General features: G+C 41.4%; 1 protein-coding gene across 3 annotated transcripts; it reads right to left on the bottom strand.

The window, feature by feature from the left end:
• Positions 1-18,900: 18,900 nt before the first annotated feature.
• NOLC1 (nucleolar and coiled-body phosphoprotein 1) lies at positions 18,901-62,789 on the bottom strand. 3 transcript variants are annotated; one of them, XM_053450931.1, is made up of 19 exons: positions 62,619-62,788; positions 62,115-62,170; positions 60,296-60,420; positions 59,874-59,986; positions 59,472-59,613; positions 59,006-59,085; positions 58,359-58,518; positions 52,445-52,522; positions 52,187-52,270; positions 49,060-49,194; positions 38,740-38,889; positions 33,592-33,720; positions 32,647-32,796; positions 26,945-27,082; positions 26,645-26,794; positions 23,391-23,855; positions 22,565-22,686; positions 20,938-21,027; positions 18,901-19,457 (listed from the first exon to the last, which is right to left on the bottom strand). In XM_053450931.1, the coding sequence occupies exons 1-19, from the start codon at positions 62,736-62,738 to the stop codon at positions 19,299-19,301; spliced, it is 2,646 nt and encodes an 881-aa protein (XP_053306906.1). In that variant the 5' UTR covers positions 62,739-62,788; the 3' UTR covers positions 18,901-19,298. The 3 variants fall into 3 exon arrangements, with proteins under 3 accessions (XP_053306906.1, XP_053306908.1, XP_053306907.1); XM_053450933.1 differs by lacking the exon at positions 26,945-27,082 and having other exon boundaries at positions 62,619-62,789; XM_053450932.1 differs by lacking the exon at positions 52,445-52,522.
• Between the last annotated feature and the right edge of the window lie 5,033 nt (positions 62,790-67,822).

Genomic DNA, 67,822 nt, shown 5'->3' with positions numbered 1-67,822 from the left:
TCAACAAATTCAACAAATTCAATTTACATATTGAATCATATCTGTAAAAAAAAAATCAAAGAAAAAGGGGCGCATGTACAAAGGGCATAATCAAAGAAAAAGGGGCGCATGTACATAGGGCCCCTTTTGTACATGCGCCCCTTTTTCTTTGAATACATAAATAATCTTTCCACCAAAACAGCATGACTGTGGCATCTTTGCCACCAAAACAGCCCGCCTGTGGCATCTTTGCCACCAAAACAGCCCGCCTGTGGCATCTTTGGCCCCATAACAGCCCGCCTGTGGCATCTTTGGCCCCATAACAGCCCGCCTGTGGCATCTTTGGCCCCATAACAGCCCGCCTGTGGCATCTTTGCCACCATAACAGCCCTCCTGTGGCATCTTTGCCACCATAACAGCCCTCCTGTGGCATCTTTGGCCCCATAACAGCCTGCCTGTGGCATCTTTGGCCCCATAACAGCCCGCCTGTGGCATCTTTGCCACCATAACAGCCCTCCTGTGGCATCTTTGCCACCATAACAGCCCGCCTGTGGCATCTTTGGCCCCATAACAGCCCGCCTGTTGCATCTTTGGCCCCATAACAGCCCGCTTTGGCATCTTTGCCACCATAACAGCCCTCCTGTGGCATCTTTGGCCCCAAAACAGCCCTCCTGTGGCATCTTTCCACCAAAACAGCCTGACTGTGGCATCTTTGCCACCAAAACAGCCCGCCTGTGGCATCTTTCCCACCAAAACAGCCCGCCTGTGGCATCTTTGGCCCCATAACAGCCCGCCTGTGGCATCTTTGGCCCCATAACAGCCCGCCTGTGGCATCTTTGGCCCCATAACAGCCCGCCTGTGGCATCTTTGCCACCATAACAGCCCTCCTGTGGCATGTTTGCCACCATAACAGCCCTCCTGTGGCATCTTTGGCCCCATAACAGGCCGCCTGTGGCATCTTTGGCCCCATAACAGCCCGCCTGTGGCATCTTTGGCCCCATAACAGCCCGCCTGTGGCATCTTTGGCCCCATAACAGCCCGCCTGTGGCATCTTTGCCACCATAACAGTCCTCCTGTGGCATCTTTGGCCCCATAACAGCCCGCCTGTGGCATCTTTGCCACCATAACAGCCCTCCTGTGGCATCTTTGGCCCCAAAACAGCCCTCCTGCGGCATCTTTCCACCAAAACAGCCTGACTGTGGTATCTTTGCCCCCCCCCTTACACATCCATGTTCTCTCTCACACACACACACACACACACACATATATTAATTCACAAATATTTACTCACTAATTTACAGATAATCCATTCAATCATTCAGATATTCATACATTGATACTCATTAATTCCCTCATTCAGATACTCATTTACATATACTCATTCACAAACATTCATTCACTCACTCCTTCACAGACACTCATTAATTCTCTCACTCAATCTCAAATACTCCTTCATGCAGCCTCCCCTTACCTGAACAACCGAAGATGTAAAAAGTATGTGCCGCTCGGCGCTCGCAGACCAACCTGTTCAGTGCACAGGGGGAAGCAGATGCGCAGCAGGGTCATGTGACGTACGTCACGTGACTGTTGGATTCCTGCGTCCTCGGCTCGCGCGCGTCTGCCAGTAAGTAGCGGCCCCCCGCGGAATTAATCGTGGGGGTTGCCCGGGCCCCCTAGAGTGGCGGGCCCGGTCGCAGCTGCTACAGGGTTAAGGGGCAAGTGCCCCTTTTGCCCTAAGTTGTAGAGGCCGCATAGGCCCAGTCAGTCCGGTCCTGACTGGGCCTATTTTAAGGTAGGGGGCTGGAGCTTCAGCTCCATCAGCCCCTGCGTGAATCCGGCCCTGGGCTGCCCGGCCCACCGGGCAAATGCCCGGTGTGCCCGATGGCCAGTCCGGGCCTGACTCTGAGCGTGAGGGGGCGGAGCTTTCGCCCCTCACGCTGCATCAATGACTAGGCGGCCGTCGCCAGCTCCGTGGCCCGGCTTGCCTTATTTAAAAAAAACAAAAAAACCCAAAAAAAAACCCCGGAAAAAATATTTCGGGCGGCCCCTTGGCTTGGGCCCCCCTGCCGCCGTGGCCCGATTTCGGGCGGCCCCTTGGCTTGGGCTCCCTTGCCGCCGGGGCCCGATTTCGGGCGGCCCCTTGGCTTGGGCCCCCTGCCACCGGGGCCCGGTCGCAGTCGCGACCCCTGCGACCCCGGTAGTTCCGCCACTGGAAGAGGTTAACTGTTTCTGCTATTTGGTGATAAGAGTCTGATGCACTGGGAGGTAGTATTGTTCTGTTGAGGAACAGGATATGTATAGTAGAGGGCATAGGTCAAATTACACAGCTGGTGAGAAACTGGACCATAAGTGTAGGCTCAGGGTCAACTTCAGGGCACAGGATGTCTGCTTTAATTAACTGAAACCCCACCCATATCATACATATTAATGATATGTAGGTTAGGCTTTTGCCTTTTATGGTAAACCCAGAGATATTACAAGTGTGCCAGCCCTTTTGTAGGAGTTTACTTATTTCTTTTGTTTTCAATGTATATATATTGTGTGAAAATGTAAAGCTGTTAGATTTTGCCTGCTTTTGTGCAGATCTCCCTGCAGCTGCTTGTATCCGGAATAAACTTTTATACATTCAAAGAAGTCTGGTGGTCAGCACAACGTTTGATTTCCACAATAGTTTTGGCGTAGTCGGCAGGATCCCAACATCCAGGAAACCTGATCGAACCTTTCCTTGGGACTCTCTCCAGGACACACAAACCCAGCGCGCTATTCAGAGGTAAGACACCTTTTGAAATGTCTATTGTTTGTGTCTCCTGTGACTGGTATTGTTCCCGTGGAAGGTAAGATATTCCTGGTGACGGGATATTTTTACTTTGAATGTATAAACGTTAATATTAAGGTTGTATACCTAGGTCAGGGATATTGGAACATGTGTGAGTGCTGTGTGACTGAGACCCAGGTGGGTCGGGACTGGGTAATAATCAGACTGCAGCCGCCCCAAGACCCCTGCTAGCCTTTCAGGTGTTGACCAGGGTATCTTGATTGCAAGGGTGGTCTGAGGAAAACCCAGTTGCGTGTTAAATTAAGGGCTGAATGAAGTGGTACACATGAGACCCCTGAGGACGGTTGAAGGACGGTCAGGTTATGTTTGATAGAAGGTCCCGGGTATTAATATAAATACCTTTAAGGGAGGAGACTGGCCGTGGTGACGTTGATGTAGTGGACTCAGAGCAAGCACAAGTAGATAATTGTGTCTAATTGTATCTGGTCCAGGAAAAATAAGTTCTTGGTGTATGATTGTGCAAAATTAGTTCCAAGGAAGTGGTGGTCCCAGGAAAAGGGAACCCCGGTTTGGTATTTAAATACCAGGAATTCACGTGAGGTATATAAAATTATTTATTGGAGCAAATTGGGGAATAAGATAAAACTGCAATTCCCTGAGAAGGTACCTTTGATTAAATGTAATATGAAATTGATTAAATAAAAGTGTTTAGAATTACTGGCATGCCTCTCTAAGAATAAAGGCGCAGAAAACTGAAGAAATGACGTCACCCTTGTATGTGTGTGAATAAGAATGCAATAGTGTAAAGAGTGTATGTATATTTTCCTTTCTAAGATGTGCACAAAACTATTATGAGTGTTTGTGAGTTGTACTGTTATGAAAGTAAAAGGATGTATTTAAAAAAATAAATAAAAGTAGTGGAAGCATGGGGTGGGCTGCTAGTGGTGGTGGTTGTATGAATGATTTGTAACTGGTATGATGTTATCATTGGGTAAAGAAATAGAATTGTTTGATTGCTCTATAATTGTTTTCAGGTATTAATTTGAACATTCTAGGAAGTGGATATGAGATTTGTAGTTATTGTGATTTATGTAAGTGTCAACCTTGCCTATTCTGTGCATAAAGGAACATTGAAAGAGACTGTAGCTTTGTTCCACCATAACGCCCATGCACAATTATACTAGCAAATAACAGCCCAATTATTTGATTATTATTAAAGTGATGTACAGGAAATGCATATTTAAACAAAATAGGCAAAATAATATAATTGTAACTTGATATTAGTTTTTCTTTTTGTATTTTGGGGATTACGTTTTTGAAAATTCCCTGGAGTAATGTTTTTAAGTATGTACAGGATGCCTGACAGTTGCCTCAGCCTGGCCAGCTGGGAAAACTGTGAGGTAAACTTTAAAAAAATAATAAAAATAAATAAATAATAATTCTACTTTGCAGTAAGCAAAGTTGTATGGTAGTGAATACAATGTGCATAAGATAACTGCTATCGTAAAAGTTGTTTCTACTCCAATCTGCTTTACCAGTGTGTGTGTGTGATACGAATGAAGTGTGAATGAATGTTGGATATGAACATAAATATTGTTATAATGCATGTAAAATAGATTAAGCAGATTGGACTTGGAAAATATATAATAGAATACACCCATATCCCTTCATTGGAATAGTTCCCTAACTGTATTTCTATCAGGAATATTTTTTTAGTATTAAATTTGTGAGATTAAAATTGTGTTCGTTAAGAAATATCAGTTTAGGACACAACGACATCCATATGTCAAGTATATTTATGTACGTGCAATGTCAGATTGTATTAGAATATTGATAAACTAACCATTATGATTTGAGTTATATCTCAACAGGGTTCTCAAGCCACCAGAACTCAGATCAGAAAGAAAGTTGAACGCCTGGTGACTGGTTACTTTGTAACAAGAATGTTCACATAAAGTAATGACTTGACTAGTACCTAGGGGATTCATTTAGGTTATGAATTTATAAGGAAATCTCTGTGGCTTCTAAATCCACAGACACAGGTTCACATCTTTCTAGATTTTATCCCATGGAATTAAAATTTCTAACTACTTTCTTTTTCACACTTAAATGAAAATAATTACAAAAATCTTGTGCTTGTATTCATTAAGTATATTTGTACTTTTAGTCTAGGTAATAACTATGTCAATGCGATGTGTATTTAGATGTAATGTAAGGAGGTTTTTCTTTACGGAGTTATGTGGTAGATGTATGGATCTGCCTACCAGTGGAAGTGGTAAATGCGGGTACAGTAAGGAAATGTAAAATACAGGACATGGGCATGTGGCTCTTGAGTCTAGGACAGGACCGTGGGCTGATTGGGATATGAGCCTTATATTGGGAAAATGGACAGTGGATGGGCCGAAAGGTTCTTATTTGCCATCAAAATCATACAAGAGGACAATTTATAAATGTGGATATGCCACTAATTTAAGCATTGGAGTCTCGACATCTACCGGTCAAAGCTGTACAGCCAACAATATATGAAGAAAAATGTGCACCATATCCAGTCTAGAGACTTGGTCCTTATTGACAGTTTCCAAAGGAACTGCACTGGAAAGGAGATTATCAAGTATTATGTACAACACAGATTTGTTTGTTTCTTGGATCCATATCTCCCATTGCAAGCTTGCTCCTCCCCCAAAAGATTTAAAAGACTGAAATTCTCCTAGTAATTTTATGCTTGTATATACTTGATTTTATTTTATGTTGCTTATTTAGATTTAGATTGTATAATTTCCAGAGAAAGCAGGAAATTTTAAAAAAGTCTAATTTTACAAATGTTTGTATTTTCTATCCTTTGTTATATTTCAGTGTTATGAACAGAACTCTTATATTGCTCTTACCAATAGTTATGTTGAGAATGTATGAGATTCTCCGTGTTATGTTTGTATTCATATGCCTCATAGTTCAGACAGGGTTATTTCTTTTTATACCCGACCCATTATATTGCACTGAGTATTGTAGTGATGAAATGGTAGGATTTAGAAATAAGACTCAAGTTTTACTCCCAGGTCTCCCTAAAACTCTTTATCCTCCCTTTCTGATGTCATAAAATGAGTATGGTCAGTGTTATAATTCTTCAAAGAGAAATGAGGAAGAATAACAGTAGGTCAGACCATTGGGGGTTTGTGTTTAGAACGTACAAACATTGAGCGAGGTATTTTTGTAGGAACTAGTAAGTGTCACAAGTAAGTGCAGGAATCCGGTGTCATTGTACATCTTGTTAATATTGCATGGGAAGAAGATGTTAGGTTATAGGTAAAGCACATATTTATGTGACATTAAATGGGTTTTATTAGGTGTGTGGAAATTATGCATTTCCTAGATTACCTGAGAATTGTCAAGGATCATGTTATGTGGCCTACATATTCCCTACAATAAGACATACTAAAGAAAGAGCAATAGTTGTATTTGGGGTTCAAAGAACTAAAAGGCACCAGATGAACCCACGTTTTCAGAAATTGTGGGTAGCTTGGATAATTTCATAAGTATAATAATTCCTTCCACTAGGGTCTAAGATAATTGGGGAAGAATCAGAGCTTTAACCATCATGTTAGAAATGGTGGCCAATTAAACAGAAAACGCTCTCACAAGTATTACAGCAGAAATGCTAGCACTAGGATTGGGTGCCATACAGAAACGTATAGCTCTTCATTTCATTTTAGCTATTATGCTCACTAGTGCGCTCTGAATGTTGCACTTATGTTCCAGACATCTCTAAAAATGTACTCGAAATGCAAAGTTCCCTGAAAATTTCTTCTGGGGATTGGGGAATAAGTAGTTTGGTTTGGGGCGTTAGGATCAAAAATTTTCTATGGTTTGATTATAGGGGCTTTGTTCCTCACAACCATATTTGCCTCCATAGCAGTGTTGAAGATTTTACTCCTTAAATGTTGGAATTCTGCTACCTCATCTATTGCCCATTACCCTGTTCTAATTGATAAGACCCTTCATGAATGTCCCTCTAGTGCTAATGGAGATTCTAATATCAATACCAAGAATTTACACGTTTATTATCTGTTTATGACGCTGACCAAGATTTGGCTGCCCACAATTGGATTAAGCGCAATGGGTGAATGCCTAAGAGTCATGCTTCATGGAATCTTTAAAGCATGAAAGGGGGGACTGTGGAATCTTAGGATGTGGAGAGTGGGTAGGAAGAGGTTAACTGTTTCTGCTATTTGGTGATAAGAGTCTGATGCACTGGGAGGTAGTATTGTTCTGTTGAGGAACAGGATATGTATGGTAGAGGGCATAGGTCAAATTACACAGCTGGTGAGAAACTGGACCATAAGTGTAGGCTCAGGGTCAACTTCAGGGCACAGGATGTCTGCTTTAATTAACTGAAACCCCACCCATATCATACATATTAATGATATGTAGGTTAGGCTTTTGCCTTTTATGGTAAACCCAGAGATATTACAAGTGTGCCAGCCCTTTTGTAGGAGTTTACTTATTTCTTTTGTTTTCAATGTATATATATTGTGTGAAAATGTAAAGCTGTTAGATTTTGCCTGCTTTTGTGCAGATCTCCCTGCAGCTGCTTGTATCCGGAATAAACTTTTATACATTCAAAGAAGTCTGGTGGTCAGCACAACGTTTGATTTCCACAACAGTAGTTACATAGGCAGGTAAATTGTCCAAAGTAACATCCTCAGAGATTCTCTAAATATGTAAATTATTTCGACGTGAATGATCTTCCAAGTCGATCAGCTTAGCGCGAACAGAGTTCAATTCTGATTGCCGCATGTTCCAAGCGTCCACTACTGTGTTCTCCCCAGCACACAACACAGTAGTGGACGCATGTTACAAGCATCCGCTACTGTGTTGTGTGCTGAGGAGAACGCCTACATATTGTCTTCTAGGTGATGTGTGCATTCGCCCAGTTCTTGTAACTACTTTTGAACCGCAGAAAGTGTGTCTGACGTGTCTTGTCTAAACTTCTGCCTCATATCTTCAAGGAGCAGTTTCATCGAGCTAATTGTAATGTTCTGGTTGTCAGAATCCTCCGTGGACGGAGACGGAGAGTGCAGAGTTAAAACGACATCCAAGCCCTGTGAGGCATCAGAATCCTCCTCCTCACGAATAGGCAGAAGAGTGCTCAATTTGGGCTCAAAAAAAGTGGGAATGTTGTTGGATTGTTTTTGGATTCTTGCTTGTAGACATCCTGAAAAGTATTGTCTGATGCAAAATCACAAGTTGAGCTGTGTAAGCGCTATATTTAAGTTGTATACAGAAAAAAGGCTCCACTACCATGCGTCCTACTCCTTTGTCATCCAAGCCACGCCCCCATTTTGTACCCTTTGTAACTGTGACGGCCCCGGGTTAATCGGTACCGTCTGTAATAATTATTGTTTGTGATACCTGCATTTCCCAGTATATGTTGTGATTATGGTGTGTGCTTTTGTTCCCCTTGTTTGCTACCCTGTCCAGGTGCCACATGTCCTGCCCCCTCCCTCCTTACACAGACTACAGTAGAGACCCCCTACTGTGCTGAGTGCTAATGCTCAGTCATATGCAAAGGAGGGCAGGATGTAATTCCCTTGTGTCTATTGGACGCAATTCCCTTGTGTCTATTGGACGCAATTCCCTTGTGTGTCTATTGGACGTAACTCAATCCCTTGTACTGTTTAAATGCCCCTTTGTTCCCAAATAAAGAGAGTTCCTGTTTTACCTCACTACGAGTCCTGTCTTGTAATTGAGGTAAGCCTCGGCGCTGCCCTTATCAGGGCGGTAGGGTGCTGTATTGCTATACTTCGGTATACTACAGTACGGCCGAGGTTCCTGAAGAGCTGTGTTCTCTGCTATGATCGCGTATTGTCCTTTTCAGGACGATAGCCACCCTGTGTAGCTCAGTTTCGGCTAGCCACAGACAGTGAAGGGGTTAATCTCTGGTGCCCCGGTGGCCATGGGGCGAAGGAAGCAACGTTCGGCGGGCGTACCCAGTCGGGGTACAGGTCGGTCCCGTCACAGTAACATTTCTGTGGTGCTTGTGTTTAGCTGTAATTTTCTTCTCTCATTTAGTGTACCCACACAATTTTTTTTCTTCACGACAAAGAGGGCTTTATTTAGATACCATAAAATTCTTTCTTTTTCTGACTTTTATTTGCTAAACGTGCTATATAGATTTTTTTATCCTGAGTTTAGAAATACCAAATGTTTTTATGTTGTTATTTTGCAATAAGTATAATATTGCTATTTCAAAACAATTTTTCTTCAGATCTGGTCATACTATCCCTATGTCCTGTTTGGGACATATTTGAAGCCCCAATCAAACAGTATATGTTTGAAAACTAGACATCTCAGGGTATTTCAAATGCTTTTTAACTCCTTCCATGCACTAACTCTAGTACCAGCCTTTGTCAAAGTTTGTGGTAGTCATTTATTTTGTTGGTTTTTTTTTACACTGTACTGGGCAGACTGGATAGGCTATATGGTTCTTATCTGTCATCACTTTCTATGTTTCTATGTATGCATTTTCAGCTAATGGTAGATATCACTTCAAAACAACACTCCAATGTAAGCTCAGCAACATCTTCTGAGTAAAGTGATACCACCTATGCATAAGTTTGTTGGGTTGTTTAGGGGTTAAAAGGACACAATTCGTACATGCGCAATCCAGTTTTTCAGCTTGGAATTTTGACACCTTGAAATTCTGTCCCGATGTCCTATTTTAACCCTTTCCATGTACTAATTCTACTAACAGCCTTTGTCAAAGCTTGTGGTTGTATTTTTTGATAGCTTCTGGTATATGTCACTGTCAAACAACACCCCAATATGTGTTTAGCAACATCTCCTGAGTATAGTGATGGGTTTGTCATGTTGTTTGGGGGATAAAGGGCCACATTTGGGAGGCGTGCATTCTTCACAATGGAATTTTGACATGGTCATTCTGCCCCCATATCCTATTTGGACATCTTTGAAGCTGGCAAAATCAGTTTAACCCATCAAATCATATATTTTTAAAAGCTAGGCACCCCAGGGTATTTCAAATTCTGGTATGTTACCTCTTTACACGCACACATTTTACCACCACCCTTTGTGAAAATTTGCAGTAGTATTTTGTTTTTTTTCCCCACACACATTTTACTTTAGTTATGTATTTACAACTACTGGTATTTGTAACTGCCATAAATCACCCAGCAACATCCTCTGAGTACAGTGATACCACCCATATATAGATTTGTTGGGTTGTCTGAGTGCTAAAATGCCACATTTTGGTCCGTGCCCATGTTCTGTTTGGGACATCTTTGAACTAGACACCCTATGGGTATTTCAAATGCAAGAATACAATATATTGCTTTCATTTTAGGACTTGCTCATAAAAATAAAAATTTTTTACATACATATATATTTTTTTACTTTTTTTTAAAAAAAACATTTTGTTGAAACAGGATAGCTCCACTGATGATGTGTAAGGACTTATTTTTACATGTTTCAACATTTAAAAAAAATCTATTTTACTAATCACATTGCGGTTAGTAAGATGGGGTCAATTGACTTGCATGGTACAAGGGGGGCCCAGAGTTCTCAGGAGGGTCTATTTTTTAATGGGTGTCGCTATCTTACTACAACATTGAGGCATTAAACCAACACCGTTTGGGGGAAGAAAGATCTTAGATCACTTTTTACAGGCACATCAATTGTCAACAGGTTGTTTCTCTGTTAGGTGAACGGCACGTCAATTGTCGTCAAGTGGTTAAACCTTTTTTTTTTTATTAATCTCTTTCCCTTCTTGTAGCCTTCATGCATCATAACAAACATCCTGCTTACTACCACCTCAAGCGAGGCACTAATCCACCTCTCTGTTTTATTTATACATGCTCTTTTGCATCCTGAAACAAGCTACCTCTAATTACTGCTACAAGACATAATGGAAACGACCTGTACCTCGGCTGGGTACACCCACCAAGCTTTGCTTACTTCCCGAGACCACAGTGATTAACCCACAAAACTAGCATTGAAAAGAAAGAAGGAATGCCACTGCACACGGACCGCAATTGCGGAGTGGCTTGCCGTAGCATAGCGTATACAGTACTTGTACAGTACTTGGGATATTACAGACCTTTACTCCAAGCATCAGGTAAGACCCAATGTTGAGGTAAAAGAGGAACACTTTATTGCAGAAACACACAGCCTTATATACAGTGGCGTCTCCAGCTTTCATATTTAGGGGGGCACATGGGGGGGCCAGGGACCAAAGTAGGGGCTGCCAATATATATAAATATACCCTGCTGCCCAGTGGCATCGCTACAGGGGGGCAATTGCCCCCCCTAGGTTATTCCTTGCCCCCCTGTTGCCCCCCCGCCAAATTTGGAACCACCCAGGACAGTCCTGGCATGGTGCCGTCGCTAGCAGTCCAAGTCAGGTGCTAGCGACGGCATGGTACCCTACCTTGATGGAGGTCTGTGGACCTCCAACACCACCTACCCCGGTGATCTGCCCCTCAAACTGAAGGGCATCACCGGGGCCACCCGATCCGCCTGGTGACGGATCGGGTGTAAAAAAATGTAAAAAAAATGATTTAAACATAAAGTAGTTTAATTAAAAAAAAAAAAAAAAAAAAGTGATCTACACTGCAAAGCTGGGTTTCTGTGTTATTCTGTAGATCCATATCTGCTATGCTATGTTTCCATACATTATTTATGTATACCTGCAAATACAGGGTTTGTATGTCTTGTTCAGTTGATTAATACCTGCAATGCTGTTTCCATGTATTTATTTGATCTATACCTGCAATGCTACGTTTCATATATTATTATTGTATACCTGCAAATACAGGATTTGTATGTCTGATTCTGTTTATTTGATATATACCTTCAGTGCTGAGATCACAAGTGAATTTCAGTTGATCTATACATGCAAAGCTGTCGCTAGCAGTCCAAGTCAGGTGCTAACGACGGCATGGTACCCTATCTTGATGGAGGTCTGTGGACCTCCATCACCACCTACCCCGGTGATCTGCCCCTCAAACTGAAGGGCATCACCGGGGCCACCGGGGCATCACCGTCACCACCCTGGTGACGTCTCGCGCAAAAATGTAAAAAAAAAATGATTTAAACATAAAGTAGTTTAATTTTAAAAAAAAAAAAAAAAAAAAAAAGTATTCTAGCTAAATGATCACTGTGGTAGCCAATGTTACCACAGTGATCATATAGCTATAAAAAGTCACATTCCCTTTTTAAAAATGGTAATTTTTAATCCCATGATCCCTTTGATTTAAATTTAGCCAACGGTAAAGGGAGGCAATTTTTGAAATTCTGATGAACTGCAAATATTATTAAAATCAGCCATTTAGCCTGTGCGGTATGTGAGTAACCATCTCATCCCTGGAGCGCCTTGAATTTTTACTACAAAACTTAGTTTTGCTGTAAAAGTGATTTTTTTCTCCCTTTACCATCATTTCTTTGGGATTGTAAGGGGAAAGAATGGTGTGTGCTTCTGTGAGTGAATGTATGGAAAGTATGGTGTGTGCTTCTGCGAGTGAATGGAGATATGAAAGGCGTGTGAATGGTCAGTAATTCGGGTTGAAGCCTTGACGTGGCATTACTGCTCACGTAGGAAGTTAAATTATGGCACAAAAAGTACACATTTGCAAACACTACACCCCTTGGCGCATCAAATGAGGGGCTGCATGTGTTTCTAGTACAAACCTGGTGTGCGCAAGACACAAATGAACATGTCGCTATGGTTAGAAAAAAACATATTTTCTAGCCAAAGCGACATATTCCATCAGTATATGTGCACTCAACTTTTGTCCTAGAAATACATGTAGCCCCTCATTTGAAGCTCCAAGGGATGTAGTTTCTTAAAATGGATGAATTGTCTGAATGAGGGAGAGCATGAGTTAATGTGTGGATGAATTGTCTGAATGAGGGTGAGCATGAGTTAATGTGTGGATGAATTGTCTAAATGAGGGAGAGCATGAGTTAATGTGTTTGTGTGTATCATTGATGAATAATTGTGGAAGGGCAAAGATTGCACTAGCAGGATGTTTGAGCCTTGGGGACCAAGATGGCAAAGGCAGGGTGTATATGGGACAAAGATGGCAAATCTTATGTGTGTTATCTGGGTGCTGGTCAGGCTCTATGTGGGCAGTGTGGACTCCAGGGCTGGCTTTGGGGTGTGCAACCTGTGATCTATGCCTGTAATTTAGGGGGTTTTAAATATACCTTTAATGCTGTGTTTTTATGTGAATTCCAATTGATCTACACTGCAAAACTGGGTTTCTGTGTTATTCTGTAGATCCATATCTGCAATGCTATGTTTCCATACATTATTTATGTATACCTGCAAATACAGGGTTTGTATGTCTTGTTCAGTTGATTAATACCTGCAATGCTGTTTCCATGTATTTATTTGATCTATACCTGCAATGCTACGTTTCATATATTATTATTGTATACCTGCAAATACAGGATTTGTATGTCTGATTCTGTTTATTTGATATATACCTTCAGTGCTGAGATCACAAGTGAATTTCAGTTGATCTATACATGCAAAGCTGGGTTGTGTGTGTTAATGTGTTGATCTATACCTGCTATCGGCAGCAGGGTCTAAGGTATTGTGTTGTTTACTGTATAATATTTATTTCAAGGATTAGTCGTACTAAATTGTGGCTTCAGGCTTCCCATGTTGAATGATCAAATATTGTATTGTCCAATAACAAAAGTATCATTCCATAGCACATTATATATGTTTTTTCAGTGGTATGATTTAATGGTGGAAATTATTAATGCCCCCCAGTTTGACTGTGGTATCTTGTGTGCCCCCCTATATATTGTTTCTAGAGTCGCCACTGGCTGCCAATATATATATATATATATATATATATATATATATATATATATATACCCTACCCAAGCATTTCCTTGGGCCCCGCTCAATGCTCCCTTGCATGTAATCACTCCCTCCGCTACCACACCAAAAAAATATATTTGCCACACTGACTGCAGATCAGGGGAAGACAGTGAGGGTCAGTCCTTCTGACTGCACCATGACATTGAGAGGTCCTCTCCCCTGTAATCATCCCTTTGTCCCCTCATTCACTAAACCATACTGCTCTTTTACTTACACACTGTAGTTCAGGTATAGATCAAATAAACAACACATGGAAACAGCACATGCATGTATAGATCAACCGAATAAGAAATACAAACCCTGTATTTGCAGGTATACATAAATAATGTATGGAAGCATAGCATAGCAGATACAGATCAACAGAATAACACACAAACCCCGCTATGCAGGTACAGATCAACTGGAAATCACATAACAACTAAGCATTAACGGTATAGATAAAACCCCCTAAATTACAGGCATAGCTCACAGGATGCAGCTCACCAGCACTGGTGTCCACACTGCCCACATAGAACCCGACTAGCACCAAGATAACATTAACAAATTACAGTCGAGAGTGAGCCAACTTTGTCCCCAAACAGCCCAGCGTGAGCCAATTTTGTCCCCAAACAGCCCGCCCTGACACCAGGACAGGCTCTGCCACACAGACACCCAAACAGACACACCAGGACAGGCTCTGCCACACAGATACCAGGACAGGCTCTGCCACACTGACACCCAGATACACACCCCAGGACAGGCTCTGCCACACCGACACCCAAACACACACACCAGGACAGGCTCTGCCACACCGACACCCAGACACACACACCAGTACAGGCTCTGCCACACCGACACCCAAACACACACACACACACACACACACACACCAGGACAGGCCCTGCCACACAGACAGCCAAACACACACACACCAGAACAGGCCCTGCCACATCAACACCCACACACCAGGACAGGCCCTGCCACACTGACACCCAAACACACACACACACACACACACCAGGACAGGCTCTGCCACACCTACCCCCAAACACACACACACACACACCAGGACAGGCTCTGCCACACTGACAAACAGCAAACCAGTGTGGAAAGCATTTCGGATGTGGGTGTTTGTGTATTAATTTATGTGGTGCCCCAACCACCCTGTTGTGTACTTATGCCCCCTAGCCACCCCCATTTTGTATTTAATTGTTGTCCCAATGCAGCCCCCCCCTTTGAATATGGCTCCCCTTCCTCCTATTACCCCAACTTTTTAATTTTTTTAATACTTACGTTTCTGCCGCATCCATCACTGCTGCTGTCCTCCAACGTGCTCGTCTACCTGTCACGAGGAACTGTTCCGTGTGACTCCGCCCCTTGAGCGGCACGTTACATCGTCAATCGGCAGAGTCACACAGAACAGGACACTAGGCGGCACTGTGCAGGCACGCTGGCCGCTTAATGATTTTAAAGCTGCCAGCGGGTCTAACCGCCGCTTTAAGACTCGCAGCCACATCGGCTGCAATGGGTCTCGGTGTGCCGGCCACTTCGGCCGGCCCACCGCGGATGCTGCGGGCATTAAAGACGGCCACTTAAATGGGCGGCAATTGCATCCTGCCCAGCCTGTCTCCGCGTCTATTTAAAAAAAAAAAAAAAAACGTCCTCCAACGCAGGTCCTAGCCGCAGGTCCTAGCCGCTAAACAGCTTGAGGGGGGGGGAAAAAAAAAAAAGGCAGTTAAGACAGGTCAGGCACAGGGCAAGGTAAACCGGGATCCAAGGGGGCAACCAAGGTAAATAGATAATCCAAAAGGATCTGGAATTATACTGCTTTTGGGGCAAGTGCAACAGGGAGAAAACATATCCAAACGGGGGTTAAAAAAACCAAAAACCTCTGCAGTCCTATTAATTTGACACAAGAGAGCTACTACTGCCTCTTTTTGTCTCAATTACTCATATTTCTTTTGATTGTAAGCTCAAGAGCAAGGCCCACATAAACTCACCATTCCTGCCAGTACCATAAGGTAAGCTCACAGGCAGGGTGCTCACCTCCTGATGTGTCTGAATGTACCGTATTTGCTTGATTAAAAGACGACCCTGATTATAAGAAGACCCCCCAAAATCTGAATATTAATTTAGGAAAAAAAGAAAAAGCCTGAATATAAGATATAAAAAAGTTTAACTAGTAAATATTAATTCATGTAAACTATTTTTTCATATTTAATAAAAGCTATGATTGAGAAAAATATTTTTTTTTTGCTTTTATTTCCTTTTATTTGCCAACCTCCCCCCCAGTTATGCCCCCAGGCTTGCCACACTGCCTCTCTGATATGCATTATACCCCCCTATATGCCACTCTGCCTCCTGGTATGCCTTATACCTTCCTATATGCTACTCTGCCTCCCTAGTATGCCTTATACCCTCCTATATGCCACTCTGTGTATCCACACACGTGATATATAGTTTTTTTCAGGACAATCATTATTTTGATCATATCATCTTATTTACTATAAAGAACACACACTATGAAGAAACACCTTTTATGAATTTTATTTGAAAAACATTTTACTCACCTACAAAAGGAAGTAAAAAAAACTAGCTAAATATATTCTAGTATTTGTCCTGAGTTTAGAAATACCCAATGTTTTTATGCCCCCCCTTAAATGCCTTATACCCCTATATGCAACTCTGCCCCCCAGATATACCTTATTCCTCCCTATTTACCAGTCTGTCCCCCTACTTACCAATGAATCCCTAAACTTGCTCCCCGTGCTCCAGACTCCCTGGTGTCAAGTGGGGGCAGCCGGTGGACGTCTGCACAATGCGTGCAGACAAACTCCGCTGTTGCCGGGACTTCTATGACTGAGCACCGGAAGGTCATGTGAAGCCGTGCTCCATCAGAGAAGCCCTGGCGGAAGTGTTTGGTAGCAGCGGAGGTTATCTGCCCGCATCGCAGATGTTCACCAGCTGCAAGAGAGTAGGAACCAGGTCTATAGGAGCGCTGCGGGGAATCCTCCTCTCTGACAGCTGGTAAACGTCTGCAGGATGCGCACAGATAACCTCCGCTGCTGGTACTGCCACCGAGACTTCTATGATGGAGCACTGGAAGGTCATGTGACGCCAGAATAGAATTCCCGGCCGTAGCAGAGGATGTCTGCGCGCATCGTGCAGACGTCCACCGGCTGCCAGAGAAGAGGATCCAGGTCCCCTGCAGTGCTGCGGGGATCTGGATCTTAGTCTTATAGACAGATCTCTATAAGACTACTTTGAATATAAGATGAGGGGTATTTTTCAGAGCAAATACAGTAATTATTGCTCTAGCTATAGTTTTTTTTTCTTTATAAGTTATGTGGCGCACTCCCTGTGAAACAATTGTTGCCATTGTTAAAGAAATTATATAATTCTGGCATTTCGCCTGTATACTATAAGACTTTTTGTTTTTGCTGAGAACAAGAATTATGCTTTTTTGCTTGCATTAGCACAGAGAACCTCAATTAACCAACTGTTCTACAAGACAAGGAGACTTACTCAACATATTCAAATTTGTATCTGCTGACTTTGTGAATTGGGCGTTAACATGTTCAGACTATAAAAAGCCAGTTTAATCTTAAAGGTAGCACGCTCAGTTTACATGAAAGTGTACTGACGTTGTATGTCACTTTATTGTAATCTTCTTTTGAATCAATAATTCTCTCAATTTGGATCAGCTGTTTCACCAGTCAGCGATATTGTGGGGGTCTAACCCCACTCTGTATAAATGCATGGAAAGCCCTACTATTAATAAGCAGCAAATCAGTGGCAAGAATTGCCAGACTACAGAGGTCTGCATATTATTAAATACATTGGGCTGTGCGTTTGAAGTTGTGTGAAGTTGCAGCGATACAAGAGCTCCATTTTTTTTTAAAATCAAAAAATGAATAAAGGAGAAGGTTACAGAAACGAAGTTTACAGATTTAAAGATACCATGGTTAAGGTAATGGAGGTATCCCAAATGTCAGTATTTTTCACCAACAGTGCAAACATGATTTTTTTTTTCCCAGTAATTAGGTTAACCCCTTCCCTTTGGGGGAACTAAATGGCCACACATTTGGTACGTGTGCATTTTTCTAATTGGAAATTAGATGTGTGGCCATCCTCCCCCCCCCCGTGTTAATTGGGACATTGTTGAACCCGGCCAATCCAGTTTACCCCATCAAATCATACATTTTTTTTAAAAGTAGACACCCCATGGGCATTTAATATGCCAGTATTTTAACTCTTACCATGCGAGAATTGTGTCAAGCTAATATGCTAATTTTAGGACTTGCTCACAAAAATATATTTTTTATATTTATATATTTTATTTTTTTTTGCCTTTTTTTTTTGAAAAAGAATTAACATTTTTTTTCAACTTGAAGGTTCCCCTGATAGGTGACATCAGTGGGAAATTATTTTTACATTTTGCAGTTTTTTTACTATTTTTTTCTAATTGTTATTAATTTTATTTAATTTTTTAATTTATTTTTACTAATCACACTGATTAGAAAGCTGGGCTCCATTGACTTGCATGGTTGAATGCAGTACCTGTATTCAACCTGCAAGTGGAGCCAGAGTTCTCTAGAGGGTCTGGCAACAACCTAGCAAACTTTTTCATCTTTATTGTTCACAGCGGTCACAGCCCATCCAGAGGTAAGTGTTTGGTGTCGCTGGATGCCTCCTGATCGAGGCATTCCAGCGACACCATCGTTGATCGCCTCCTAAACGCTTTTAAAACGGATGTTGACGCCCCGGGGAGGGGCCAGAGATGGCCCCTTAGTGCCGATCGTGGCGTTGTTGAATGCCTCGAGGTCATGAAGCGAAGTAGATCGCTTTCTGCACCCGTTTAAAGGCGTGCCGGTCCTGGCACGTCAATTGTCGTAAACGACATGTTTTTCCCGTGACGTGCCCCGATCGGCAATTGTCATCAAGGGGTTAAACCACTATAACAAAAACATTGCACGCTCTACTTTAAAAGGACATCAAATGCTAAAAGGAACAGCCCCTGTTCAGATGGATTTTAGGCTATGAATCAAGGACTGATTAAGATCCTAGTCTTACTTCAGGAAAATAAATGTGCAGATGGGCCGAGTGGTTCTTACCTGCCTTCAAATTCAGCTTCTATAAAATATATGCAAGTCTGCAGCAACAGGCCGCTAGATTAAGTATAACACACATGCTTAGTTTTGTAAATTGCATGCGATTCAACATCCTTGTCTAATAAAAATACCCCCACCAAAAAACTAAAACGTTGTGTTAGAAAGTCCTTTATTTCATTGTCAGTCCTTCAGAAGATAATTATCAAATGCTATGACAGGTATACTTTCTTCCAAAAAGGGAAAAAAGGCATTTAAATTCAATTGCAATACACATTTTTCAACATTTAAACATAAAAATCACAGCTATATTTTCAACTGACAAGTTTAGAACAAAAAAGGAAATCTTAAAAAAATGGTGCATGTTTTTAAAATGAATTTTACCAAATATTAAGATGCCTACTTTATAGATGTTTCTCCGTTGGAACTCACTTCCAAACTGACTAGGTGAATGGCGTTCTTGGAAGTTTTGCTAAGATTTGACCTGCAGTGGCTAAAGCCTAGTAAAAAGTAAACATGATCTTGTGTTTATTTGATCAAATGCCATTCGTTTTTATTCACTGTCAAACTTGATAGAGTTCACAGAAGTGGAAATTGAACCACCACAGTAACTTCCACGCTTTTTCTTTGTTTTCTCATGACGAAAAGATTTTCCTTTTGTGTATTTTAAGACATTGTTGGCTCTTTCGCCCCAATCTCCAGTAGCTCCCTTCTGCAACAAAAAAACCAAAACATTTAAACAAACAAAAATATCCACAAAAGTACCGTATTTGCTCAATTATAAGACGACCTCCCAAAATGTGAATATTAACTTGGGAAAAAAAGAAAGGGTATGAATATAAGACTACCCTATAAGAAAAGTTTTCTAGTACATATTAGTTCACATGTAAACTATTTTCTCATATTTAATAAAAACTATGATTTTTATTTCCTTTTATTTGCTACTCTGCCCCTATTTATGCACATATTCCCCCCCTTATATCCCCCTATATACCACTCTGCCTCCCTGATATGCCTTTTAAACCCCTATATGCCACTGTGCCTCCAGAAACCCATTATACCCCACCCCACCGACTTACCAGTGCATCCATAGGCTTGTCCCCCGTGACTCCCCAGCGTCTAATGGGGGCAGCCGGTGAAGGTCTGTGCGATGCGGAACTTCCTCCGGGGCTTCTATGACGGAGCTGCAGCATCACATGACCTTCGGGCTTCTATGGTGCCGCACCGAAGGTCATGTGATGCTGCAGCTCCGTCATAGAAGCCCCGGAGGAAGTGCCAGCAGCAGCAGTTTGTCTATCCCACAAAAGTATTTTTTTTATACTTATGGCTTAACAGGTTTCGGGGCTGTGAACGGGGGCAGGAGGGTTATACCTTTTGAATGTTGTGTTAGGGCAATGGGATGTAATGGTTTCTTTATCATCTTTTTATAATATTTTTATTTTATTGTATTTTAAATTGCACTGTTATTAGTGAAGTATGGTTAGAGGTCCTCTTAGGGACCTCTTGAACATGTTAATACCAGTGATGTCGCAATTACATCACTTAGCTCGCTTTATTATTTATTGTATTTTAGTGTTTTTTTAATTAAGAAAAATCTAACTTTTATTTCGTTTTGTTTTTCAGCTTGTGAGAAGAGTGAGAAACATGGTTTCTCACTCTCCTCCCTGCAATCCCTCTGCACCAATCACATTGCTCTTCATGCAAGTCCCCATAGGCTTGCCTAGAGATCAGTGCCTCATCGGAGCGATCCTGTCCTCTGATGACCTTCCGGGGGACGTCATCAGCTATGCGATTGGACATTTAAAACTAACAGTTTTAGCCGTGTAGCCGCAGGGATGTGTCCCTGACACTGCAATAAGGTCAGAAGGGTACGTCCATAAGGGTTTCTTGAGATGCGTTTTATTGACTTATCAATACGTCCATAGGGGACTTTTGTCAAATAGATTTATTTGTTCTTTGGAAATTCCCAGTTTATAAAATTATTCAGAATTCTAACACTTACTCTTAGCCTGAAGATGCTCTACATACAGAGTAATGCAATACATAAAGCTTGCCGAGCCCTATATATTTGGTTGCTTGTTAATTATAACCATAAATTTGTTAATGATCCCAAGTTGATTTGGGACTCTCATTGGAGCACCAGGAAAGCATGTTAAATCATTGTAAAAAAAATAAAAATAAAAAAAAATTACCTTTGCCTCAAAAGAGTTATTAGCCACACGGGGATCAACTTCTATTTCCTCTTCTCTTACCCTGCGAAACGGAGTGGGCTTATCAACTTCCTGCATCACATCCAAAAACAAAAATGTATTTTCTTATAACATTTTAAATGTAAAATAAAGTTTTTGTAAACAGTTTAATAAACTCAATATTAAGCTCACGTATACTCAAATTATAAGCGATACTGTGAACTTCATGGAGTCTTTAGTTGAAGATAACCAATATTGACCGAACACAGAAAAATACCGTATTTGCTCCATTATAAGACGACCCCCCAAAATCTGATTTAGGAAAAAAAAACAAAAAAAACCTGAATATAGGACGGCCCTATAGGAAAAAAGTTTACCAGTAAATGTTAATTCATGTAAACTATGTAAACTTTTTTTTTTAATAAAAGCTATGATTGAGAAAAATATTTTGTTTTTATTTCCTTTTTTGTTCCAACCTGCCGCCCCAGTAATGCACATCTGCCCCAGAAATGCCTTATACCCCCTATATGCCACTGTGCCCCATGATATGCCTTTTAACCCTCTAAATGCCACTGTGCCCCATGATATGCCTTTGGGAGGTATAAGGCATTTCTGGAGGCAGAGTGGCGTATAGAGGGTTAAAAAGGCATTTCTGGAGGCAGAGTGGCATTAAGGGGGTTAAAAGGCATTTCATAGAGCACTCACTCTGCCTACAGAAATGCCTTATGCCCCCCATTTAACACCCCCCCCCAACTTACCGGTGCTTCTGACTCCCCGGTGTGTTGTCCAGGCAGCGGGTAGACGTCTACGTGATTCGCGTAGGCAACTTCAGCTGCAGCCAGAAGGAGGTGCGGTTAGCAACGGGGGTTGTCTGCGTCCATCGCGCAGACCTTCCCCGACTGTCAGAGAGAATTCTGATCTCTGACACCGGTGCAGGGAACTCTGATCTCTGACAGTCTGGGAAGATGGACGCAGACAACCCCCGCTGCTAACCGCACCTTCCTTCTGGCTGCGAATCACATAGACATCTACACGCTGCCTCGGCTACAAGTCCGGGGAGTCAGAAGCACCGGTAAGTTTTGGGGGGGGCACAAGACAGGAAGATCCAGGTCCCCTGCAGCGCTGCGGGGGATCTGGATCTTAGTCTCATAGTCAGACCTATTTGAGGTCTGATTACAAGACGACCCCGATTATAACACAAGGGGTATTTTTCAGCCAATTTGCTCTGAAAAAACCTTGTCTTATAATCGAGGAAATACGGTATGTAATCTACAGTAAATAAGAACACCTCTTAAGTCCTGAAAGTTTATGTAACTTTACATTTTTTTATGTATTGGCCCAGCAAAAGGTATTACTGTCAACTAAAGATTTAATATTCTCTTGGTCTAATACAGTTAATTTTTATTTGCCTCCTTCATGTAACTTCTGCTTATTCGAAACATCTCATTCAAATACATTTGAAGAACCTATTCACCATTTCATTTAGCAATTTGGAGAATTGGAGTACTGAACTATTAAGTAAACCTAATAGATATAGTTTAAGTGGTCATCTTTGCATTACTTCCTCTAGCATTTTAAGCTAGTTGAATATTCACAGTTCATGCTGCCATACTTGTGGATGTGCCCTCACCTTCTTGTTAACCTTGGGAAAGGTGTTAGGGGTTTTAGCTTTGAGTTTCTTGTTCTGAGGTGTTAGTCCTTCAAGTTGTGGTTCTTCTGTGGTCTCTGATCTTTTCCTCTTAGCTGGAGTACCTATAATAGGCATATTATATACATGACACAGCTGTCTTAGCTTACTCAGATGGTCCAAATAACACCAGCTCAAAGGAGTTTTTGAATGTAAAAGTAAACAAGAGCTTTGATAAGGAGGTTGATCATCAAGTTCTGAAGGATCATCGTTACTTCCAAGTTTAACTATTTGTAAGAGTACAGTCAACCACTCTGTCCATGGAAAAAACTGAAGGGAAACCAGAGCACACGTTAAATAGTCTGAAGCACTTAGTTTTTCTGGCAAATAGTTTTAAAGTTAATGTTATATGAATCTTGATATAAAAGCATTTTAATATTGGACGTAACAGAGAGACGCAAGCAAAAGGTAAATGTGCCTAATGACAAATCACACGTTTCCAAAAATATCTAAGGTGTCACTAATTGGCTGCTTGGCTGCTTCAAGAAGCCAAAAGTAGAGAAACTCATTCTGCATTTTTTCCTCTCCCCCTCTCTACAGGTAAAGAATGCTTGTTAAAGTATTTACAACATACTATAATAATTATTCACAACAACACTAAAATGGTCCCTTTAAACATCTTGGGAGGAAAAGGATGACAGGTGTAACCTGCATAGGTATACAGTACAGTCAATATACAGAGGAAAACTTATACATATAATAAATAAAAACACAAACTGGAAATGAAATACCCTAGGTGTCAAATCTGTGATAATAAATGACATCTTACCAATTACTTTGTCATCTTCCTCATTAGAAGAGCTTTCTTCTGAACTCTCCTTTGCTTTATTGATTTTGGGGGCGGAAACACTTTTCTTTGCAGGTGTTTGATCCTCTGAACTTTTGCAGTCTTCCTTAGCAGCTAAAAATTTGGCAGCTAGCTTTTTAGCTGGTTTCTTCTCATCCTCTGAACTATTTTCAGAGCTGCTACTGTCATCCTTCTTAGGAGGCACTGGCTTCGCCTGTTTTGGTGGTTTCTTGGATTTTTCTTCATTGCTAGAACTATCAGAAGAGGAACTACTACTGGCCTTTGCTTCATTCACAGTTACAGGTTTCTTGGCAGCTGGTGATTTTACAGCATTTAGCTTGCCTTTCTTTTTGTCCCCATTTGAGCTGCTTTCTGTTTTCTTGGTTGGTCCTAATTTTGCTGCTGTTTTGATACTTGTTTTAGTGTTGTCTTCTGAACTGTCAGAATCTAGAAACAATTACAAGGTCAGTTAGAAGGAAATAAAATACAAAAGCTTAAGTTTGTCCCACTGATTACACACTGGAGCTCTTAGAACAGTGTTACTTTTTCATTGCCTGGCTCTTTGTAGCCATGCTCTTGGTTACAGGCTTACATAGGTTACATAGATGTGGGAAAGGCTGAACTTGATGGATGCATGTCTTTTCTCAGCCTGTTAATTGCTGTTGATACAAAAGAAAGCACCCCCCCCCCCAATTTTAAGCAAAAAACATTTATTGGATGGGAATACATGCTGCCAGGAGATGAGCAAGGAAGTTTTGGTCAGGACAGGCTCATTGCTATGGAAACATCTCACACGTGTCTGACTTCGGACAGGCTTAATGTCTTCCAGAAGGGGCCAACTGAGCCACCTCAACACATTTAAAAAAATGCAGCCCCCTTTTCTGCCAACTGGATGATGGAAATTCTGCCAGTCTCCCCACCATCGACGTGAACTTTAAGGTCAGGATTAACTGAAATGGAAGCCGTTAAGCTGCCAAACCTATCTAGTCCTTCAAGTGACCTCAGGCATGGCCACCTGTCTCCCCTACCTTTCTCGGGGCACAGTAGACCAATAAGAGCCAGCAGCCTTCCAAGGGTGCTTAGAAGGACCAAAACCTATTCCTTACTTGGGGAGTGGTGACATATATAGGTTTTCTCCTGCCCTACCCGAGGTGGGAGGCCTCTTTTCTATGTTATGGAGGTCAGGAATGGCAAAGGAAAAAAGTATATTTTGTAAAACCTTAATCAGGTACTTTTCCAATGGGGTCTATCAACTTTTTCTTAGTATACTGTTGCTGCCCTGCAAAAGGTAGTATATGTACAACCAAGTAACCAATGTCTTTGTGTCTTTGAAAACTAGACACCCCAGGGTATTTTAACTTTTTGCATGAACACATTTTACCACCAGCATTTTTTCAAAGTTTGCAGTAGTATTTATTGTGTGTATTTTTCCCCACACACCTACTACCTTGTATGAATTTACAGCTCTTGGTATATGCCGCTGTCACACGACACCCCAATATGTGTTTAGCAACATCTCCTGAGTACAGTGATACCCCACATGCATGGGTTTGTTGTTTTTTTGGGGGGGGGGACTAAAAGGCCACATTTGGGGCGTGTGCATTTTTCTAATTGGAAATTAGATGTGTGGCCATCATTCCCCCGTGTTAATTGGGACATTGTTGGGCCAATTCAATTTACCCCATCAAATCATGATTTTTTTTTTTAAAAGTAGACACCCCATGGGCATTTTAACTCTTTCCATGCGAGAATATAGACGACTTTTTAACCCATGAAAATCTTCTTAAAAGTCGGGGATCGTTTTATAAGCCGGGTACTGAAACTTACCGAGCCGGAGAATCACTATTCCCCACGAAGCGCCTAAAACCGTAGCGTATCTCTAGGGGAGGGCTGCGACGAGGTAGGTGCAAGATCGTGATCTCCCCAACTAGCCCAACATTAGGGAGCTCGAGGTCTGGCACTTCAGACCTCGGCTTCCGTGCTCCCTAATCCCTATGTGCCGGCTATTGATGCCGAGCGTGGGGATGACGTCATATCCCGGCGCTCGGCATCAATTGCCGGCGCGTAGTAATGAGGGAGCAGTAAAGCAGAGGCCTGAAATGACAGACCTCACGCTCCCACAACTGGATGGAAGATAGAAGATGAGAAAGCTAAGAGATGGGGAGAAAGGGGTGTAAGTGTATATATGTGTGTTTGTAAGGTCAGTGTAGGTGTGGTCAGGTGTGTGTGTAAGAGCAGTGTGTGTGTGTGTGTGTGTGTGTGCGCGCGTGTGTGTGTGTGTGTAAAGGCAGGGGTGTGTGGTGAGGGCAGTGTATAAATGTGTATGTATGGACAGGCGTATGTTAGCGTGTGTGTGTGGGTAGTGTATGTCTATACGTGTGTGTGTGTGTGTGTGTGTGTGTGTGGACAGGCATATGTTAGGGAGAGCTGACCCACCCAATCCAAGCAGGCTTTGTATACAACAACCAGCCAATCATCGGTGAGGTACATCGCTTGCCGTGATTGGCTGGTTGTTGTATACTGGGTAGAGGGGTAGTCTTATACGGCAAGTATAGGCCAAACTAAATTTTAACTGGAAAAGTTGGGGGTCGTCTTATACGCCAAAAAATACGGTATATATTTTTTTGCCTTTTTTTTCTCCTTCATTTTTTTGGAACCTGAAGGTTCCGCTGACATCAGTGGGAAATATTTACATTGTACTGTTTTTTTTTTTGTTTTTTTTAACAGGACAGCCACCATCTTGCGGTTGGCAAAAATCACTCGCAGTGGCGGTTGTAACAGCTCTCTGGAGCAGTCACAGCCCGTCCTGGGGTAAGTGTTTGGTGTCGCTGAATGCCTCCTGATCGAGGCATTTCAGCAATACCATTGAAGTTTAGGAGGTGATCGTTTATCGCCTCCTAAACACTTTTAAAACGGGCATCCGCCGCCATACAATGTATGGCGGATGCTGACGCCCTGAGGAGGGGCCAGACACGGTCCCTAGTGCCGATCACGGTGTTGCTGAATGCCTTTTAAAGTTTAAAGTCATGACGGCCCTGGCACGTCAATTGCCGCTAACCCTTCGTTTTCGGGTGATGTGCCCGGACCGTCAATTGTCATTAAGGGGTTAAAGAACCAGAGTAATGTAATGAGAAAACAAGACTCCAATTTCAGACAATATACATACATGTCACCGGAACAAATTTTCTTGCTTAATTATTAAAAGTAACTGTAGCTACAAATAGTGTCACACTCACCAGAACTGTCAGAAGAGCTGTCATCTTTTTTGGCTGGTGTAGTTTTTAGAGCTGGTTTACCAGGTGTCTTTCCTGGCATTTTTGGGGCTGCATTCGTGTTTGGTATCTTTGGGGTTGCTTTTGCTGCAGTCTGCTCATCACTACTAGAGTCTAAATGTAAAATAACCAGTTTATACACAAGAAGATGGTACACCCCTACAAAATGCCCAATTCGAGTGTGTGTGTGTGATATATATAGTTAACAGCAACCTAACCATTAGGTTCCTCAAAAAGACCCACACTAGTATTCTATTCCTATACCTGAGCTGCTAGAAGAACTGGATTCTCTCTTTCCTTTAGCTGGCTTTGCTGCTGTGGCTTTATTTCCAGGCTTATGAGTAGCAGCTCCAGAGGGTGGCCCGGCAGACGTTTTCTTGTCTTCCTCATCACTGCTAGAGTCTAAATTAAATGAAGAAAGTGCTAGTATAAGAGGATAGTGGGGCGACAAGCGTGCTCTCAAAACCCACTGCCCCACACAAGATATCTTGATATATTATATAAGTAAATGGGGCTGATGAGCTTTGCTCACCTCAAAACTCAAAATTCCAAAGTCTCCCTTACCTTCTCTGCCAAACACTTCCTTGTCCCTGTCTCCTTTCCTGCAGATCTGCTTCTGATGTTGCACCTTCTTACTCTTCAGTCATCTGTCCATTTTTTTCTGCCTTTGTCTGGCTTTTCATAGCACGTTCTTTCTCGGTCTGTGTGTCTCAATCAGGTCTGGTATACTTCTGCAAGATCCAGGAACATCATCTCTTCAGTTACTCCAATAGGGGGAGAAGATGTTCCTTGAGGCTTTGCTCCCTTGCAGAAGTGCACCCGGAGTCCTGATTCACAGACATACAGACCAAGAAAAGAAGATGCTATGAAAAGTGGACAAAGGAGGAAAAACTTGGAGAGTGAGAAGACAACCACATATCTGCAGAAATGGGGTAGGGTAGGTAGACACCAACATTGAGTATCATCAATATAACAAAATGTTGAAACTAAGTTAAGTGAGGACTTACTGTATAGACTTTAACCCCTTAACGACAATCCCCGTACATGTACGGGGTTGCCGTGCAACGGGTTAACGACAATGCCCGTACATGTACGGGCTGCCGTTAAATAGCTGCAGCGCCGCGGCGGCTTTGCAGCATCCACGGAAGCCTCACAAGTGAAGAAAAATGGCCGCCGCCGCACCGATCATCAAAGAACGCGCCCGGCTAAAACTGCTTAGGAAGCGATCGGAATAGCTTCCTAAGCATAAACTGTGTTACTGACATGCCTCAGTATCGAGGCATATCAGCAACACAACCCCCCCGACCCCCGATCGCCTTGTGATTGCTCCGAGGAGCAACCACAAGTGCCATCCTGTGAATGACGTTGCCGTCATTCACAGGATGGCATTAACAAGAGATTTGAGTTCACAGAGGGTCTATCCAGACCCTCTTGAGAACTCTCAAGCTCCTCCTGCAGGTTGAATGCAGGTACTGCATCCAACCATGCAAGGTCAATGGAGCCCAGCTCACTAATGAGAGTGACTAGTAAAAAAAAAATTAAAAAAATGTTTCAAAAAATGTCAAAAATATGGTAACATGTAAAAATCCCCACTGTCACCAAAAAAAAAAAGTTTTTAATAAGCAAGTCCTAAAATTTTTTATCTTTACAAAAATTCCATCATGGAAAGTTAAAATATTGGCATTACAAATGCCCATAGGGTGTCTAGTATTAAAAAATATATGATTTGATGGGGTAAATTGAATTGGCCGGGTTCAAAGATGTCCCAAATATGGGACATGGGGCAGATGTCTAAATGGCAAAAAAATACACACCTCACAAAGGCGGCCTTTTACCTCCCAAATAACCCTACAAACCCATGCATGGGGGGTATCACTGCGCTCAGGAGATGTTACTGAACACATATTGGGGTGTTGTGTGACACGGACATATACCAGGAGCGATACATTTATACAACATGTGTGAAAAAAATACAAAAAGAATTACTACCATAAAGTTTCACAAAGGGTAGTGGTAAAATTAGTGCATTGAAAGGGTTAAAATACCAGCATTTCAAATACCTTGGGGTGTCTAGTTTTTAAAAATATATGATTTGATGGGGTAAATTGCATTGGCCGGCTTCAAAAGATACCCGAAATGGCACATGGGGGGAAGAATTACCAGATTTGGAAAAAAAGGTTTTGAAATAGCAAAACTCTACCTGTACTTATTGCCCCATAATGTGCAGAAAAAAGCAAAAAAACATAAAAACATTGGGTATTTCTAAACTCAGGACAAATAGTAGAATCTATTTAGTAGGTTTTTTCATTAGTTTTTGCAGATGAGTAAAAGTTTTCCGTTTAAAAAGTGAGAAAAAGTAATTTTTTAACAAAAAATCCCCATATTTTATCATTTTTTTTATAGTAAATTAGATGATATGATAAAATGAATGGTATCTAAAGAAAGCCCTGTTTGTCCTGAAAAAAACAATACATAATATGCGTGGGAGCATGAAATGAGAGAGAAGAAAATCACAGCTAAACAGTAACACTGAAAAACGTTAAAAGAGCCATTGTCCCACAATATACTACGAGTAAAAAACCCTATTGTCCTTAAGGGGTTAATAATGTGTCTGACTTGACAGTAAACAATTTGATGGCAAATTGTTAATCCCCAAGTACCATAAAGAGTCAGGGTGGGCTGAGATAACAGAGCTATAATATATACCAATTGCTAATATGCAGTTCCTGAAAAACATTATGTAATAATTAGAATTGTTTTAAAAAAAAAAAAAAAAAAAAAAAAAAAAAAAAGCACAATATTTAACAAAAAAAAAACCAAACAATTTACTCCAATACAGGGCTGCAGCTACTGATTATTTTCATAATAGATTAGTTGGCCGATAATTTTTTTGATTAATCGGATAAAATAAATTTAAAACGGCAGAATAAAAAAAAACGATAAAAATGCATTTCTTGTTTTTATTTCCCAACCTGCCCCCCCCCGTTATGCACATTTGAGGCCAGGCCTGCCACACTGCCTCCCACATATGCCACATACCCACCGATATGCCACTCCGCCCTCCCCACATATGCCTTATATACCCTATATGCCTTGTACCCCCTGATATGCCTTATACCCCCAGATATCCCATAGTACCCTCATAGATCCAGACTCGTTCACAGCACACTGACAATACTTTTATAAATAAATACAGGATTAATCATCACTGCCCCAGGACTTAGATACTTCTAACTGCACCTTAAATTAACCTTATTAGATTAATTAAATTAACCCTTAGTCCTCAGCATTAACCCCTTGACTGCTAACGACGGCATGGTGCCGTCGCTAGCAGTCCCAGTCAGGTGCTAACGACGGCACCATGCCGTCGCTAGCACTCTCCTACCTTGATGGGGGTCTGTGGACCCCCATGACCACCTACCCCGGCGATCTGCCCCTCATTTTGAAGGGCATCACTGGGACCACCCGATCCGGCCGGTGACGTCGCGCGTAATGACGCGATGACGTCACCGCGCAACTTTATTGAAAACTGACAATTGTCAGTTTTCACGGTATGGGGGCATGCTGCTTAGATGCCTGTATCTCAGGCATCTGAGCAGCTACAGACCCCCAACATATACCGTTGGAAAGTTAATCGCCTCACCTTTCCAACGGTATAATGCTTGTAAAAAAAGAATAAAAAATATTATGTTAAAAAAATAAAAATTTACAAAAAAAGTAAAAAAAATGATTTGGGGGTCTATAAAGGCAGATAAATAAAGATCAAAATTGCCTAGAGACCCCCAAATTAAATTATCTAAACATAAACTGGTTTAACTTTAAAAAAAAAAAAAGTTTAAGTATTCTAGCTAAATGATCACTGTGGTAGCCAATGTTACCACAGTGATCATACAGCTATAAAAAGTCACATTCCCTTTTAAAAATGGCCGATACTAAATTTTAACCCCATGATCCCTTTGATCGTGGGGTTAAATTTAGCCAATGGTAGAGGAAGGCAATTTTTGAAATCCAGATGAACTGCAAAAATCAGCCGTATAGCCGGTAGTACGTAAGTTAACCATGTCATCCCTGGAGCCCCTTGCATTTTTACTGCAAAACTTATTTTTGCTGTAAAAGTGATTTTTTTTCTCCCTTTACGATCATCTCTTTGGGATTGTAAGGGGAAAGAATGGTGTGTGTGCTTCTGGGAGTGAATGTATGGAAAGTATGGTGTGTGCTTCTGCGAGTGAATGGAGATATGAAAAGCGTGTGAATGGTCAGTAATTAGGGTTGAAGCCTTGACGTGGCATTACTGCTCACGTAAGAAGTTAAATTATGGCACAAAAAGTAAATATTTTCAAAAACTACACCCCTTGGTGCATCAAATGAGGGGCTGCGTGTGTTTCTAGGACAAACCTGGAGTGCGCAAGACACAAATGAACATGTCGCTATGGTTAGAAAAAACATATTTTCTAGCCAAAGCGACATATTCCATCCTTATATAGGAACTTAACTTTTGTCCTAGAAATACATGTAGCCCCTCATTTGAAGCTCCAAGGGGTGTAGTTTCTTGAAATATGTACTTTATGTACCCTAATTTAACTTCCCAGATGTCTCGACCACTTTAACTTCAGATATGGCAGATTGGAGAATCTTGTTAAAAAATTGTCTTAAAACATTTAGGGGTGATGCATTTAGACAGCTCTAGACAGCTGGGAAGTTAAATAATGGTACATAAAGTATATATTTTCAGAATCTACACCCCTTGGCGCATCAAATGAGGGGCTGCATGTGTTTCTAGGACAAACCTGGAGTGCGGAAGACATAAATGAACTTGTCGCTTTTAATTTTATTTATTTTTTTATTTTTATTTGTGTGATATTCACTTATTTGTTGTGCACGTCAGATTTGTGATACAAATACAAATAAGACCTCATTTGCTGCGGCTGGGGGTGTAGTTTCTAAAAATATATAGTTTTGTTGGCATATTTTAACATCCCGGGCAGCTAGAGCTGTTTAATTGATGGCAGCCATGCATTAAATTTAAAGATGAATTTTGTGATAGTCTAATAAATTTAACTTTTAGCAATAAAATATTAGAAAAACACAGTCTACTGTTCTCAATGTCTGTTTATTTTAGACCGGTTACCTACTACAAATATTTAGCAACACAGGTTTTGATATAAGAGTTTAGAAAAATAACATTACAAACTAGTTTTTATTGAGCTGGAAGTGAAAAATTACACTTTTTCCCATTTTTGGTTGTATTTTGCAAACCTAATGAGACATACACATATAAAAATGGTATATTTGGAATCTGCTGGGTGTGCTGAAAAAAACAATATATGGTTTGTATAGTTTATTCCCAAGAAATTTACTTGAAACACGTTTAAACGTGAGATGCACCAAAATGCCGAAAACTAGCTTAGCACCAGGGTGTGAAATGGCTTAGCAGCCAAGGGGTTAAATTAACCCTTAAGACCCCAATAACAAAACTGCCCCTTAATTAACCCCCGCCTTCCCTAGCTTTCAGCAGCCCAAATATTAATTTTATACTCACATTTTGAGCCGTGTGGATGCTATAAGGAAATGAGCGGGGCCAATCGGCAGTGACTGCAGGGAGGCACTGGGAGCTGAAAAGGGGCAGGACCAACCGTCAGAGTGACTGCGGGGGGGGGACTGTAAGTAGTAACTGCTGCGAGTCACACTGAATTATGAAACGAGGGGTATTTTTCAGAGTTGAAAAATAGATTCAACTAATCGATAATGAAATTCATTGGCAACAATTTTCATTATAGATTATCGATTTTATCAATTAGTTGTTGCAGCCCTACTCCAATACCAACAAATGTATGATGAAATTTGCATTCTTCTCTACTGTCCTTTCATAACCTTTTTCCTTAGACATAGTAGTGCATTTAAACCAGATTATAAATGTAATAAGAAAACAATATACATACATGCTGAACATTATGTGTCATACTCACCAGAACTGTCAGAAGAGCACTCTCTTTTTTGGGCTGGTGTAGTTTTTAGGGCTGGTTTGCCAGATGTTTTTCCTAACATTTTTTGGCCTGTGATAGTGGCAGGTGTTTTGGGGATTGCTTTTGTTGCAGTCTGCTCATCACTACTAGAGTCTAGATGTAAAATAACCAGTAACAGTTTATACAAATTACAAAATATTCACTGTGTACAATTATCGTATTTGCTCAATCATTAATAGAAGACTACCTTATATGAAAAGTTTTACTAGTAAATATTAATTCACATGTAAACTATTTTTCATATTTAATAAAAACTATGATTTTTTTTTAATTTCCTTTTATTTGCCAACCTGCCCCCAGTTATGCACATCTGCCCCCCAGATATGCCACTCTTAACCCCCCCGACTTACCAGTGCATCACTTTACTTATGACCCGTGCTTCAGACTCCCTGGTGTCTAGTGGGGGAGCTGGTGGAGGTCTGTGCGATGTAGACCTCCACTGCTGGTGGACAGTACTTCCGTTGGGGCTTCTATGACTGAGCGCCGGCATCACATGACCTTCTGGTGCTGCACCGTAGAGGCCCCGGCGGAAATACCAGCAACAGCAGAGGTAGTCTGTGCACATCCTGCGAACGTTCACTGGCTGCGGGATGCGCAGACAACCTCCGCTTCTTCCAGAGCTTCTATGGTGGAGCACCAGAAGGTCATGTGATGCTGGCGCTCCGTCATAGAAGCCCCTCAGAGGCGGACCTGGATCTTAGTCTTGTAATCAGACCTCTATTTGAGGTCTCATTAGAACACGACCTTGAATTTAAGACAAGGGATATTTTTCAGAGCATCTTATAATCGAGCAAATACAAGATCACATCATAATGGTAAGGTACAAAAATTGCCTAGCCATTAGTTTTTTTATCCTTTTAAAGATACACTAGTATACTATTCACATACCTGAGCTGCTAGAAGAACTGGATTCTTTCTTTCCTTTAGCTGACGTGGCTTTATTTCCAAGCTTACGGGTAGCTGCGTTGGAGTGTGGCCTGACAAAGGATTTCTCGTCTTCCTCATCACTGCTAGAGTCTAAATAAAATGCTAATGTAAGTGATAGCGTACATAGGTGCACTCAAACCAGTCTGCCCCTCTCCCCAATATCCCCACAGGATATCTTACATTTTATATTAAAAAAAATGGTCTGATTAGCTTTGTTTACTTCAAAACCCCCTATATGCCACTGTGCCCCTGATATGCCTTATAACTTCCAATATGCCACTCATCCCCATTTATGCCTTATACCTCCCTATATGCCACTGTGCACCCTGATATGCCACTCCGCCCCCCATAAATGCCCTGCACCACCCTGAAATTCATTATACTCTGTGATTCACCACTCTGCCTCCCCCAGATATGCTACTCTGTCTCTCTGAAATTCATTACACACCCATACACTACTCTGCTACCATGAAATTCATTATACCCCCCATACACCACTATAACTCACCCATACACCACTCTGCTTCTCTCCCCCTCCCATACACCACTCTGCCTCTCTCCCCCCTCCCATACACCACTCTGCCTCTCTCCCTCCTCCCATACACTAAGCCTTCATATGTGAAGCCTACCTATATTTGCTCTACTACTCCTCTCCCCCACATAGTCTTCCCTATTCCTATCATTCTCAACCAGCAAACTCAATCAACATGCGCAACCTAACCAATCTTATTCCTATCATCTCCAACCATAAACTCCCTCCCGTCTTTAACTGTGCCCTATGGAATGCCCGCTCGGCAACAAACTCACTTGTATACATGACTTTTTTCTATCCCATGCTTTTAACCTCCTCGCTCTTACTGAAACCTGGATCCTCTCCCATGACACTACTGCTTCTGCTGCACTCACCTTCGGAGGACTACACTTTAGCCACACTCCTAGGCCTGAGGGCAGAAAGGGTGGTGGTGTAGGCATCCTTCTCTCACCTCACTGCACCTTCCAGAATATACCAAGCCCTCCCTCCCTCTCATTCTGTTCCTTTGAAGCTCACACAATCAGTCCTTTCTCTACACTCTCTCTTCAAATTACTGTCATATATCACCCTCCAGGCCCTACCTCGCAGTTCTTTGACCACCTTTCTGCCTGGCTCCCTTTCTTCCTCTCTCCTAATATCCCCTGTCTTATTCTGGGTGAGTAACATTCCTTTAGATATATCTAACAACTCTGCTAGCTCCACACTCCTCTCCCCGACATCCTCCTCTGGTCTCTCTCAATGGACTAATTCCCCTACGCACACCGTGGGACACTCACTTGATCTGGTTTTCTCCAGATCATGCTCCCTTTCAGATTTCTCCATCTACCCCTTCCCTCTGCCTGACCACCACCTTCTATCCTTTTCTCCAGTGCTAACCCCTAACAAGACAAACTTACAGCACTCACCTCATATTTGTACGACATTACCAGAAAATATCATTACCCAACTGTCAGCCTCACTTGAACCTCTTACCTTCCATGTTAACCCTTTCCTGCCCAGACACAGCAGCCTCTTTTTATAACACACTTGCTTCATCCCTCGACACCATAGCTCCAATTACTACATGTTACCCCCAACAATTTAAACGCCAACCATGGCATACCAAAACCACAAGGTTTCTTCAGAAGTGCTGCCGCACAGCTGAACACTACTTCAGAAAATCAAAATCCAGCGAAGACTTTACTCACTATAAATGTATGCTTCACACCTACAACTCTGCCCTCTCTTGCCAAACAGCTCTACTTCTCCACTCTCATATCCTCCTTCTTCCAACCCACGCCGCCTTTTTTCTACTTTCAACTTCCATCTCTGTCCCTCCATACCCACACCACAAACCTCTCACTGCCCAATGCTAACCACTTCAAAGAGAAGATCGAGACTATTAGAAAAGCCCTCTTCCTTACAACTCCCTCCTACACCACTCACCACCACTCTCTCCACTGCTACTATACTAACTGCCTTTTCCCCTACAACTGAAGAAGAGATAGCCACTCTTCTTTCTTCCTCTCACCCAACAACCTGTCCCCTTGACCCCATCCCTTCACACCTCACAAAGTCTCTATGTTCATCCCTTGGTCCATCACTTACCCACCTATTTAATCCCTCTCTATCATCTGGAACTGTACCATCTGCCTTCAAGCATACGCTAATCACAACAATTCTAAAGAATCCTTCCTCAGATCCCGTCTGTTTGACTAACTACCGCCCTATCTCTCTGCTTCCTTTTACCTCTAAGCTGCTTGAACGGATTGTGTACAATCGCCTCACTAACTTCCTCTCCTCTAATTCCCGCTGCAGCCGGAAGGAGGTGCAATTAGCGTTCATCGCACAGACCTTCCCCGACTGTCAGAGAGAATTCCCCAAACCGGTGATATGCCTGTGTGGGGAACTCTGATCTCTGACAGCCGGGGAAGGTCTGCGCGATGGATGCAGACAACCCCCGCTGCAGCAGAAGTTGCCTACGCGAATCGCGTAGATGTCTACACGCTGGCCCGGACAACACACCGGGGACTCAGAAGCACCGGTAAGTTGGGGGGGGCATTAGACAGGAGGATCCAGGTCCCCTGCGACCCCGATTATAAGACGAGGGGTATTTTCAGAGCATTTGCGGTAATTCAATCACTCTCCTCTAGCCTTACTCCTGCCCTCACTCACATCTTCAACGCCTCACTCTCTACTGGTATATTCCCATCCCCATTCAAACATGCACAGGCCACACCCATCCTCAAGAAGCCCTGCCTTGATCCAAACGCCCCTACCGCCCCATATCACTACTTCCAATAACATCTAAACTCTTAGAAAAACTCATCTAAAAAATATAGAATGCAGAGGGTTGTTGTGAATGGATGTTTCTCAGCCTGTACGCAGGTATTAAGTGGAGTGCCTCAGGGGTCTGTCCTCTGTCCTCTTCTTTTTAATTTATTTATAAATGATCTCTCAAGCTGCATTGAGAGCCATGTCACAGTTTTTGCCGATGACACAAAATTAGGCCGGGAAATTCAGACTAATCTTGATGTTTCTTCTTTGCAGGAAGATTTAGACAGTTGGGGACTGGGCGTGCAAGTGGCAGATGAGGTTCAATATAGAGAAATGCAAAGTTATTCATTATGGTGAAAATAATAAAGAATATGTTGCATTTTTAAATGGAATATCCTTGGGGGAAACCACCAATGAGAAGGATTTAGGAATAACAGTTGACAACAGACTTGACAACAGTGCGCAATGCCAGCAAGCAGCTGCAAGGGCCAATAAGGTTTTGGCATGCAGAAGAAGAGGTATTGATTCAAGGGAGGAGGATATTATCTTGCCTCTTTATATGCGGTACAATTCTGGGCACCAGTCCTCAAAAAGGACATTATGGAATTAGAAAAAGTTCAAAGGAGTGCTATGAAATTAATAAAAGGATTGGGAGATACTAGTTATGAAGAGAGATTAAAAAAAGTAAAAATTATATACGCTAGAAAAACAGCATCTCAGAGGGGATATGATAACATTATATTGGCCCTGCATATATTTATATAAACAGCTCTCCAGTGACCTGTTCATTAACAGAAATATACAAACAAGAGGTCACCCTCTGAGACTGGAAGAGCGCAGGTTTCATAGACAAAGGAAGGGATTCTTTACAGTGAGGACAATAAAAGGTATGGAATTCACTTCCAAGGGAGGTGGTGTTAGCCATTACATTAGATGCCTTATAAGGGGCCTCGATATTTTCTTAGAAAGGCATGACATACAGGGATATAAATAGAACATTATTTTAGAGCTTCTAAATCCAAGGAGAAATCAGATTGCCTCTTGGAGTCGAGAAGGAATTTTTTCCTCTGATAGCAGAATTTGAAGTAGCTTAATTAGGGGTTTTTTGCCTTCTTTTGGATCAGTAATAGGAAGGTTAGGTAGAAGGGTTGAACTTGATGGACTTGGTCTTTTTTCAACCCTATGAACTATAATCTACGACTGCTCTGAAACTGCTCTCACCAAGGTCACAAATGACCTTCTGCTAGAAACAACAGCCACTACTCTATCCTAATCTTACTTGACCTCAGAGTTCTGTCCTGGGTCCTCCATCTATACTTCCTCACTTGGAAAACTTAGACAGCTTTGGCTTCAAATACCATTTTTGCCCTTTTTGCGCTATGTCGGTTCAGCGATTATTCTCTTTTCCTGTGAATAGTGTACCCATGTAAACTATATGTTGTTTTTGAAACCATAGTTGTATGATTAGCTGAAAATTTTAAATTAGAAATTTAGTAAAAACTAGCAAAAATTAGAAAAAAAAAAATTTACATTTTCCCTCTGCATCCTCACAAAATTAGGTAAAGTGACAGAATTCCATCCAGATTTATCAATTCAGGTGTCCTGATTTCAGAAATACCTAATTTATATAGATTTTCCATACTTTCCCAGCACATATGGGCAACATACTATAAGGTGTACATTACTTTATACAAAGCCGTTATTTTACATTAGGTTTTATGGGACCGCAACTCTAATTTTATACAAATAAACCAAAAACACCAACAAAAGGTATATATTTCTGTAAAGCAGACAATCCAGGCTATTCTACATTCTAAATGCCGGTATTTGGCCATCAATCACTGTCAAAGGTAGCCACTTTTTTCACCAACGCGTCTTAGTATTTTGTAGTATTCTTAGAATTTTTTTGTACAGGGTACCTGTTACGGCAGAGAAATCTATCCTAAATTGTTCAGCCGCCTCTCCTGATTACGGAAATACCCCACCATGCCTAGTTTTTTTGTGATTTTCTGGACTTTACAGGGCACAAACGGGATCATGCGCGTTATAGATTCCAAACGTGAAATTTTCACATTTTGCTTTAGTAGACCTGTGTTTCATTTGGGCCTGTTTAGCACTCCCTAATTATAAATACCCCCATAAAAGTATATATTTCTGTAAAGCAGACAACCCAGAGTATCTCATCAAGAGCATTTGGGGACATTTTGTTTTGTTTTTGAAGATCGTGGGGAGGAAAGGGTTAATTTAGGGTAAGATGTAAGACGTGCCCGGTCCGTCAATTGTCATTAAGGGGTTAAACAACAAGTCTGTATCAAACTCACCAGAACTGTCAGAAGAGCTGTCATCTTTTTTGGCTGGTGTAGTTTTTACAGCTGGTTTACCATGTGTCTGTCCTGACGTTTTTGGGGTTGCATTAGTGGCAGATGTTTTTGGGGTTGCTTTTTTTGCAGTTTGCTCATCGCCACTAGAATCTAGATGTAAAATAACCAGTAACAGTTTATACACAAGAAGATGGTACAGCCCACTAAAAATGACAAAATATTAAGTGTACAATATCAAGAACAGAAAATGGGACAAAAATTGCCTAACCATTAGTTATATTTCCTTTAAAAGACACACCAGTATACTATTCATATATCTGAGCTGCTAGAAGAAATGGATTCTTTCCTTTAGCTGACGTGACTTTAGTTCCAGACTTATGAGACATTTTTTGTCTTTTTAGCTACGTTATTGGTACTGTTCTGTGTGAAGTACCGTATTTGCTCGATTATAAGACGAGGTTTTTTTCAGAGCAAATGCTCTGAAAAATACCCCTCGTCTTCTAATCGGGGTCGTCTTCTAATCAGACCTCAAATAGAGGTCTGATTAGGAGACTAAGATCCAGATCCCCCGCACCGCTGCAGGGGACCTGGATCCTCCTGTCTCACCCGACCCCCCCCCCATCATACACACACTTACCGGTGCTTCCTGCAGTGTTGCCGGGGCAGCGGGTTGACGTCTACGCGATCCGCGTAGACAACGTCCGCTGCAGCCGGAAGGAGGTGTGGCTAGCAGCGGGGGTTGTCTGCGTCCGTCGCATAGACCTTCCCCGACTGTCAGAGATCAGAGTTCCCCGCTCCGGTGCGGGGAACTCAGATCTCTGACAGCCGGGGAAAGTATACGCGACGGACGCATACAAACCCCCGCTGCTAGCCACACCTCCTTCCGGCTGCAGCAGAAGGCGACGTCAACCCGCTGCCCCGGCTGGAAGCACCGGTAAGAGAGGGGGGGAGAGCGGGGGAAGGGGGGTGAGAGAGGGGGGGTAAGAGAGCGGGGGAAGGGGGGTGAGAGAGGGGGGGTGAGAGAGAGAGAGAGTGTGTTAGTTAAATGGGGGTATAGGGTGTGTGTGTGTGTGTGTGTGTGTGTGTGTGTCTTAGTTAGTTAAATGGGGTATAGGGGGTGTGTGTGTGTGTTAAATGGGGGCATAGGTCATTTCTGGAGTGGCGTTAAGGTGGCATTTAATAGAGCACTCTGCCTCCTGAAATGCCTTATACCTCCCTATATGCCACTCTGCCCCATAATATGCCTTTTAACCCCCTAAATGGCAGAGTGGCATATAGGGGTATAAGGCATTTCTGGAGGCAGAGTGCTCTATACAATGCCTTTTAACTCCCTTAATGCCACTCTGCCTCCTGAAATGCCTTATACCTCCCTATATGCCACTCTGCCCCATAATATGCATTTTAACCCCCTAAATGCCAGAATGGGATATAGGGGTATAAGGCATTTCTGGAGGCAGAGTGGCACATAGGGGGTCAAAAGGCATACCATGGGGCACAGTGGCATATAGAGGGTTAAAAGGCATATCATGGGCCACAGTGCCATATTGGAGTGGCAAGGCTGGGGGCAGATGTGCGTAACTGGGGGACAGGTTGGAAAATACAAAAAATAAAAATCTTTCTCAATCATAGCTTTTATTAAAAAAAATAGTTTACATGAATTAACATTTACTGGTAAAACTTTTTTCCTTTGGGGTCGTCTTATATTCAGGCTTTTTCTTTTTTTCCTAAGTTAATATTCAGATTTTGGGGGGTCGTCTTATAATCAGGGTCGTCTTATAATCGAGCAAATACGGTACTTTAGTTTTGTGCACATTCCTCTATATCCTATATTAGGGCTGCAACTAACGATTATTTTAATAATCGATTAGTTGGCCGATTATTTTTTCGATTAATCGGATAAAAAAAATGAATGTAAATTTTTCATTTATTTAAAATAATTTACTAAACAAATGATGTTAAATACAAACAGCAGAATAAAAAAACTTTGATAATACATTTCTTGTCTTTATTTCACAACCAGCCCCCCAATATATGCACATTTGAGCCCAGGCTTGCTACGCTGCCTCCCAGACATGCCATGCTGCCCCCCCACATATGCCACGCTGCCTACCACAGCACTCCACGCTGCCTCCCACATCTGCCACTCCACGCTGCCTCCCACATCTGCCACGCCGCCTCCCACATCTGCCACTCCACTCTACCCCCCACATGCCACTGTGCCTGATACGCCTTATACCCCCTGAAACACCACTCCATCCTCCGCAGACATGCCACCCTGCCCTCCCCACATCTGCCACGCCATGCTGCCTCCCACATCTGCCACGCCATGCTGCCTCCCACATATGCCACGCTGCCTCCCACATCTGCCACTGCGCCTGATACGCCTTATATCCCGATACCCCACTCCATCCTCCCCAGACATGCCACCTTGCCTCCCAGACATGCCACTTCTCTACCCCCAGATATGCCACTCTACCCCAGATATGCCTTATACACCCTGATACACCACTCCGTCCTCCCCAGACATGCCACACTGCCCTCCCCACAAATGCCTTATATACTGTATATGCCTTATACCCCCAGATATGTCACTTCACTGCCCCCAGGATTTAGATTCCCCTAAATTAACCCTAAACTCCCCATTAACCATAACTGCCCATAAATTAACCCTTAACACCCCCTTAACCACAGCATCCCCTAAATTAACCCTAAAGACCCCCATCAACCACAGCATCCCCTAAATTAACCCTAAACACACCATTAACCACAACTGCCTCAAATTAACCCCAAACACCCCATTAACCACAGCTGCTCCTAAATTAACCCTAAACACCCTATTAACATAACTGCCCCTAAATTAACCCTAAACACCCAATTAACCATAACTGCCCCTAAATTAACCCTAAACACCCCACTAACCATAACTGACCCTAAATTAACCCCCACCTCCCCTAACTTTCAGTAGCCCAAATATATATATATATATATATATATATATATATATATATATATATATATATATATATATATATATATATATACCGTATTGGCTCGGATATAGGCTGCACCCTAAAAGTTTGGTGCTTTTTTAAAGAAAAAGTTTTTTTCTTTAAAAAAGCACCAAAAAAAAACAAAACAAAAAAAAAAACATTCTGCTACTCTGTCTCCCCCCCGAGATATGCTGCCACTGTCCTCCCCCCCGAGATATGCAGCCACTGTCCCCCCCCTCGAGATATGCTGCCACTGCCCTCCTCTGCCCCCGATATGCTGCCACTGTCCTCCCCCCCCCCCCCCCGAGATATGCTACCACTGTCCTCCTCTGCCCCCCCCCCCCGACTTACCGGAGCAGACTCCCGGGTGTCTTGCGGGGCCGGCGGGGGGCATCTACGCAATACGCGTATACAACCGGAAGTTGTATACGCGTATTGCGTAGATGTCCCCCGCCGGCGCCCCGCAAGACACCCGGGAGTCTGCTCCGGTAAGTCTTGGGGGCAGAGGTAAAACGCATCGTGTGGACGGTCACCGGCTGCGGCGATGCGGGTAAACAACCCGGAGGCTGTTTACCCGCATCGCTGCAGCTGGTGACCGTCCAGACGATGCGCTTAGACAACCTCCCGTGCCGGCACCCCCCCCCCCCCCCGTGGAAAGTGCTGGCAGGGGAGGCTGTCTGAGGACATCCGAGAGTAGGATGCAGGTCCCCTGCACCGCTGCGGGGGATCTGTATCCTGACCCCGCTGCCTGCCCGGCGCCCGGGACTGCATGTCCCGGGCGTCTGGCACTAGACCCCGAATATAGGCCGCACCCCCACTTTAAAGTCTTAAAGTGGGGGAAAAAAGTGCGGCCTATAGTCGAGCCAATACGGTATATATATATATATACATATACTTACAGTTAGATGAGTGTCACAGCCATGTGGTTCTGGCCTGGAGAAGGAAGGGGCGGGGCCAGTTGTCACAGTGATTACAGGGAGGGGGAGTAAGTAGGAGCTGCTGCTGTGAGACGGTGAGTCAGACTAAACGGATTATATAATGAGGGGGATTTTTCAGAGCGTTTGCTCTGAAAAAACCCTCATTTTATAATCGATAATAATAGATTCAACTAATCGATAATGAAATTCGTTGCCAACGAATTTCATTATCGATTATTATCGATTTTATCGATTAGTTGTTGCAGCCCTTCCTATATTAAAAATTGTTACGGTCAATTCAGGGAATGTGAAATCCCACCTATGGAACTGATTTGTACATGTACTCAGTTTACACTTTTTTTCACGGTTTATGGCATGATAAAGACCTCTAGGTGTCAAAACACTGCCACTGTTTGTGCAGGGATGACACATCATGACATGAAGTGTTCAAGGCTGTTTTAACACTTTTAAAGTGCACGTGATTAGCAGTAATTTTCTCCTGTTCAATTTAGTGTACTATTTGTGTGTATCACACAAGTTACATTTATTTTTCAGGACAAGGGCTTTTCTTCAGATTTTTTTATATCTACTTTCCTATAAAAAAAAAATTAAATATGATGAAAAACACTCTTATTTGAAAAGTCTACAAAAGCCAATGACAAACTGCTAAATAGATTATTCTCTTATCTGCCCTGAGTTTAGAAACACCCAATGTTTTTATGGGGTTTTTTTGCATGTTATAGTGCAATATGTACAAGTAGCGGTTTGCTATTTCAAGACCATTTTTTCCCAAATCTGGTCAGAATGACCCATGTGCTGTTTGGGACATCTATGAAGCTGGCCAAAGCAATTTCCCCCCATCAAACCATATTTTTAGATTTTTTGGTGTTGCTAAATGCCTCGATGTAAAGACATTACACCAACACCACCTGTGTTAAGAAAGCAATTTCCACGCTTGTTTAATTCCCTCATATGCCAGGAACGTCAATTGTCGTCAAGGGGTTGTATTTCCTTGCTCTGACAGGCATGTCAATTGTCATCAAGGGGTTAATCTAATACACTTCTGCATCCTCTCTATGTTCCTTTCATAACCTTATACCTTAGACATAGTAGTGCCTTTAAACAACCAGATTCTAAATACAATAAGAAATCAAGGCTCAGATTTCAAACAAAAATATACATACATGCTGCTGAAACAAATTATTAAAAGTAACTACTATGTGAGTAGTTGACAAATTCGGTTTGGATCTAGGATCTTGGAGCTAGCAAACTTTTTTTTTTTTTTTCTTTTCTTACCCAATCATGTTTTTTCCCTGGAACCTGGCGTTTGTCGAGTCTTTCAACACATACATTTACAAACCCTAACACTATACAGTAACAAACATGCTGACAATACCCCGCACAGAACCCACTACACCACGCCCCCGCAGGAAAGCATACAGTGCCGGATTAACAATGGTATCCCTGTAAAACCCCAGGGGCCAGGGAGTGGTTACTAGTTGCCTTGGTTTGTAAGACGATGGTGTAGATTTTAGGGCTGGTTGTAGCAGAACGCTACACAGAACGACCAATCTTATTACATTTACATATGTTAAATACATATTACAGTTGTGGCCAAAAGTTTTGAGAATGACACAAGTATTGTCTTCACAAAGTTTGCTGCTTCAGTGTTCTTAGATATTTGTCAGATGTTAGTATGGTATACTGCAGGGCCGTAGGAAGGGTGAGGTGAGTGAGGCACTGGCCTTGGGCGCAGCTTCGAGGGGGTGCACAGCCACCCAATCAGTAGCTGCAGACTCCAAGACCGGTTGGGGCGATCTCGGATCTCCCTAACCAGCCTAAGCATACTCCTCTTCGCTGTGTGCTGGGCGCGGGCAATAGACGCTCAAGTCCTACACCAAGAAACTTGCATGTCAAGACACAAGGAAAGAAGGAGGAGAAAGCAGAAAAGAAGAAGAGAAAGGTAAAAGATGGGGAGAAAGTGTGGTATTGGTTTTGACAGGGAGAAAGAAGGGGTGTCTGATGTGGAAGGGGCTATTTGATGTGGAAAAAGGAAGAGGCAATCTGATGGGGAGAAAGAAGGGGGGGGATTATGAGGAGGAAGGGCTTCAAGCCTACTCGTAAACCAGTATGTGTGCATATACATATGGTGAGGTGTGTATATGGGCAATTTATGTGTGTGTGTAAGGGCAGGCGTGTGTGTGTGTATGTATACGGTAGATGTGTATAAAAGCATTGTCCATTTGTGTGTATATATGGGCAATGTATGTGTATAAGGCGCGTTTATTTGTGTTTATGGGGAGGCATGTGTGTGGACAGGCATGTATAAGGGTAGTGCATTTGTGTGTATGTGCAGGCAAGTGCAGTGTGTGGGCAAGCATGAGTAAGAGCAGTGTATGTGTGTCCCTTTAAGAACGGCAGGCCTGTCCTTACACACATATACAGGCCTGCCGTACTTAAAGGGAAGAGAATGATTCCCTGTAACACACGTTTAACCCAGGGGCAGTATTATTGTTGTTTTAAAAATAATGCCCTTAGCGGAGTCTAGTTGTCAAGCTAATTTAATTGCATTCTACGAAGAAGTTAGTAGAAGTGTGGATCAGGGCGTGGCAGTGGATGTAATCTACTTGGATTTTGCCAAGGCGTTTGACACGGTTCCACACAATAGGTTAGTATTCAAACTGAAGGAAATTGGTCTAGATGCAAATTATTGTTCTTGGGTAGAACATTGGCTTAGAGATAGAGAACAGAGAGTTGTTATAAATGGTAAATATTCAAGCTGGTCAAAAGTGGTAAGTGGTGTCCCTCAGGGTTCTGTTCTGGGACCAATTTTATTCAACATATTTATAAATGACCTGGCAGCAGGCGTTGAAAGTTATGTTTCTGTGTTTGCAGATGACACTAAACTAGGTAAAGTAATATAGGGCGAGCGGGATATTACAGTGCTGCAGAGGAATCTAGATAGACTGGGGGAATGGGCACACAAATGGCAGATGAAAGTCAATGTAGATAAATGTAAAGTTATGCACTTCAGGGTACGGAACGCACAAGCAACCTACACCCTAAACGGTAGTGAATTAGAGGTAACGACAAATGAGAAGGATTTGGGAATTGTTATAGACAAACTAGGCAACAATGTGCAATGTCAGTCAGCAGTTGCTAAGGCCAGCAAGGTATTGTCGTGTATAAAAAGGGGCATCAAGTCGCGGGATAAAAATATAGTTTTGCCTCTGTATAAATCAATGGTAAGGCCGCACCTTGAATATGCTGTGCAATTTTGGGCACCTATTCTAAAGAAGGATATCATAGCACTAGAAAAGGTGCAGAGGCGGGCTACAAAATTAATAAAAGGAATGGAGCACTATAGTTATGAAGAAAGGTTAACAAATTTAAATCTGTTTAGTTTAGAAAAACGGCACCTCAGAGGGGATATGATAGCATTTTATAAATATAGTCGGGGCCAATACAAACCATTGTGTGGAAATCTGTTCATAAACAGGACTATGCATAGGTCATCCGTTTAGACTGGAAGAAAGGACATTTAGTCTAAGGCAGAGGAAAGGGTTTTTTACAGTAAGGACAATAAGGATGTGGAATTCTCTGTCTGCAGAGGTAGTTTTATCAGAGTCTGTACAGACATTTTAACAGCAACTGGATGGATACTTGGAAAAACATAATATTCGGGAATATAATCTTTAATTATGGGGAAACAGCTTATTGATCCAAAGAGAAATCTGACTGCCATTTTGGGGTCAAGAAGGATTTTTTTTCCCTGGTTAGTGCAAAATTGGAAAGAGCGAAACGGGGTTTTTTTGCCTTCTTTTGGATCAACAGCAACAAATTAACAGATATAGGAAAGGCTGAACTTGATGGACGCGTGTCTTTTTTCAGCCTATGTAACTATGTAGCTGTGAAACGGTCCTCCATGATCTCCAGGCCTATTCCTGGTTAAAATGAGTGCATGTGTCACTATATATATGCAGCATTTGGGCACAAGAGAATATTGCCAGAGTGCCACTTGGTCTAGGGCTGGCCCTGGGCATCACTTACACAAAGCGCCATGCGTTAAATCTAGGGGTAGGGAGGGTAAGTCAATAATGTGTGTTTGAATGCATTTCTTGGTATGATCGCGTATGTTTGTGGGTATGTTATTGTGCACATCTGTCTTTATGCGTATGTTAGTGTGTTTTCAAGTGTGTAATTGTGGGCATCTTTCTAGGTATATTAGTGTGGGAATGTGGGTATACTTTGGTGTGTATGTTATTGTGTGCTTGTCCCTGTATGTATGTTAAGTGTTTGTTTGTAGATATGTTCCTGTGTGCATGACAACACGTTTGACATGTTGGGATTCTTAGATGGAGGACAGTTTTACAGCTGCTAGACTCAGCTAAGGGCATTGTAATTTTTAAAACAATACTATATTATTGTTGTATTCATTTAAATATTATATGGCCAAAGTATTGGGACATCTGACTATTACAGCAGCAAGGACTTTGATGACATCACATTCTAAATACATAGACATTAATATGTAGCTGGTCTCCCCTTTGCAGCTATAAGAGCTTCCAAGATTTTGGAGAGTTTCTGTGGGAATTTTTGCCCATTTAATCAGAGCATTTGTGAGCTGAAGGAGACATGTCAAGACGTTTTGGACAATGCTATGCTTCCAACTTTGTGGGAACAATTTGGGGAAGACCATTTTCTACTTGCATTTTTCTTGCACCAAGCAAGGGCCATAAAAGACACGGTTGAAGAAAAAAAAAAGCCACAGAAACGCTCCAAAATCCTGTGGAAAGCCTTCCTAGAAGAGCGGAAGCTGTTATAGCTGCAAATGGGAGGATCAGCTACATAGTAATGTCTATGTATTAAGAATGCAATGTCATAAAAGTCCCTGTTGCTGTAATGGTCAGGTGTCCATATATTGTTCTCATAAGAGAGATAATCCTCTGTGAACCCTCATTGCTCACTTAAAATGTGAGTGAAAGTTATAAATCCTTATTTACCCATCATTTGTTTTTCTCTAAGTATTCAAACATGGTTACATCTCTGAGGGATGAATTACCATGGAAAAAAACAAAAAAAAACTTAAATTCTTCAATTTAAAGATTGTATAAAATCCTAAATGCAGATTAATACGATTAATACTGAGAGCACTTTATTTTTGTGTAAATTTGAATTTTTTTCAATACCTTACGTTATTTTGTATGCAAGTTGTGAGGATTGTAATTTGTCACATTGCTCATGCTAAATTACATATCTTTATAAATCTGTTCCAGTATTAGTGTCCTTATTTTTTATCTATAATTTTCTGTTCCTGCCTTAGGCGCAAAAGGAGCTAACTACAGCTCTGGTATACTGAATTATAATAACTTTTTCAAGACCTCTGCAATCTGTCCTGGCATGCTATCAATTAAGGAGAGGTTGCTCTTGAAGGATTTGTTGGTACCATTCTTTATTCATGACTGTGTTCTTAAGCAAAATTGCGAGTGAGCCCACTCCCTTGCCTGAGAAGCAACCCCACAGTCTCAGGATGCTTTAATGTTGGCATGACACAGGACTGATGGTAGCACTCACTTTGCCTTCTCTGGATTTCACGGGGTAAATCAAAGTGGCCTGCTTCAAAGATGCCCCAAATATGGGACATAGGCACAGACTGACCAGATGTCCAAAACTGCACACCTCAAAGGTGGCCTTTTACCTCCCTAATAACCCATGTATACAGGGTATCTCTGTACTCCGGAGATGTTACAGGACACAAATTGGGGTGTTTGACAGTGACATATACCAGGAGCGGTAAATTCACACCTGAAGTACAATGTGTGTGGAAAAATATACAAAAACAAGTTTGACAAAGTCGGATGGTAGAATTAGTGCATGGAAAGGGATACGTGGGGTAAGTTGCATTGGCTGGGGGTAAAGATACCCGAAATAGCACATGGGGAAGAATTACCAGATTCTGGGGAAAAATGGTTTTGAAATAGCAAAACACTATATATTGCCCAATAACTTACAGAAAAAAGCAAACAAAAACAAACATAACAATGGATATTTCTCAACTCAGGACAAATAGTAGAATCTATTTAGCAGGTTTTCTTCATTGTTTTTGCAGATGAGCAAATTTTTTTTCAAACCAAAGTGAGAAAAAGTACTTTAACATAAAAGCACCATATTTTATCTTTTTTGTTTTAATAAATTACACATGATAAAAATAATGGTATCTAAAAGAAAGCTCTGCTTGTCCTGAAAAAAAAAAGAATATATGTGTGTGGGTGCACAAAATGAGAAAGAAGAAAGTTACAGCTGAACAGCAACACTGAAAAAATGTTAAGAGCCTTTGTCCCAAAAAGTGTACTACGAAAAAGAAAGTCTTGTCATCAAGGGATTAAGAAGACACTAGTATAATATTTATATACCTGAGCTACTAGAACTGGATTCTTTCTTTCCTTTAACTGCCTTTGCCGTCATGGTCTTTTTTCCAGGTTTAGGAGTAGGTACGCTAGAGTGTGGTCCAGCAGAAGTTCTCTCGTCTTCCTCATCACTACTAGAATCTAAATAAAATGAAAATATAAATCCACAAGTGTCCTACCCAAACACATCTGCCCTGCGGCAAAAAACAAAACACGGATAAATAAGCCATGGAGTTTTGTTCACTTGCAAACCCATTCTCAGTCAGAATTAGGGCTGCAACTAACGTTTATTTTCATAATCGAATAGCTTGCCGATTAATCGATAAACAAAAAAAATGTACGTTTTTTTTTTTTTAATTTAAAATAATTTAACCCCTTCAATCCCAGGGGTTTTTGGTACCTCAAGTCCCGGAGCAATTTTGCAATTTTTGCTCTATGTCTGTTCAGTGATTATTCTCTTTTCCTGTGAATAGTGTGCCCATGTAAACTATATATTGTTTTTTTCAAGGAGAGATAGAGCTTTCTTTTGATACCATAGTTAGATTAGCTGGAATGAGAAATTTAGTAAAAACTAGCGAAAATTTGAAAAGAAAAAAAAAAATTCTTATAACACTTCCCTCTGAATCCTCGCAAAATTAGGTAAAGTGATGAAAAATCCCCTCCCTTCCAAGTTAATCAATTCAGGTGCCCTGATTTCAGAAATACCTAATTTATATAGATTTTCCATACTTTCCCAGCACTTATATACTCTAAGGTGTACAATATTAGTAGAATTTTTATGCTTTTGGCTTAACGGGTTTGGGGGTTGTGAACGGGGGCAGGTAGGTTATACTGGGTGGATGTTGTGTTAGGGCAATGGGATGTGAGGTTATCTTTTTTTTTTTTTTATAATTTTATTTTTTGTATTTTTATTTATTTAAACCCAGACACCTCATGGGCATTTAACATGGTAGGATTTTAACTGTTTCAATGTGAGAATTTTTGTGGATATAATGCTAATTTTAGGACTTGCTCATAACAAGTATATATATTACCTTTAAAGTGGGGGTGCAGCCTATAATCTGGGTTTAGTGCAGGGATGCGCAATTCGTATCTTCCGGGACATGGAGTTCCAGGTGCGTATTTTTAGCCCTGCTGCAGGCAAGCAGCAGGGTTAGGATCCAGGTTCCCCGCAACGCTGCAGGGGACCCAGATCCTACTCTCCGGCGTGACTAACCGCTGGACACGTGGGAGGCTGGGGGTGCGTTGGTAAATCGGGGGGGGGTCAGAGTTGCACATCAGGGGAGCAGAGGTGAATGTCTATAGGTAAAGTGCATTATGAATTAAGGGTGGACCTTAACCCCTTCATTCCCCTATAGACGTACCGGGACGTCCAAAAAACGCCCACTAAGAAACCCCTATGGACGTCCCGGTACGTCCAGCCCCTCGTGCAGAGTCAGGGACAAATCCCTGCCGCTGCACGGGAGACCAGGCTGTCGTTTGACAGCCTGGACTCCCCCCTGGCAGCAGAAGCCGGCATTGCCGGCTTTCTGCTGCCCGATCTCCCGTAACAGCTTCCGGCATGAAAGCCGGTAAACTGTTACAGTTGAAAGTGCCCGATCGCGCAGTTGCAAACGCGCGATCGGGCATTCTCTTCTGGGTTGCGTCACTGCTGAGGCAGAGAAGCTGCGATCTCTACGCAGGTCCGTGAGGACCTGCATAGAGATCACAGTGTGATCGGTGCAGGAGGGATCGCGGGGAGGGGAGTGAGAAACCATGTCTCTCACTCCCCCTCCCGTCCTGAAAGAGAAAAGCAGAAAAAAAAAGTTAATTCATTTAAAAAATAATATTAAATAAATTAAAATATAAATACAAAAAAAAAATTATGTGAGCTGTGATGTCATTGTGACATCACTGGCATGTTCAGGAGGTCCCTAGGAGGACCTCTAACCATTTCTGTGTAAAAATATATTTAAAAATAAAAAATGTAAAACAATTAAATTTAAAAAATATATATAAAAAAAAATTAAAAACCTTACTTCCCATTGCCCTAGCATAACATCTAGCCAGTATAACCCTCCTGCCCTCATTCACAACCCCCAAACCCATTAAGCCATAGGCATAAAAATTATACAAAATTGTACACCTTATAGTATGCTCCCAGGTGCTGGGAAAGTCTGGAAAATCTATATAAATTAGGTATTTCTGAAATCAGGACACCTGAATTAATAAACTTGGAGGGGATTTTCCATCACTTTACCTAATTTTGTGAGGATTCAGAGGGAAAATGTAAACAAAAATTAGTTTATTTTTCTAATCTTCGCTAGTTTTTACTAAATTTCTCATTCTAGATTTTCAGCTAATCATCCAACTATGGTATCAAACGAAAGCTCTATCTCTCCTTGAAAAAACAATATATAGTTTTCACAGGAAAAGAGAATCATTGCTAAACCGACATACCCCAAAAATGTCAAAATTGCTCTGGGCTTTGAGGTACCAAAAACCCCTGGGATTGAAGGGGTTAAAATGACTATTGGTTTTCCAAATTTCTGTTTGTATATAACCTATGCTAACTGCATAAGATACCAAAAAATGTTAAAATACATGTATTCCTGTCCATTAGGTAAACCACTGTTTTACCATTCCACTGTGTATTTTTTTCTTTCAAATAGCACCAGACTTTTAGGGCACAGCCTATATTCAAGCAAATACGGTATATATATGGTATTAACATTAGAAAGCTGGGCGCCTTTGACTTGCATGGTCGATGCTGTATCTGTATTTAACCTGCAGAGGGAGCCCAGAGTTTTCAGGAGGGTATGCCATTTTTTTTTGTTTTTCGGTTTTTTGGACACCGCCATCTTGTGAGAGTCAAAATCTCTCTCAGTGGTGCTTGTGACTGCTCTCCAGAGCTTGGCCATTTTTAATAGCAAAGCCAGGCAACTCTCCAGCAAATTCTACAAAGAACTCACCTTTTAGCGAACAGATACTACTGCTCCATGCAGTGCTTTCTGTAGTGAGAATGACAGGACATCCTTATAGTACTGTTCAGTTGCAAAGGACCACTGGTATATGAAAAGCTTTGTTGGGGGCAAGACAGAAGCAATATTTTTTTTTTTTAATAAACAGAGCAAGCGTCATTAACTAGACATACCAGTTTCACTGTCTGAGATCGATTCTCCTTTCTTAGTGCCAAGCTTGGCTGCCAAGGCAGATGACTTTCGCTGAGTATTTTTAGCTGCATGGGAACAAAGATGATAGAACATTTCAACTAACTTAATATATACAGAAACAGTCAATAAACACAAGTATTCATGCTTTAGTGACATACAAAAATAGGATTTCTGTATTTCTACATAAAATACATGGATGCATATTTAAGTCAAGATTTCCATATTATAATAAACATTACACTTTCTTGCAGACTGTTCCTGGTTGTGTTGGGCCTCTTCTGTCTTAATCGCAGGTGGAGGTACAGCACTATAAACGCCTGAAAGTAACAGATACATGAAAATTGACTAGAGCACAACATCAAATGCCAATATCAATGTTTACAAGTTACCTATACAGTAAATTCAAGGTTTAGTGATAACATGTGGCAAACCAAGCTTATCTACTTAAACCCACTGCCTTATAATACCACTCTCAATGAAGGAATAACTCAAAACTGAGAAACAATGCTTATACTATTTTAGTATGAAAATGTTATACAATTTTCTAAATTTAAACTGTAAATGTAGGGCTTGAAGATTCTTAAGAAAAGTTTTGACTGGCATGACAAGACATCAAAATCATGTCTAAGGCGACATACTCCTTTATTTCCTCTCTGGACTAACAGATACAGCCACACAAATTGTGACAGGATGTCCTTCAAGACATACCTGTACATGTCTAACGACAGCTTGGACTCAGAGTACTCGTACAGTTTCAATAGGAATGAGTTCCCTTCTGGTAGAGGTCAGTGATGACACTTTACAGAAGGACTTGAGAATAGAAGAGATCTAGGAGGGCCTGTAGAGCCTGCTGACTTCTTCCCCGGTTGGCTGATAGCACAGAACAAAACAGAGCTATGGCGTACTGCTTGCTGATCAGAGTATGATCAGCACAGGGAGTTTCTCCCCGTTAAGGAAAATATAAATAAAAAAGCAAGACACTTCTGTACAGTGGCATCTGTGCAATAAGAAAGCGGTGCAAAACAGAAAAAAATAGAATGTTAAAAAGGTCTCACTGTGGATTTTACATAGAGGATGGATGTGGACCTCTAAAACAATGTACATACAAATATTTGAAAGAAAATTATTTTTTCCCAAAAATAGTCTCATGTCTAATGACATGACTGCCTACGAAGAATCAGCATTCAATGACCACATTTGTTATATCAGTGTAATTTAACATGTGGTAAAGGCTCTGAAAGATTTACAAAAATATAATTCAAGAGTGGTGACTCAGACAAAGGAAAGGGGTAGTGATCATGAAGAGGGAGTATGTTATTTACAGGAATCATGCAAACAATTAAACAATAGAAGTACATATACTATTCTTAAGGGTGATTCCAATTCAAACACAGTTTGCAAATACCTCATGAATGGGGAAAATAGTTTTACAAACAAGTTAAATATTTGGCTATAAACTACCCTAAAACATGTTTTTTCTATTTTCTGCCCAAGGTACATGAAGATTAAGGATAGCCACTGGATCACCCCATAATTTCTGGGGCAGAATATCCCGAAGTATAGTGAGGTCTGTCTTCAACAAATAGTGACAAAGTGCTAAGTGTATTCAAAAGATACAAAAAACATCCTAGAGATACAGGAAGCAGAAGCTTGGGATGAGGAACCTATTTTAGTTATGTGATTCCTTGTACACTATTTCATACAAAAGGTTGTGAAGCAGTGAATTTTTCCTTAAGGATTCAGCCTGTAATAGAGGGAATCAATTCGGTTCTACATAACATTTAAGTTTAGTACCAAGCCCTGTTCTATTGGGCTGATGGGCACCAATACCAGTTTATTCATGGTTTATCAGGAATACCATTTTGATGGACATGGCTGGGTGTTAAATGTGGTTGCTTATTGCTGTTAAACTGATATGTTCATTTTTAGGTGTTGTCCATTGGAGGATCTTTATGACATACCTGAACAGTAACTTCCGGGGAGTTAATCAGTCCAACAATTTGTATTGCAGAATTACTTATTTAAAAAAAATTAGACCTGAAGATTAACATAGGATTAAACAAGTAAACAGTTATACTGAGTTTAGTAGCAGTCATACGCTCTCCTTAAAAATAAAGTCACAAATAGGTCAATTCCTCAGGAATAGGAGGAGATAACTGAGAACAAACAGCTGACCCATCTTGAATTCTTGATTTTGGTGGCAGGGGTAATAAGCTTGAAGATATTATAGAGGTGCTCTCCATTTAAAATATGTTAAAGTAAAACAAACAAAAAAATTTATATACTTTAAATTCCAAGGTTTACATTGGATGTGGAGTTTGTTTTGCTTGCATGAATACAGGTGCAGAAATGAGGCACGTATATATGCACATGTGTAGAGGATTTAACATCAAGTAAACAGTCACCTTATTCCAATCTATTAGAGTGAACCTGCGGCAGGCAACACATTGTTCACAGTACAATACCCCTCTATGTTGGGATATAGGAGCATAAAAATAAACGTGAACATTAACCCCTTAAGGACCGGGCTCATTTTTCGTTTTCTACCCTGTGGGACCGAGGCTGTTTTGACACCTTTGTGGTGCTTGTGTTCAGGTGTAATTTTCTCCTCACCCATTTAGTGTACCCACATAAGTTATATATTGTTTTTTTCAGGACAAGATGGGCTTTCTTCAGATACCATTATTTTGATCGTATCATCTTATTTACTATAAAAAAAATAAAAAAAACATGGTGAAAAATTGAAAAAAAATACATTTTATGACTTTTATTTGAAAAATCTTTTACTCACCTAAAAAAGCAAGTAAAAAAACTAGCTAAATAGATTCTACTACTTGTCCTGAGTTTAGAGATACCCAATGTTTTTATGTTTTTTTGCTGTTTTTTGTACGTTATAGGGCAATAAGTACAAGCAGCGTTTTATGATTTCCAAATCTTTTTTAACAAATCTGGTCAGTCTGCCTACATCTCCTCTTTGGAACATCTTTGAAGCCGGTTAACTCAATTTAACCCATTCAAACCATATATTTGTGAAAACTAGACACCCCAGGGTATTCCAAATGCTGTTATTTTAACCCTTTCCATGCACCAATTATACAACTACACTTTGTCAAACTTTGTAATAGTAATTTTTTTTATTTTTTTTTCCACACAAATTGTACTTTAGTTATAGATATACAGGTTCTGGTATATGCCACTGTCTAACAACACCCCAATATGTGTTCAGGAACATCTCCTGAGTACAGCGATACCCCACATGCATGGGTTTGTCAGATTGTTTGGCTGGTAAAAGGCTACTTTTGGGGCATGCGTAATTCAGGTGGTCATTTGGTCATTCTGCCTCCATCTCCTCTTTGGAATATCTTTGAAGCCGGTTAACTCAATTTAACCCATTCAAACCATATATTTTGGAAAACTAGACACCCCAGGGTATTCCGAATGCTGTTATTTTAACCCTTTCCATGCACCAATTATAGAACTACACTTTGTCAAACTTTGTAATAGTATTTTTTTCACACAAATTGTACTTTAGTTATAGATATACAGGTTCTGGTATGTCACTGTCAAACAACCCCCCAATATGTGTTCAGGAACATCTCCTGAGTGCAGTGATACCCGACATGCATGGGTTTGTCGGGTTGTTTCAGACTTAAAATGCCACATTTGGGAAGTGCGCTTTTTTTCTCCATTTTGGTCAGTCTGTACCTATGCCCTATCTGTGAGCTAGGCCACTCCAATTTACCCCATCAGCCATTTTTTTTTATATATTAGACACCCCTTGGGTATTTGAAGTGCTTTTATTTTAACTCTGAGATTTTTGAGAAATTTTAGCACTTGCTCAAAATAATAAACTTTATTTTTTTAATACTTTTTTTATATTTTTTTTTACACATTTTGCTGGTACTGGATGGTTCATCTAGTGACATCACTGCATAATTATTTTTAAATGTTAGCACATTTTTTTTTTTCCATTTTTTTTATTTTTTTTTTTTTGAATATTTTACTAATCACATAGTGATTAGAAAGCTGGGCTCCATTGACTTGCATGGTTGAATGCAGTACCTGTATTCAACCAGCAAGTGGAGCCAGTTCTCTAGAGGGTCTGGAGACCATCTAGCAAACTTTGTCTTGTTTGTTTTTTTTACAGAGCGGCGGCCATCTTACTTGATGGCGAAGATCACCGGCAGCTGCGGCTGTGACCGCTCTCCGGAGCGGTCACAGCCCACCTAAAGGTAAGTGTTTGATGTCGCTGGATGCCTCCTGATCGAGGCATTCCAGCGACACCATTTAAGTTTAGGAGGCGATCGTTGATCGCCTCCTAAACGCTTTTAAAACGGGCGTCCGCCGCCATACAATGTATGGCGGCTGTTGACGCCCCGGGGAGGGGCCAGACATGGCCCCCGATGCCGATCTCGGCCTTGCTGAATGCCTCGACATCGAGGCATTGCAGCAAGGCCGTTTAAGCGAAGAAAGTGATCCTTGATCACTTTCTAAGCTTATTTAACTTTTTGACGGTTCAGGACCGTCAAAGGTCATTTAGTGACCTTCTTGTCATGACGGTCCTGAACCGGCAAAGGTCGCGAAGGGGTTAAGCGTGTCCCTGTACATGTCTCAGAGCAACATAACAGCAACCTACACAAGCTGAGCTTTAATAAGAATTCAGAAAGTGGGGCCTAATTGGAGGGGTGACATTTTAACAAATTTGGTATGTGTGATTTTTAATATGGGCAAGGACCTTAAGGATTTTGAATTGTCTTATTTTGCAATTATTGTTTAGCAGCTGTAGCTTTTTTTTTTATCTATTTATTGAGTCCTTTGAATTTTAAGTTTGTTCTGCATGGATTAAGTATATCAGGAAAAGGAAAATCACTACTATATTTACACTGGAATACATTTTAGACTAGAAAATTGCGACAGGAATGAAGAACTCAATGGGAAGGACGGAACTTTACTTCCATACAAGAGGTCCCCATAGAACTCAAAGGAACGAACAAGAAGTGGGATTCATTCAAGATGGAAAAAAATTAAAACTGTCCTTGGGGTGCGCAAAACCCTGGTCCCGAAAGGGCCAACTACTAACATAATGTAATGATATTTGCATTACTCTAAGGAACAAGTGGAAATAAGTACTTAGATCTCAGTTAATACTTTAATATCCTTAGGTTATTCAGCTATTGTAAGGATTACAAATGAAACTTTGTAATAGTCACTTAACATTTTTATGTTTCTCATAGGCACTTACTGACCGACCCATGATCCTCTTTGAAAAGCCTTTTTCACAACCTAGAAGTTTATGGCAGATTGGAACACGTAATCAATTGTAAATGGCAAACTTTGGGAATAATCTGGTTTTGTTCCCCAACAAAAACAACTATGTATCTGATTATTAAGAGTAGATTTATAAATATAGCTTTTAAATATATACATACTTAAAATCAGATATATGATCTGTCAGGAGAGTTGAACATTACTACATTATGGTCCTACAATGGATTCACAAACAGACCATAATATATTCCTTGTTTTAATGTACAGTACAAAGCACAGTAGAAAATAGACATGTGCAAGTGGGCCAAAATTTGACAATTTTTTTCAGTTTTTGGCCCACTACCCACATTTACGCTCACACACTCATTCCCATTCATGCTCTCTAAATGTTTCACCTACCTTCTCTGCAGACCACTTCTGCTATCCTTTCTTCTTCCACATCTCCGCAGACATAAACCGGTAACTTCCAAAATATTGCCATCAGTTGGTGCTTGCTGGGTTGTCCTCTCCCTCGATTGGAGGACTGGGGAGAATGTCACCACAGCACCGCCATTTTGGCAGAAGTTGCCAGGTTATGCCAAGGGAGATGTGAAAGAAGAAAGACAAAGATTGAAGAGAAGATGTGGAAGAAGGGGTCAGCAGAGAAGGTAGGGAAATATTGAGAGCGTGAGTGGACTTACGAATGTCGGACAAAAATTCGGAGCTTTTTCCTTTGCTTTCAGCCAATTTGCGGAGGGTCTGGCCTCGTTTTCTGTGCATCATACGAATCACTGAATTTACCAAAATTTTGTACATTTGAAATTCATACGAATCCAAATGCAGAAGTCTGCTTTTTATATAGTGTTCTGGTGGTGCATTAGTGTGTAACTTGCAGCTGGTTCTCACCTGGCTTTGGTTTTGTTTTTGCCTTTGGCATCTTGCCAGAGCTATCGGAGTCCGAGGAGTCATCACTACTAGAGTCTGTGTTCCCAGTATTCGCCTTGCTTGATGAGGACTTGGCTGTGGCAGGTGAGTTGGCTGGGGTAGTTTTTTCTACAGTAGCTTTCTGGTAGATATATTTAATTTTGACTGGAATTACTACATTTCATTATTACATTAAAATCATAGAACATGATGATCACTTGGGGAACTGATACTAAGAGCTGTTAAACTATTTCTAGTGATGCCACTGACATTAACAAGGAGCTCATATGCATTTGGATAGACATAAATCCCTTAATACAAAACCTCTGTTAATTATATATTAGTGCTATTTTTGGAGGATTTGTGAGGCAGGATTAAAGTGCATGTAACTGACTAGGGGAGAATCTACAATATATAATTAAAAAAAAAAACCCCAGAAACCCAAAACATAAAATCATTTAACTTAACCATTTTCTTGGATTGAGTGCTTGTGGCGATAGCAGTGGTGCCTAAGTGGCAGCAGAATAATGGTATGAGAGGGAATGAGTTATTTGAATGGTACACCGATGAAAAATGTGAGTTTTTTGCCCCGACTAGTAGGCAAATAAAGTAAGAGATCGTCAATTTACCATGGCTAGGACTCTGGCATCTGATTCTTTGTTTCTATTTGCATGTTTTTTTCTGATTGCAGCAGAGGGAGCACTCTTTCCTGTAATTAGAAACACATTATATATATATATATATATATGGTAGAGCGGAGGCTCCCATACTCCCCATTTAGCATGCTGGCCACACCAATATTGCATAAAATATCTATGTCTGACAACAAAATGGCCAACACGACTCATTGTAATGCCTGCAAAATTAAAAATGGACACCATGCAAGTGTAGCAGCCATTTTGCGACTGGTGTACATTACAATGCAAAAAAACAGGTAATCCTAAAGGGTTCACTTACCTTTTTCTTGCCGCAGTATATACACATTTCCCAATGTGTGACATTGGGAGTTTCCACAACAAAATACTGTGCCAAAACATACAACATTCGTGCAATATTTCCACCTCAAAATGTTTAGAAGTTCTTACAGTCTAATACCTTTTGCAGCTGGTGATTTTGTCTCAGTCTTTGATTTCTTAGAAGCGTCATCCTCACAGCTGCTGACTTCCGAGCTGGAGCTGTCTGCTTTCTTTTGCAGGGGAGACTTGGTCACTGTCTTACCCTTGGGTGTTGTTTTTGTCTAATTGGAAGTTGGAACAGTTGTTAATAGCATCAGAAATCACAATACAGACCCCAAAAGACCTAGATGTCTAGAGTTTTTACCCCCATGTGTAGTCCATTAATGCAACATCTTCCCTACTGATTGTTTTTAGTGCCCTAAAGACAATATTTTTTTGTATCACTGGGTAGAGAACAGGGTAAAGTTCTATGAAGGGCCAAGAGCAATGGAATGAATTCTAGTAATATGAAAAGGACTTGTATTGCATTGCAATATCTTACAAGTTGATGTTTCTTTTCCTCCTCTTCATCAGTGGAGTCATCACTGCTGCTATCTGCTTTTTTAGATTGGGTCGATTTAACTGTAGGTCTTTTCCCATCAGCAGGTGCAATACCTAAGATTAAAGAAACTGGTCAAGACAAAGCAGCAGCTCATAATTTTCTCCCATACCATCTGAGTTTAGCACAAAAGCATCCAACATCACGAGTAGATATTGATTAAATATTTGTACTCCAATGCTGAAGTTAACAGTACCCAAACATCAAGGGTATACAAACACTAAAGGCATTTTGGGTTATATGGAAATTCATTACAAAAGACTAGAAGACACACAATATCTACTACGCTATGACACATTATAAGTCCTTGTAAAAAGTAGAAAAGGTGTATTACGCACCACTATCTCAACCAAATAATCGCTTACCAGGTCTTTTAGCAGGTGGTTCTTCATCCTCACTGGAGCTGTCCTCACTGCTGGAAGAATCTTTGACCGGCTTCTTAGCAGGGACACCATTGGCTGATGGTTGTCGCTTATTTGCATCTGGTGACCTATAAAATACACTAAAATTAACTTTCATACTTCTGTCTCAGAATCGTCCTTTTACTTACAGTCAGCAAAAAGGGGCTTGAACTGACATTTGAGTATTAGGGCTGCAACAACGAATCGATAAAATCAATAATCGATTATGAAAATCATTGTCAACTATTTTTATTATCGATTAGTTGAATCGATTTTTATCGATTTATAAAATGAGTTTTTTTTCCCAGAGCAAATGCTCGGAAAAACTCCCCTCCTTCTATAATCCGACCTCGAATAGAGATTTGATTAACCAGATCCCCCGCAGCGCTGCAGGAGACCTGGATTCTCCTCTCTGTCAGGCGGTGGGTGTCTGCACGATGCGCGCAGACATCCTCCGCTTCTCCCCTCCACTTCCGCTGGGGCTTCTATTACTGAACGCTGGCGTCATGTGACCTTCCGGTGCTCCCTCATGGAAGCCCCAGCGCAAGTGGAGGAGAGAAGCGGAGGCTGTCTGCGCGCATCGCACTGACCCCCACCGGCTGCCAGAGAGGATCCAGGGGCACAGTGGCATATAGGAGGGGTATAAGGCATTGTGGGGCACAGTGGCATATCGGTGGCCATAGTGGCATATCGGTGGCATATAGGAGAGGTATAAGGCATACACAGTGTATCCGATATAAGGGATATCGGGGCACAGTGGCAACTGTGGCATATAGGATGTATAAGGCATATATGGGGGAAGAGTAGCATACAGGAGGTATAAGGCATTTCTAGGGCAAGCTGGGGGTGAGATGTGCATAACTGGGGGCAGGTTGGCACATAAAAGGAAATATAAACAAGAGGCATTTTTCTCATCTTTTTATTAAATATGAAAAAATATAGTTATATATAGTATATAGTATAAATAAATGAAAAATGTGCATATTTTTTGTTCTATCCGATTAATCGATTATGAAAATAATAGTTAGCTGCAGCCCTACAGAGTATGCACTTAATGTTGACCCGTTCTGTTCCCACTTTACACTACTTTATTTGACAAACTAATCTCAACCTTTGGCTTTCAATACCACCTGTATGCCAAAGACACCGATATCTACCAGTCCTCTTACGATCTCTCTCAGGTCTTGTAACTAACTGCCTAGCCTGTCTAACTGGATGTCTGCACACGTGCTAAAACTCAATCTCTCTCTAAAACCAAACTTATCTTCCCTCCGTTGTCAAATATTTGGGAGGCATATAAGGGGATAAAAGGCATATCCGGAAACTACTTTTTCATATTTAATAAACTATGTTTGAGAAAAAGGCATTTTTTGGTTTCCTTTCCTTTTATTTGTCAACCTGCCCACCAGAAATGCCTTATACCCCCATATATATGCCACTCTATCCCCCAGATATTCCCCTTTACCCCCCTTATATGCCTGTCTGCACGCATCGCACAGACAACCTCCGCCAGCTGCCAGAGGTTGTCTGCACGCATCGCCATTTGTGGGTCTTAAACATATAGTAGCCCATTTCACATATACTCCAAAATACTTTACTGCATGCAAGTTTCTGTGGGGATTCTACAGTTACTGTAATAATCTGTCGCTTAATTCCTCCCCTGGTAGCTTCTCCCAGAAGCAGAGAGACGTGAAAGAAAAAGAAAAAAAAGTATTTTAGCGAAACTGTTGTTGTAAACCGTGTAAGTATAATACACCATTTGCAAAATACATAAAATACTTACTTCACCCAGTAACTGTATATATCCAAAAGAGAAGATGGACTGGGGTCATTGTCTTTCTGTAAGAATATTACAAAAGAGAAGTTACTTCCGCTGAAATCCCAGACAGATTTGCTTTAGATAAAAGTTAAAAGAAAAGGGAGGACTCCCATAACTACTGATCTGCAAAAACGGTTTACAATTATCAGCCGATTTCATATCCTACTCTAAGAAAGCATATAGCAATCTGATCACTCACCCTCTATTACCACTTCGTGTACAATTTAATCAGAATAAGATGAACAGTACGAGGATTTGACGTTCTAATCTTCTAAAATCAATAATCGTTTTTCTTAGCATAAGAATTACACTACACTCAGTTCAAGAACGGTATAAAACCATGTTAATTTGCCGTTAGTGTTTCATTTAAAAAGCTGTTCCAGTGGACATGCTTACTCTAAGTGGCGACATTAGCCGCCCGTTTACCGTCGACAAAATGCTTTGTCTCGCTCTGCATTTATCACTCACCACGCTTGTAGCCCTAGTGAACTCTCTAGCTGCATTGGTGAACTGGTTGTCCCGTAGAAAGCGCAGTACATGGGGGAAGAGATCACTCGGTACAACACGCCGTTCCGACATACTTCTCATTCAGGCCTCAATGCACGCTGCAACTCCAACTCATGTGCAAAAGACCGCTACAAGTCTGTCGCATTTGCATTACGTCACGAGCTAACAACATCCGGGGAACGGCTAGAATGGGTGGAGAAAGATGGCGGCAACGCTTGGATGGTACAAAGGCGAAACAACAAATGTTCCCCCTTCGAGTCTTACAGTGGGAAGCCCCCAAGCTTCTCCCCCCAAAAAATACTAAGACACTGGTGCATACGTGCATACTAAGATATTATTAGAAGTGGGCAGCGCTAATAAAAAAATATTAAAAGCAAAGTAAATAATGTTACACATAACTAAAACGTATGTGATAAAACGTATAAAAAACAAAGCACCAAGCAATGCCTCAGTAACGCGACACGCTTCAATATGTTTCTTTAAGCTCAGCGGTACCTCGGTCTTACAAAGTAGGCAAAAAAACTACTAGGAGGTAACGTTATGAAACGTGTTGCATTACTGAACACTTCCATAACGCAATTTTTTTGTGTTTTTGTTTGACATACTAAACAGCATATGGGGATGAAGGGACACCTAGTGACAGTGATAAGCATTGCAGCCAATGCAATGCTCATCCATAGTAAATCAAAATATGTTATTTTCTGTAGTTCTTCATTCTAAGTTCCGCTGGACACTGAACCAAAAGAAAATGTATCTTTATCTGAACATGTGCTATTTCTGGCTGAAGCAACTGGTAACTCTTTTGCTCTTTTACTTGCTAAAGCAGTTTCACTACGCATTGCTATTAACTCATTATGTACTTTTTAAAATTGAACATATTCTTCATTTCTCACAGTCCTTACTGTCTTTATTTCAGCATTTCATATTTTAAAATGTACCGTATTTGCTCGATTATAAGACGACCCTGATTATAAGACGACCCCCCAAAATCTAAATATTAATTTAGGAAAAAAACAAAAAGCCTGAATATAAGACTACCCTATAGGAAAAAAAGTTTTACTAGTAAATATTAATTCATGTAAACAATATTTTCATATTTAATACAAGCTATGATTGAGAAAAATATATTTTTTTTATTTCCTTTTATTTGCCAACCTGCCCCCCCCCAGTTATGCACATCTGCCCCCAGGGTTGCCACTCTGCCCCCAGAAATGCCTTATACCCCCTATTTGCCACTCTGCCCCATGATGTGCCTTTTAACCCTCTATATGCCAGTCTGCCTCCAGAAATGTCTTATACCCTCCTATATGCCACTCTGCCCCATGATATGCCCTTTAATCCCCTATATGCCAGAGTGGCATATAGGGGGTTAAAAGGCATATCATGGGGCAGAGTGGCATATAGGGGGTTAAAAGGCATTTCTGGAGGTGTATATATATATATATATATATATATATAAACTGCTAACAGCAATCACACTCCTATCAAGCCAAGGCAGCCAGTACATGCTGGAACCTGAGGATGATAGGAGTGTGAGTACAGCCTCCCTATGCCATGCTACCACCACCCTTACACATCCATACTAACACACACACTCATTCACAAACCTTTAAATACTCATTCATTCCATTAAACACACACACACACGCACACACACGCGCACACACACACGCACACACACACACACACTCAAACCCCCTTACCTGAACTGCAGATCTCTCACTCGAAGACTTCTGCAGGGTCCCGGCTGTGAGTGCAACTTCTCTGACCCCGCCCCCAGAGGAAGGAGGGGGGAGGCAGAGTTATGTGACACTCTTCTAGCTTTCTATTCTCCTGCTGCTCGGGACCAAAGCCCGGTAAGTAGCATGGCCCCAGCGGACATTTTGAGGTCTTATTAGAAGACGACCTCGATTATAAGACGAGGGGTATTTTTCAGAGCATTTGCTCTGAAAAAAACCTCGTCTTATAATCGAGCAAATACGGTATTTCTTTCTTTCAAACCAGTGTAATAACATTTCACTAGGACTCCATAACATTGGGCGAAACATTCTGCAAAAAGTTGAACATGTTTTGAAAAGGTTCGGAAGACATTGTATGCAACAACATAAGCATATACATATCACCACGATCAGGATCAGACTACTTAATAGGGTTTTTATCCAACCCCAATTAGGTAACCAAGAAAACAACCAGTGGCGGAACTACCGGGGTCGCGACTGCGACCGGGCCCTGGAGTTCTGCCAGCCAGGGGGGCCCAAGGAGTGCCGAGCGGTTGCTGAAAACGACCGCTCGGCAACTCTTGGGCCCCCCTGACTGACAGCAATCCAGGATGCCTCTGCTCCCAATAGACATACTCCGATTGTGACAGCAAAGTCAGTTCAGACTTACAGTCATTGCTTAGAGCCACTGTATTATCACGTCTTGCTTTCTCTTGCTCAGGTGGCGGTGGAGGCATAAGAAATCCCATCCGGCTTAAAGTTCATGGTCCTCCAGGTTCCAGGAATGTATGAGTATGACACGTTACCGCAGGAGAAAAAACATCCTTTTGGTTATTTAACATGTTGGTCATAGCTTGCTTGTATTGAAGTGAAATTGCATTTCATTCGATTAGCAACTGATGTGCAAGTTCTGGTTGTGCACACAGAATCCTTAGGCTTCTCTGTTGAGTTTTGTAGTTTCTGTTGCATACATCTACCTATTTCGGTAGGATTACAGGTCTTGTTATAGCAGATTTCACCTGTACTTATCTGTCCAGTTTTTGTCTTTGTTAAATTCCTCCATTTTATTTGCAAGTTGTTGGACAATCCACACAATAATTGTATGGGCTTTGAAAAAGTGTGTCATATGCCATCATACTGTAACGATTGGATGAGGAGGACCCCGGATGGCGGAGTGAGCCAGGCAAACAGGAACCTGCAGGCAGAGGCACTTAGTAGACAAGGCCCAGGCGGAGTCAGGAAAAGCCACGGTACGGTACACGAGCGGGCAGCGAGGTACAGAGAGGTCAGGCAGAATCAGAATCAGGACACGAGCCGAGGTATGGTACACGAGCGGGCAGCGCTCAATAAAACTTTTGCTTTTTTAAACTTGCCACTCGGGGGAAGCCCCGCACCCGAGTGTGGAGCTACAGCAGCGAGTTCCCGCGAACAGTGTTCAGGGAACAATAAAGTTAGAACAGGGCGCGCGCGTCTAGCAGAAGCCGGCCAGACAGAGGAGGAAGAAGAGGACGCGCTTGAAATAATAAAATAAACTTTGCTTCGGAGTTGGAATGGCTACAAGACATGTTCATAGCAAATAACGAGCATCCATCAGACTTGAAAGACAGAAATGAGTCACATTTAAAATTTCCTTTGCCAAATATTTCCATACATTTATTTCTGGTAATAACAAATTAATGGTGGGTGTTGTAGGGACACTCCGCTCAGATCTCAGAAAAGCAGTGTCATTTGGTTTCGTCAGCACCACTTGTCGATTGTGTAGTGTGTGATAGAGAACCCATCCTGAAAAGACATCTCCACACACTCCCAGTAGTATGTAGACACATGGTGCTGACATTGTAGGTTACGGATTTTGTCCTTGTCTCTTGAAAAGAAAAATATTCATTGTGGATATCAGATAGGCCAACCCGGGAAGATGTATCGGCCACTGTGTGAAATTCGTTCAGGAGAAGGACCAATGTCCAGTATGAATGGATGTTGGGTTTTAGGCTTTTACTTAAATCCTTGTTTCAGCAGAATTAATAGTTTTCCACATTCATTTAAAGGCACCATATGAGGAATTATTTCAATTATGTGCATGTTCTTGCCCATGAAGAGTTGAAACAAAAGGCTGTACTTGCAGCTCTTTAATCAGAGGCCTTTTAATCTTTACTTTTAAAGGTGAAACTTTTTCCACATGCCAATCAGATGTCAAAAGTGGAGGTTGCACAAGTCCTGTAACTCTGGTATAATGTGTCCAGTTCTTTTCTGCAGTTCGAACAGCAGTTTCCGTAGTTAGGAGAACTTGGAAAAGGCCTGTCCTAAATGGGTTGGAGTTTAGTCTTTTTTCCAGGATTTGATCAGAATCCAATCTCCAGCTTTGAATGGATGTACTCTAATATCAAGAGTAGGAGTCTGTGCCAGCATTCCTTGTACCTTTAAATGGGATAGAGAAGAAGAAATTGCCAGTATATAGTTCTTTAAAAAAATCTTTCGTTTCAAATGTGGGTACATTATCAACATTTCCCATTTAAGGAAACCCAAAGCAGGAGTATAGAACACCTCTTCAGCTTGTGAAGTCAGTGTAAATGGCTCTTTATTCATGCAGTCATATAACGACTGCATATAGTCAGATGCTGACCTTATGAAGGGACAACAGTATAAAAGTAGTTTTAAAAATGCATGTATCTGCTTCTTTTTGCGTCAGATAAATAATATCCATTCCCCCTGTGCACCGCTTTAACAAACTCCTAATTAAAATATTAGCAGCTAGTCTGTAAGAATGTTCACGCGGGGAGGGGGGTTATGGGGGAACGAAGCTGCAAAATCTCCCCCTCACTATTACTACATGCGTGGTGCAGTGGCGTCGCTACAGGGGGGCAAGGGGGGGCAATTGCCCCCCCTAGGTTATTCCTTGCCCCCCCTGTTGCCCCCCGCGCAATTTCTAAATTTTATTAAGACACGGAGGCTTCGTATTATGCTATTCTCTTTCTTTATTCCCAACAGCAGCAAAGAGATATATACAAAAACAAAATCCAAATAACATCAGCCAATAAGCAGGCAGCGCCTCCAATAACATCACGCCCAGTCCCATTATCCTCCTGTTTCTTTGCTGCTCCCTCAGACAGCTAAGTACCAATTTTTTGCTCTCTAATATTTTGTATTCGATTTTCATATTTTAGACTATTTCACTGGCGTCCAACCTGCGGCCCTCCAGCTGCTGCAGGAATACATATACCATACTCCTCAGCCAGCCCCTTAGCTGGAAGAGCATTATGGGAGATGTAGTCCTGCAGCAGCTGGAGGGCCGCAGGTTGGACGCCCCTGGACTATTTGGTGCTTTCAGTATATATTTGGTTGTCCTCTTGTATTTGATTTCTAATTACTTTTCTTTTCAGCCTTATATTTCGTATATGTATTTTATATATAAATTTCGTTGGTATTGTATTGCTTTCCGTTTTTTATGTT

The sequence above is a fragment of the Spea bombifrons genome, chromosome 11 (assembly GCF_027358695.1).
Source record: "Spea bombifrons isolate aSpeBom1 chromosome 11, aSpeBom1.2.pri, whole genome shotgun sequence".
Taxonomy (NCBI): domain Eukaryota; kingdom Metazoa; phylum Chordata; class Amphibia; order Anura; family Pelobatidae; genus Spea; species Spea bombifrons.
Note: the sequence above shows the minus strand (reverse complement) of the source record. Positions and strands in the feature narration are given on the sequence as shown.

Coding starts and splice junctions, on each gene's coding strand:
- NOLC1 (XM_053450931.1), bottom strand. CDS start 62,738: ATGAGAAGTATGTCGGAACGGCGTGTTGTACCGAGTGATCTCTTCCCC. Junction 52,523..58,358: donor AAAAACAAAACCAAAGCCAG/GTGAGAACCAGC, acceptor TGTTACTTTCAG/GCGTTTATAGTGCTGTACCT. Junction 22,687..23,390: donor GGAAGATGACAAAGTAATTG/GTAAGATGTCAT, acceptor TGCCTATTATAG/GTACTCCAGCTAAGAGGAAA.